The 72,089-nt window shown below is 39.3% G+C and overlaps 3 protein-coding genes and 1 long non-coding RNA gene across 14 annotated transcripts in view; 2 read left to right on the top strand and 2 right to left on the bottom strand.

The window, feature by feature from the left end:
- Nucleotides 1-15,691: 15,691 nt before the first annotated feature.
- zgc:113423 (uncharacterized protein LOC569178 homolog) lies at nucleotides 15,692-22,974 on the top strand. 2 transcript variants are annotated; one of them, XM_057319790.1, is made up of 10 exons: nucleotides 15,692-15,873; nucleotides 17,283-17,390; nucleotides 17,836-17,913; nucleotides 18,810-18,917; nucleotides 19,472-19,793; nucleotides 20,808-21,011; nucleotides 21,091-21,212; nucleotides 21,721-21,916; nucleotides 22,310-22,510; nucleotides 22,831-22,974. In XM_057319790.1, the coding sequence occupies exons 2-10, from the start codon at nucleotides 17,340-17,342 to the stop codon at nucleotides 22,968-22,970; spliced, it is 1,422 nt and encodes a 473-aa protein (XP_057175773.1). In that variant the 5' UTR covers nucleotides 15,692-15,873; nucleotides 17,283-17,339; the 3' UTR covers nucleotides 22,971-22,974. The 2 variants fall into 2 exon arrangements, with proteins under 2 accessions (XP_057175773.1, XP_057175772.1); XM_057319789.1 differs by having other exon boundaries at nucleotides 15,693-15,873; nucleotides 17,283-17,395.
- Nucleotides 22,975-23,238: 264 nt separating this feature from the next.
- Nucleotides 23,239-32,609, bottom strand: si:zfos-905g2.1 (treacle protein). 2 transcript variants are annotated; one of them, XM_057319787.1, is made up of 10 exons: nucleotides 32,210-32,609; nucleotides 31,500-31,633; nucleotides 28,380-28,538; nucleotides 28,109-28,171; nucleotides 26,127-26,186; nucleotides 25,988-26,032; nucleotides 25,128-25,611; nucleotides 24,024-24,227; nucleotides 23,457-23,594; nucleotides 23,239-23,353 (listed from the first exon to the last, which is right to left on the bottom strand). In XM_057319787.1, the coding sequence occupies exons 1-9, from the start codon at nucleotides 32,445-32,447 to the stop codon at nucleotides 23,482-23,484; spliced, it is 1,500 nt and encodes a 499-aa protein (XP_057175770.1). In that variant the 5' UTR covers nucleotides 32,448-32,609; the 3' UTR covers nucleotides 23,239-23,353; nucleotides 23,457-23,481. The 2 variants fall into 2 exon arrangements, with proteins under 2 accessions (XP_057175770.1, XP_057175771.1); XM_057319788.1 differs by lacking the exon at nucleotides 25,988-26,032.
- Nucleotides 32,610-36,244: 3,635 nt separating this feature from the next.
- On the bottom strand, nucleotides 36,245-62,536 carry LOC130572003 (uncharacterized). Of its 9 annotated transcripts, none has more exons than XM_057363400.1 (10): nucleotides 58,211-59,285; nucleotides 55,731-55,846; nucleotides 54,542-54,751; nucleotides 54,269-54,431; nucleotides 53,964-54,176; nucleotides 43,382-48,123; nucleotides 42,991-43,099; nucleotides 41,458-41,557; nucleotides 39,964-40,070; nucleotides 36,245-38,818 (listed from the first exon to the last, which is right to left on the bottom strand). In XM_057363400.1, the coding sequence occupies exons 1-6, from the start codon at nucleotides 58,458-58,460 to the stop codon at nucleotides 47,969-47,971; spliced, it is 1,107 nt and encodes a 368-aa protein (XP_057219383.1). In that variant the 5' UTR covers nucleotides 58,461-59,285; the 3' UTR covers nucleotides 36,245-38,818; nucleotides 39,964-40,070; nucleotides 41,458-41,557; nucleotides 42,991-43,099; nucleotides 43,382-47,968. The 9 variants fall into 9 exon arrangements, with proteins under 9 accessions (XP_057219383.1, XP_057219381.1, XP_057219378.1 ...); XM_057363398.1 differs by having other exon boundaries at nucleotides 36,247-39,472; XM_057363401.1 differs by lacking the exon at nucleotides 36,245-38,818 and adding an exon at nucleotides 39,457-39,741.
- A 7,284-nt stretch (nucleotides 62,537-69,820) lies between these two features.
- LOC130545393 (uncharacterized) overlaps nucleotides 69,821-72,089 on the top strand; it is a 4,393-nt gene continuing 2,124 nt past the window's right edge. Inside the window, exon 1 of the long non-coding RNA XR_008961640.1 lies at nucleotides 69,821-70,177. This is a non-coding gene — a long non-coding RNA (uncharacterized LOC130545393). The remainder of the gene's footprint in view (nucleotides 70,178-72,089) is intronic.

Raw genomic sequence — 72,089 nt, 5'->3', positions numbered from 1 at the left:
TGTCTTGCGATATGAAACTGTCTCGAGAGGGCACTTCCTCAAATTAGCGAAGAGAAGTGTTGCAGAAAAATGTTTTACAGAAACTGGTGACGGAGAGACGGAGTCAGGAGGACGAGGTGTATAAAGATTGGCTAATAGAAGGAACACCCCCTGAAGATTGAACGACGTCACATACTGTATAAATATACATGTCAGGAAATGATTGTGGTTGTTGTTGGCTTTTTGGAGGTCGTCTGACAACCCAAAGCTTTGTTACGTACTTTTTACATCTGATAAATAAAACCTTATATTACTTTTGAGCAAATTGTCTCTTCAAATTTCTGAACATGCAGGACTGCCTTAAAAGTCCAACAGCGTCTCTCTCGTTTAACACACCTGATTTAAATCACCAGTGCCCCATGAATGAACTGTGTTCCGATTGACATGATCCCTACACAGTGTTCACTGCTCTCTACTCCCTGCACATAGGAAATCGGCTGAAGTTTGCTTCTGAAGTTAAAGGTGCAGTGAACTGGCCGTTTTTATTGTTTTATACTATTGTCTGATGTCTACTTATGATGTTCGCGTGATTTTTACATTCGAAAACATCAAAATCAATAAGTAATAGGCTATTTTCTACCCTGGTTTTGAGACCGGCTGGAGAAACGCTCGGTTTTTAAGGGCAGGCTGCATAGAAGACTTGGAAGTAAACGCCCACTGCTATGATTGGATAGCAGCTTGCGTAGTTGACTTAGTTGGAGCCTTCTGTGAATTTGGTTAGACACGAAATGTTATGTAACTTGATTTTACTCAAATTTACGGACTTATTTCCCGGATGTGATGGCAAGGCTTTGCGTATAGTTTGTATAGCCTATAGTTGTATGGTGTTTAGTGATATATGACCGTACGTGTCAGCATTTAAGACCCGCGAACCGGACAGAAGATCACCGTGATCACGGGTCTCAAATGTTATAGTTTTCATGATAAATAAACAAACGGTAGACTCCCGGACAAAACGACAGTGTTGGCATATGGATATGACCTAGCACCAGAAATAATATCAAAACACTTCAAAACAGCCTCCATTATTCGCAAACGGTGGATAAAACCTTGAAAAATGATACATGAGCCCGCCAAATCACAGAGATGCCGATTACAATTATTACAAATGACTAGAGGTCCCCAGGTAATACTATCAGGGCATATCAAGCGATCTCTAACAAAGCAATAGTGACGCATAGTACAAATATGTTTTATTCACATAAGATTGCTGTGCCATTCCTATCGGATCCAATATTGACGGCACAGCACTGCTTTTTAATTTTAGTCTCTCCTCAAGACTTGTTCAAGGAATCCGCGTTGAAATGAAGTGAACAAACGCTCAATGTTTTCCCCATGTGAGCTGGAACGTCTTTAAAAATGAACTTCAACCACGCATTCCTACTGTCGCAATCCGAAGGAAGGTTATGCAGCGACTGTGTTCTTCCACAACCAGGCACTGCACAATATTTCACGATCTTTAACGGCATGATGCTTACACTCGCTCTATCTGGTTCCATGCAGCTTGTGTTCAGTACTGTCATGCGCGAACCAGTGGGCAGGGCTCGAGAAGTAGGCGTTGATATTCTTCTGTGGAGGCAGTGTTCAACCTGTCATAGATAGGTGCATTCCAGGACCTGCCGTTCGCTGAGCCTCGTGTCAATAACAGTTGTTATTTCAGTAACAAGGGCGTTTTCAGGTCTGACACTTACATGATGTTCGCGTGAATACAATTCCCTCTTATATAACAAAAGCTTGGGTTAAAATTGTGGTCCTAGTTCACTGCACCTTTAACTTCAGAACACGAATTTGCAGCGTCTTCATACACGGACAAAACTTCCCAGCAAACACAGAACGTTCCCCTAACGTTAGTTTTTGGTTCCCTTTTGGTTATTTTTTGGGGAACCAAAAAATAACGTTCTAAGAACGTTCTTTTCAGGTTTTATTTTTTGCAACCAGAAAATAACGTTCGCAGAACGTTGCAGGCTGTTTTTTTTTTAAATAACCAGAAAATAACCAGAAAATAACGTTCTCTGATGGTTATTTATTGGTTATTTTTGTGCAACCAGGAAATAACCAGAAAATAACGTTCTCTGATGGTTATTTTTTGGTTATTTTTTGCAACCAGAAAATAACCAGAAAGTATCGTTCCCTGGTGGTTATTTTCTGGTTATTTTTTTGCAACCAGAAAATAACCAGAAAGTAACGTCCCTGATGGTTATTTTCTTGTTATTTTTTTGCAACCAGAAAATAACCAGAAAGTAACGTTCCCTGATGGTTATTTTCTGGTTATTTTTTTGCAACCAGAAAATAACCAGAAAGTAACGTTCCCTGGTGGTTCTTTTTTGGCTATTTTTTATGGTAAAAATAGTCAAAACTGGTAAACGTCACTGACATGTGCAATACATAAATTATAAGATCACATTGAAAACCAAATGAAATTAACAAATGTGCCCTTTAATGGCTGAAAATAATAAACTAGTTAAGCTAAATGAAAATACAATCATCTATATCTATGTGTATTTCTTTAGTGTGGTTGTCTGTTACTGTATGTGTGTACGCTCGAGCATGTGCATTCTCCGCTCTGCCGCGCACTCCCGTCATTTAAAAATTAACGGTCATTTCGTTTTACCTCACCGACTAACACATAAGTTTAGCGGTTTATTTATTTTAAGTTTTTATTTAAAACCGTACAGATTTGAGAGTAGACTTATATATTCGTGATTTTCGATTGATTTGACACATCTAAATCAACAGACCATGATGAAAGGACTGAAACTCAGGGCTTTTCACGAGTTCACCTGCGCAGATAACAGCTATGTTGCAGGGATAATAATGATAGAGCATGGGTATGAAGGTTTATGCGTATTTGGCGTGCTGTCCAGGGAGCGGGTTCCGAGCCTGCCGGATCTATCCGAACTCGAAGCACTCTACCCTGGTCAGGGCAAGTGCGCCGAGCTCGGAACCGGCTCGAGCCCAGAGCACACCCCCCGGGGTAATGCGGGAGAAAGATCTTTGTGAGGGGATCAGGGGTGGAGGAGGGATGCTGATCTGAAGAGATGAAGCAGGTAAGATGGTTTCCCTATTTATAAGAGTGCTTGCTTGAGTTGATAGGGTAGACGCGGTGATTGCTGATGGTAGACCAGCCGGGCTGATTAAATGCTGGGTAGATGCGGTGATTACTGATGGTAGACCAGCCTGGCTGATTATATGCTCCGTCTCCTCCCGAACTTTGTTAATTAAACATCATTTGATTGTTATATCTAAAGACGGAGCCGCGCTATACTTCTGTGGTGAGACAAGAATATTGTTAGCCTGAAGATAATTAAATGTTTATTCTTCTGTCAATAAAAATCTGCTTTAAACATTGTGTTGAAGTCATTGGTTATTTTATTTCGATATCTATAATGTCTGTGTTATATCCTGCATGTCCTGTGTTCTGCCGCTAGGTTATCTGATGTGCGTGTGCATTGTGAGAGTGAGTGGCACAAGTTAGTAAAAATGAGGTGATCCGTTCAAGCCGTGTGTGTGTGACCTTCACTTGTTGTTTATATAACTCGCCTAAGAAAACACAACATTTGGCGACGAAGATGGCTGAGTTTAGCTTACCACCGTCGACACCTTTTCTTCCCGTGCCTGGTGAACCGCCGATTCCATGGGCAAACTGGATTGATGGCTTCACCGTGTATCTCGAGGCCATGGACTATAATGATATCTCCGATCGGAGAAAAATCGCTCTGCTTCGTCACTGCCTCGGGACGGAGGGACAGAGGATATATCGTGCTCTCGGGGCAGCAGAGACTTATGAGGAAGCTGTCGCATCTCTGGCTAATCACTTTACAGGCCAGCAGCGAGTCATACTCCGTCGATACAAGCTACGCAAACGGCTTCAGCGACCGGGTGAGTCGGTGCAAAATTATGTGACTGATCTACGTGACATGGCGCGCTCTTGCAACTACGGATCACTTCAGGATCAGATCGTTCGTGATCAGCTTATTGAAGGGATACTGTGTGGAAAGACACGGGAAAAACTGTTGCTAGAACCGGACGAGCTAACACTGAACCAAGCTGTTGTCATCGCACTGCAGGTGGAGGCAGCTCTCGAATGCTCCACACTACTAGCTGATTCGCGCCCCCCTGTGGACGTTCCCACGCAGCAGCTACGGCCATCCTGCTATGCATACCACAGTTCTTTACTCACAGACCAGACTGAGAATAGTGATGCAGGTTTTCCAGTGCAACTTGCACAATCACAGAGAAACCAGTTTAACTGTTGCGGCAACTGTGGATCCAGTTCACACAACTCAAGAGCTCAAAATTGTCCTGCACGTGGGCAGACATGCAGGAAGTGTCTTAAAAAAAACCACTTCGCAAAAGTTTGCCGGTCAGCTCCTGCTACACAAACAACACAGGGGAGACCTCTGCCAATCCGTAATGATTACACCGAGAACAGGCATGTGTCAGCTGGTCAGGCGGCTTTTAGGACATGCACTGTGCTGCTGGATGAGGTAAGCCTGCCACTTCTGATGGACACGGGCGCAGCTGCATCACTGCTTAATGCCAGTAAGTATCACAAGTTCTTCTCACATCTGCCACTACAGCAGCCCTGCACGTCCCTCTGTGGCTATGACAACTCCACGATTGCAATGCGTGGCGTTCTCCGGGTCTCAGTACGCTAAGGCTCTAAACACCTGCCATCATTCCCATTCTATATTACAGAGCGGGGAGCAAACCTCCTGGGACTTGATCTATTCACCAGCTTGGGGTTTACACTTCAAGATGATAAGGGCTCTGATATCCAACATGTCACATCCACCTGGCAACAGAGGTGGCCATCGCTGTTCAAAGGACTGGGCTGCCTAAACACTTTTACCCACAGGCCCTTGGTGGACCCCTGCATGCCGCCAGTCATACAACCACTGCGCCGAATTACCCTAGCTCTGCGGGAGGACGTTACAACAGAGCTTGAAGTGATGCTGGACAAGGGGATTATCGAGCCAATCAATGCATCTCCCTGGATCTCTAACCTGGTTATTGCGAAAAAGAAATCGGGAGGGATACGAGTTTGTGTGGATCTGCGCTCCGTAAATAAGGCTGTTATCCCTGACAAGTACCCCTTACCCAAAGTCGAGGAACTGACAGCTCACTTTTACAGTTCGAAGATTTTTACGAAACTGGATCTGCACCAAGGTTATCTCCAAGTGCAGCTTCACACTGCTAGCAGGGACATTACAGCGTTCATCACACATGCTGGGGTATTTCGTTATACACGCATGCCGTATGGTCTAAGCTCTGCCCCCAATTGTTTTCAAAAGGTGATGAACACCATCTTGGCTGGCATTCCTGGAGTGGCAATATATCTGGATGACATAGTGGTCCATGCATCGAACGTCCAGACCCATAACGACCGTCTCAGCAAGGTAACCAGTGCTCTCATGGCGCATAACCTCACGTTGAATGGGGAAAAATGCACATTTGCAGCTTCAGCCATAGACTTTGTTGGGTACTGCCTCACCTCTAGGGGTATCACCCCTCTTCAGTCAAACATTGAGGCGATACACAGGATCCCAGAGCCCACCTCTGCCTCCCAAGTGGCCTCGTTCCTGGGCATGACAGCCTACTACCTCCGGTTCTTGCCTCAGTACTCCCAAACCACAGCGCCACTTCGCCAGTTACTGAAGCAAGAGGAGACATGGAACTGGAATGCAGCATGCTCTGAGGCTATTCGAACACTGAAATCCCAGCTGACCACACCTCCTGTCCTGGCCCACTTCGACCCTGACAGTCTACCTATTGTCACCTGAGATGCCTCCACACAGGCCCTGGGAGCAGTGTTGTCGCAGGAGCAGGACGGGGTGGAGAGACCAGTAGCATTCGCCTCCAGAGCTTTGACACCCACAGAACAGCGCTACTCTGTGGGTGAACGTGAGGCCCTCGCATGTGTGTGGGCAACAGAAAGATGGAATCTCTTCCTATATGGTCGATGTTTCACCCTCCGTACGGATCATCAGGCTCTGACCACGCTCTTGTCAGCCTCTGGCTCAGGACATAAGCCCTTGCGTCTGCACAGATGGAGTGAGCGTCTGAGGCAGTATGACTATCAACTCAAATTCATGCCAGGGAGGGACAATGTGGTTGCTGATCACCTTTCTCGATCAATTGATGCACCTACACCAGTAGCCTCACCAGGCAGTGAGGAAATGGAGCCAGAGCTCATTCAAATGCTCCACGCACCTCTGCGGGCGTCGGCCTCCCTGGAAGAGCTGCAAAGGGAGTCTGAGTGTGACCCCACACTAACAACACTCCGCAAATATATACGCTCGGGCTGGCCAGCGCGTGTGTCTGAGGAGTTAAAACCTTTTGCTAAAATTCAAAACGAACTGTCATGTTGGGCCGATGTCTGTGTCTCAAGAGGCTGTTGTACCATTGTGCCTGGGAGCCTGCGTGCACAAGTCCTATCAATGGCACACGAGGGGCACTTAGGCATTGTAAAGCTTAAGCAAAGATGCTGGGACCTGGTCTGGTGGCCGGGCATTGATCGCGACATTGAAGGACTGGTCAGAGACTGTGAACCGTGTCTCCTTAGTGGAAAGTCTGGACAACCTGTTCCAGCCTCTTTGCAGCCTGTTCCATGGCCATCTCGTCCATGGGAGCACCTTCAACTAGACATTTGTGGGGAAATTCATGGTCGCAGCATTCCCCATCACCAGCGCTTTCTGGTTTCTCAATCTAACGGTGATGCATTACAGAGCTAGTCATCACACCACCACCCAGGCTTCTTCTGCTTTGCTCATGCTTGGCCGAGAGATGGAATTGCCATTGAACAGACTCAGACCACAAGAACTGTTACCAGCAGAGGCAGGCAGCACCTGGGCAGCATTCAAAGCTGCTGTAACTTCAAACCAGAGACAAATGAAGGACAACTTTGACAAGAGACATATGGTCAGGCAGAGTGAGATAAGAGTTCTGGACTGGGTTCGGGTCCGGAGGCCCTGCCGTAGTAACAAAATGTCATCATTTTGGTCCACACCCCTCCAGGTGGTTCGTCAATTAGCGTCAGCTACATTCTTGTTGAGCGATGGCTCCCGCTGGCATGCTAGTAAACTAAGGAAGGTGGCAACCCCTTTCTCCCCATCTACGTGCTCACCGGCGAGGGAGCCTAGTGTTGGAGCCGCACAGAGCGGAGCTCTTCCGCCGCCACAGCCATTACCAATGGCAATGCGGCCATGGCCAGGACTAGCGTTTCAAGGTTCCCCTGTCAGGGGGGTCCCACAACTATCTCCGCCAGCAGTAGGGTCCCGACCCCTTCGGCCACTGATTGCTGATACTCAGGATGCCCAGGATGGGCCACAGTCGGTACCATCGGAGGGTCGGCCGGTTCGAGCAAGAGCTCAACCTGCATATCTGAAGGACTTTGTTACTGACTTTCATGCTTAGGTGCTTCGCCATCTCTTTCTGCTTATAGTTCCTGTACACAGAGTTTGTTTAGTTCTACAAAAAGGGGGGGGGATGTTATATCCTGTATGTCCTGTGTTCTGCCGCTAGGTTATCTGATGTGCGTGTGCGTTGTGAGAGTGAGTGGCACAAGTTAGTAAAAATGAGGTGATCCGTTCAGGCCGTGTGTGTGTGACCTTCACTTGTTGTTTATATAACTCGCCTAAGAAAACACAACAGTCTGATGTTGAAGTAGGCCTACACACAGTGTGGTTTTATTTGAAATTATATACTGTGCTGTTTAAATCGAAAATTAGGCTACTTCAGTGATGAAAAGGAATTATTAGGCTAAAAGAATAATCTAATGCATTGATTTCATCCTCCATATTGTGTGGGATGATGTATTTTACTTATTTTAATTAGATTAACGTTAGACAAGCGATGGATAAAAACACAGCATGGATGTATTCATTACTGACGTGTAAACGGACAGAGAAAAATATTTTAGGATAACGTTCTGGGAACGTTCCCCTAACGTTAGTTTCTGGTTCCCAGAAAGTTTTTTTAAGGTTTGTTTTTGGTTATCTTTACGGAAATAAAACGTTAGTTTCATGGTTTCTATAACGTTAGGGTAACGTTCCCCTAACGTTAGTTTTTGGTTCCCAGAACGTTATGGGAACCAGAAACTAACGTTCTATTAACGTAAAGAAAACTTTCCTGGAGAACCAAAAACGAACCTTAGAAAATAACGTTCTGGGAACCAAAAACTAACGTTAGGGGAACGTTCTGGGAACCAAAAATTGTTAGCTGGGTTACTACTGAAGTTTGAAGGGTTATTTAACCGCAATCATGAGATTTGCGAACGTTAGTAGTTACGTTTAGTGCACTTCAATGCCCTTTATATCCACTTCCACAGGGCTTTTTACGGGCGAATTGAACAAACCTCTGAAGCGGTAAGAGACGCATACAAAATATGCAGAGGGGAGTCGTGAGGACCAGGATTATGAACCGCAGTAGCTCGGCAGCTACCAGTCTTACCTTTTACATGACAAGGCAGAGTGTTCGAGGGTGAGAAAAAGTTTCTGTTGAGAAAAGTCTACAAGAACACTACAAGAAGTTAAATGCAGTGAAATCATTATCTTTACCAGTCTACTCATTTTCTTCTTGTTCATCTTTTCGTAATTTATAAAAAAAGAAACAGAATATTGTGCGCACCCGCCATCGCAGCGTACAAATTAAACTCTTCAGTACACACACTAACCATGATAATTCATTTGCAGTAGAGGATGAAGGTCTGCTGTGACAGAGGTAGAGAATGAAACGTTAGGCCCACAGTTACATGTCCAATATGTCATGTAATAAATCCCTTTTAAATCAATGTATTTCAAATATATCAATTTTCATTTTTTGGTTTGACTTTTTTAGCTAAAAGGCCATGGCTTTCCAAATGTTAAAAGAGATGGAAACGGCCTATCCTGAAAGGCTAATTGTAATTTGTAGAAAGGCTTTTCAATACTTAACTGTAAGAGGAGGCTGAGGCTGATTTTTAAGGAATACAGTCAGTATTAAAAACCTTAAGTCTAAGTTTTTATGTATTTTTTATGTAAATTAATTTAAATTTATAATAAGAATTTCAATATGTGAACATTATGCCATAGGTGATCTCATTGGGATCACTTAATAAAGCCTTGGAAACCTGCCAGCCTGGGAATCGAACTTGCAACCTTTGAGTTTTACGTCTGGCTCTCTAACCATTAGGCCACAACTATCCTTGACCCATTACATCAAATGTTGCCTAATAAGTGGACAAGAGTAATGATATGCAATTGTTCTGAGGTTAAAAAACTTCAAAGAAAACTTGAAGTTAAAACTAATGAGTCAAGAGCCCAACTTAATGAAACACTGATCAAAATAATGGTGGTTTTTGATGGTGGTTTCTTACAATCTGGGTTACAAATGAAGAGCCAGCAAAGTTTACTTGAAATTTCAATGTAAACTTTACCTGAGAATTTCTTATAAAAGCTACAGATAATTGTGTTTAGTTTTTACACGAAAGCTCCTTTAAAATTTACTCACATTTTTTAAGTGAAAAAAATTTCAGCTTTTTTCAAATAAATTTGACTCTACACTTTTTTCAGTGTAGGCTACTGCATATTCCAACAGATTTTTAATAAAAAATCTTTAAAATACATAAAGAATCCTTGTAAATCCATTTTAGTTGCTCTCGAGTTTTTATTGAAGACCATACAGTGTGTTGATGATTACATTAAAACAAAGAACTTTTTAAACTATGAGCACATTAAGTCTAAGCAATGTTTAATGTTTGTTATCTACGACGTGAAAGGAGCTTCGCCGGCTCGTAAGTGCAGCCACGAACAGCAGGTGTTGCTCATCAGTTTCAAAATTATTTTTTTACAGATTACCACATGAAACCAACAGTTCCCTTTCGAGAGAGGTCTCTCAACATTGCGTGAAGCACTAGGGTAATCCCCTTCTCTAAACCTTACTGAAACCTTATTGAATAACGCCAGTAGAAATGAAAATGTAACTGGCCAATGTGGTCCAAGACGGCGCTTAGGGGTGTGGTCGCCACCCCTATATATTACACCGTATGGGCCACATAACCTCAGAATCTTTCTCCTTCACTTACCTGTGCGTGCTGTTGAGGATACACCCAGGAGAAGAGGAAGAACTAGGATCCTTCTACTCGTGTGTTCCAGCATGCCCGTGTGTGCCTTATGTCCCAGGCCCATCGACCCACAGGACACACATGCTCACTGCGTACTCTGCCTGGGTCTGGCCCATGCGGAGGCGGCTCTCTCCGATTCTACTGTCGAAGGCTCGGAGAATCGCCGCCCTCTGAGATTTTGTTAGGCAGCATCCCGCCGCTGCCATGGAGCCGCTGTCGGAACTGCCGCCCCTCCGCCCGGGGAAATGGAGTGCCGGACCGCCACCAGCGCTGGTTTTCTTCGCCAATTAGAGTCCTGTTTGGCGCGTCAGGGATGAGCTCATGTCGCTGGCAGCTTCAGACAGGGACCTGTCTCACCTAGGCTGTGTGAGACCTCGAGGGACCCCCCCGCCCGCGGCTATGCGCGCATTCCTCCCGTCGAGCAGGCGATCGCAGTGCACCTGTGCCCATCCTCGTCTTCTCTGCCGTCTGAGGCTGGGGTGACTGCTTATTTCCATGGAAGCAACGCTGCCCATGTGACTGTATCTCTTGTGTATCCAGCCTCATATCGGACCCCAGGAGACAGCGCTGAGCGGTGTGTGAACTGAGGGTGGTGCTGGTTTGGTGCTGTTCAGCTGTGTATGTGCAGCCACACTACCTAGTGTTCTTTGCCTCCAGCTCCCGGCACGGTGGCGTCCTGTTGTATGATGATACATGTTAGGTTTTCAGTGCTCCTGTATACGCAACGCTAAGCCCCCTGTATCGAGCAGTGGATCTGTGAAGCTTTAAGCTCCCCCGCATGTATGGCAGCTGGTAGAGCTGTGTTATTATGAGTTCACAATGCCCCGGTCACTCGGTGCTATTCCCTATAATACTTCTGTTGGAATGGCTGATAGATTTGCCTACTACTACAAAATGTGACTGACTACCGCACACTACACGCTGTCCAGTTTTGTCACAGATCACCCCGCTTCAGCAGTGTGATCTCAGTTGCAGTTGGCAGAAAGCACCGGTGCTGGGAGTGGGCATTCACGAGAGCCGGACGTGGCTCCGCCGTCCAGAGTTACGGCTTTGCAATGTTTCTCGCCCCAAGTCAAATGATAGTCACCATCCTGTCCCGGATCTTGCCCATCATTGCGCGTTTATTATGCGCCTCCTCACTACTAAAAGGTCCTCGCTTTTTGCGTTCTACCATATGTGTGGCATATCCAGACAGCCAGACTGCTTTTGGAAGTTCACAGATCGTCATACGGGTTATTGTACCCCAACTGAGCCATATATTTGTTTTAATCCAGACAACCCCTCGTCGTAGGCATTTCTGTGATTCATGTGACCATTCTGAATGTGAACTGATTCAGAGAGCAAATGTATTCGCGTCCCTGTTATTTTGACACGTGGCTGGATTTTCCGGCAGTGCTGCCCTATCAGCAGCCTCTCGAGCCCGCTTTGCTACACAGCTGGTACCGCATGTTTGCCGTTGCTCTGTGCTTGTAGGACAGCTGGATACAGAGCTAGCCACGCCGGTTTCTGCCCTTAGCGCTGCGGTTGAGAGCTGCTGGCTTGCTATGCTTCAACTGTTTCCCACATACGAGCTCTCCCCTTGTATAAGGTGTCTTGTGCATATCAAGGTATTAGTGAAATGTGCCGAACAGCCGCAAGTGCAACGTCTTGCTGCGGGGAGCATAAAGCATGTTTGTTCACAAGGGTGTAAACATATGATCACGCTCTCCAGACTCAGTCTCTGTTCGAGCTCATCTGTGAAGGTTCACATGGGTCTGCTCGCGACGGAGGAGATTGCGCACTGCGTTTATTTTTCTCCCTGTCACGAGGCCACCTTTAGGGGATGTGCTAATAGTACTCTAGCCGAGTGCCAGCAAGCCATTTCCATTTATACAAAATGGTTACCCTTATGTGATAAAGTTCACTGCTTCTCTTAGCCGTTTCTATTGAGTCGATAGACTCGAATGAACACCCCAACTCCGAGTTGAACACTGGCATGTGTGGGAACGAGGACTGGTCGTGTATACAACACGCGACGCGGACTGGATCCCGTAGCAGAAGGTGATATCCAATCGTCTTAGAGCCTATGTAAAATGTGCGCTGTCAGTGAGAGTTGTGCTGTGTGCTACTGCCAAGGGTTATGTGGTGCACGTTATGTGTTAGCTCCGCTAAAGTCGAGCTGTTTTTCGCTGTTCTCACGGCGTGAACTAAGGAACTAAGGAACTACAGGCCTATATCGAATCTACCTTTCATATCTAAAATTCTGGAAAAAGTAGTTTCAACTCAATTATGCTCCTTCCTCCAAAGGAATGACATCAATGAAGAATTCCAGTCTGGATTTAGAGCATGTCACAGTACAGAGACTGCTTTGATCAGAGTTACAAATGATCTGCTATTGGCGTCTGACCGAGGTTGTATCTCGTTATTGGTGCTGCTAGACCTTAGTGCTGCATTCGATACCATTGACCACAGCACACTCCTACATAGACTCGAAAATTATGTCGGCATTAAGGGAATAGCTTTGAAATGGTTTAAATCTTATTTATCCGACCGTTTTCAATTTGTAGCAATAAACAATGAGGTGTCACGCAAATCGCAAGTCCAGTACGGTGTACCACAGGGCTCAGTCTTAGGGCCTCTGCTCTTCGCATTATACATGCTACCTCTAGGAGATATAATAAAGCGACACGGAGTTAGCTTTCACTGTTATGCTGATGATACTCAACTTTATATTTCCTCGAAGCCTCATGAAACACAGCAGTTCCATCGAATAATGGAATGCATAGTCGATATAAAAAACTGGATGAGTAACAACTTTTTATTACTGAACTCGGACAAAACGGAAGTGTTACTTATTGGACCGAAAACTGCTATAAGTAACAACCAAGAATACTGTTTAACTATTGACGGATGTTCCATAAAACCCTCGTCGTCAGCAAAGAATCTTGGCGTTCTATTCGATAGTAATCTGTCATTTGAGAGCCACGTCGCCAACACCTGTAAAATTGCGTTTTTCCATTTTAAGAATATATCTAAACTACGTCATATGCTGTCAATCTCAGATGCAGAGAAGTTAATTCATGCATTCATGACATCAAGACTAGATTACTGTAATGCACTGTTAGGTGGTTGCCCTGCAGGCTTATTACAAAAACTCCAATTGGTCCAAAACGCGGCAGCTCGAGTTCTTACACGTACAAAAAAGTATGAACATATTAGCCCGGTTCTGTCAACCTTGCACTGGTTACCTATAAAGCATCGCGTTAACTTTAAAATCTTGCTTATTACCTATAAAGCCTTACATGGTTTAGCTCCTCAGTACTTGAATGAACTCCTTTTGTATTACAGTCCTTCACGTGCATTACGCTCTCAGGCGTCCTGTCAGTTGGTAATACCTAGAATTTCAAAATCAAGTGCAGGTGGTAGATCCTTTTCCTATCTAGCGCCTAAACTTTGGAATAGTCTTCCCTGCACTGTCCGGGAGGCAGACACACTCTGTCAGTTTAAATCTAGACTAAAGACGCATCTTTTTAATCTTGCATACACTACTCTTCCATAATATAAATCTTCAGAGGGTTTAGGCTGCATTAGTTAGATCAACCGGAACCAAAAACACAACTGATGTACTTGTTGCATCAAAGAGTACAGAACAGTACTCTACTCTCAGCCAGTCTTGTCTCATTGTTCCAAGGTTACCACAGCGAGCAGGATGCAGTTCATGGCCTGACCTGATGGTAGAGCGGAGAATGGGAAGTGGGGACCTGACAAGAGCTGAGATGATAGAGCTGGATAAAGAAGGACGCGGTCTCTTGACATGTCTTCACCACAAAATTTCAAATGCTATTAGATTATTAATGATAATCTTAAACTATAATTTATTTTATTATTAAGTTTATTTATTTTATTTAGCCTTGTTGTGCAAGTTCTCTGGAGCTTGTGCAGAGGCAGCAGCTTTTGCCAGAGGGGAACTGGAATCCCCTGGTTGGGCCTGGGTTCTCCTGAGGTTTTTTTTCTCGATTAGAGTTTTGGGTTCCTCGCCACCGTTTGCATACTGTTTTTGCACTATCTGCCTGACCGGGGGGGCTGCTTTAGAATCTTAAAGTTTTACTTAATTAATATTGCATATAGGAATTTATTATCTGTTATATTTGACCTGTGCTTCTCTCTCCTTTATCCTAAATGTGTGCTCTCACTGAGCGTGTGTGTGTGTGCGTACTTGTCTGTGTACGTACGTGTGTGTGTGTGTGTGTGTCTCTGTGTCTGTGTGTGTTGGTGTGTGTGCGTGTTGTGTGTGTGGAGTGTTTTGTGTGTGGGTGTGTCCGTCTTCTGTGTTTTCAACCTTTTCTTGTTTTTGCAGGTACAACTTTGATTGTTTTGCTTGTAGTCAATGTGTCTCATGTACAGCTGCTTTGTAACAATGAAAATTGTAAAAGCGCTATATAAATAAAGTTGAGTTGAGAGTTGAGTTGAGTGATTGAACACATTGCCCACTGCGTCAGCAGAAATGATGCATTTTGCCCGAACATAGAACCGTTTCTGATGGCTCCCGCTTGCGCGGCATGCAGTGGGCTTAATGCTCGTGCTTGCGGCTACGCTGATTGGCTGAGGTGGTTTCCCTCACACTTGCCTTGTGATCATGTTGGGAGAGCGCTGGGTTCCGCTCTTTGCTGCTCTCACGGCGTTATTTTATACGGTTCCCCTAGCGTTCCTCGCAATGTTGAGAGACCTCTCTCGAAAGGGAACGTCTCCGGTTACTGTCATAACCTCGGTTCCCTGACAGGAGGGAACGAGAAATTGCGTAAAATGCTGTGTTCGCGTGCTCAGATCGTCGCGCTGTAATGTTCAGTCGTAAGATTCTGAGGTTATGTGGTCCAGACGGTGTAATATATAGGGGTGGCGACCACGCCCCTAAGCGCCGTCTTGGACCACAATGGCCAGTTACATTTTCATTTCTATGTTATTCAATAAGGTTTCAGTAAGGTTTAGAGAAGGGGATTCCCCTAACGTTTCACACAATGTCTCGTTCCCTCCTCTCAGGGAACCGAGGTTACGACAGTAACCGGAGACGTTTACAATTCAAAATAAATACCACACACCAGTCTCATTTTCTGTGATCAGAATAAGTCAATGTGCACTACTGACGCCACTTCACCGGAAGTTGTGCCCACATTCATTTTTACAGTAGCACCCTCCGGAAACTTGTGGATACTCTACAAAGTATAATATATTTATAATCCATCTAAGCGCTGTAAAACACATCTTGTTCAATAATCACAAACTATTGTAATTGGTCCATCCTGCTCGGCGATGAGAAAAGTAACAGGTTTCACTTGACAATACCCTCTGAGAGGTCTTATGGATGCTTCAGCAGAGTTAACGATTATATGTTACACCCGAATAATGACACCAAAGACGTTTAATGGGTATTGCTGGAAAAACACACTCGGGATTTAAAGACATTAAAGGATTGTTAGACCAATGGTGTGTAACACTAAGCGCCGCCCACTGTCATTCAAATCTCACTTTGCTCCAGCGGTTCCTCACAGACGCGTCGGGAACGCTTTGTTTGCGTTCAGACATGCGCAAAGAGGGATGACAGAGCAGAACGGGCGTGGCTTGAGTCGGAACCATACGATAACAACAGCTTAATCTTAAATCCACGCAATAGAACTTTAAACATAATACAAGATTATTTACAATAAACGAGAAGCCCTACAAGAGTGACAGCAGCGGATCAAGCATGTCTCGACACGGTACACGTGCCTCTTTTTATGATAACAACACGACAACAAAACGCGTTTGAACGATTGAACGGGACATTTAATGGCGTGCGGGGTTTGATGATTTGTGTATTAGTTATTTTAATCTTTGATGAACTCCTGTGTTTCTCTGGCTCTAAGATACAGTAGTGAAAGTAGCATATTTTTAGTAGTACGTTGATGAAGATTACACAGTTCCAACTTTACTGCGAATGAACGTTCATGAACGCAGTTGAGTAACGCGTGATCATAAGGACAGAAGAAGAAATATAAGATGTTTGGAACGCACTGTAGGGGGCCGCGTTCTGTTTTAAACGCATGTAATACCGTTTACAGTTAAATGGTCTGATAACTTATTACCAAAGGTTTAATTTACTCGATTAAAATCCATTGACTATGTTAAAGAAAGTTATAATACCATGATATTGAATGATTTGCCATTCGTGTACATGTAATACTATGGTGCGTATCCAAAAAAGTGTTATTAGCGAAAGTGCCGACGCGTTTTATTTTCCTGAAACACAGACTAACGTTAATGGTACTAATACAAACTATTTGTCACTAGTAAAACCATAGTAAATTTGTTGTTACTTTTTGTTTTACCACAAATACCATAGTTAACCTTAGCATTACTATAGTAAAACATGGTTAATATTTAAAAAGGGTTAATCTCTTGACCAAGCTTTGGGGAAAAGTATGATATCAGATGATAATACTCTAAACCCTTTTGAAATATATAATACCAGGTACTGAATAGTTAGTGTAGCAAATTCCTGTCAGACATTGTGAGTAAATGGCAACTATTTTATTCATAACTTTATAAATTATGACATAAGACTACAGATTATATCACAGTTACTCAAATGTAAATTAAAAGATCTGCTGACTCTATTAAAGGGATACTTCACCCAAAAATGAAAATTCTGTCATCATTTATTTACACACCTTCGAGTTCCAAATATGTATAAATTTCTTTGTTCTGATGAACACAGAGAAAGATATTTGGAAGAATGCTTATAACCAGACATAGTTTGCCCCCCATTGACTCCCATTGTAGGAAAAATACAATGGTTGTCAAAAGTGCCCCAGAACTTTTTGCTGTCCTACATTCTTCAAAATGTCTTCTTTTGTGGTCAACAGAATGATAAAGTATTTTTATTACTGTTTGGTTACAAGAATTTTTGCAAATATCTTTCTCTGTGTTCATCAGAACAAAGAAATATTTACAGATTTGGAACAACTCGAAGGTGAGTAAATGATGACAGAATTTTCATTTTGGGGGGAAGTGTCCCTTTAAAGTCAGCCTTATGATTTCGCTGTTTATTAGTTTTCATTGAACTAATTTCATTCATTTGTTGACAAATAATCCACTGGTATCTGATTTGCTGTATTTCTGTCTGCAGTAAGTGGTGGATTGTGCAATATGAAGACTGGGGCAGATGATGGCTGTCCACTGAGCAATGACGGCACATCAACTGCGAGATGCAGAGGCGTCAGTCCTGTCAGTGACAGTATGGTAGAGTTACACATTTTCATATTAATATTGTAACATTTACTGTAAACACTAGAAGGATTAACTCATTTGATTTGTTGAACAAAGTGGCAATCACAGCAACCGTGTACTTGACTGGAAAGCAGTGCTCTATTAGTTAACAAAGAGAAATACTTCACAGAATATCTGAGGAAAAAAGCTATTTCTTAATTTTGATTTTTGACCTCTTGAATTAAATCATTTGACCAACGTCACAAGAAATGATAAGAGACATTAGTATGTAATACATGGGGTTCAACTGGAATATGGTATTGGATGCTTTCTTTTTTCTGCTAGATGTCTGAGAAAGGCAATGGCACTTTAAATAATGATGTCATCACACATAAATTGCCACATAATTCACAGGTGACGAAAACAAACATTACAGAGTTGCATACCTCATGTTTTTGGTTGTTTGTCTGAAGGGGATGAATGGCACTTCTATTGAAATAAATGGAGCAGACCTGAAGAGGACTCTGGGAGAGATTCTTGCCTGCTGTCAGGTACTGATTCTGCATGTCTGCCGTGTTTTTTCACAGATGTTGCAATTATTGCCGTTGTTAAACTAAAAATTCTGCTATTATGTACTTTTATACCCATTTCAACTTACATTTTTATATAGGCAGTAGTTCTGAATATCTGTTTTACATGAGTAACTAATCCTTCAGTTTATAAGCCAGTATCATTAGATCATGAGTTTCTTATTTGATCCTCCTCAAAAACGATCTGCAAGAAAACATGGCAATAACATAACATACAGCATACAAGTTATAGAAAGCCAAATAAAACAAAAGCTACACACGTTGTACTGCGAACCATCTGCATGACCTCTTATTGTATTATTTGGGAGTATAAATTCGGGAAAGTGAAAATCTTTCCACTTTTAGATCTTGTCTTAAAACTTACCTATTTAGGCAGGCTTTTCGACGATTATATCACTTGTTTAGGGTTGTTTATGGTCTTAATGACTATGTTTTGTTTTATTTATTTTAATGTTTACCTTTTTTATGCTTGTTTATGATTACTTTGATTTATGTCGGTTAGATCATGTCGTATTAATGGTTTTATGGATTGTTGTTCTATTCATTGTACGGTGTCCTTGAGTGTCTAGTAAGGCACCTTGAAATAAAATAATAATAAGTCACCATTCAACTTCATTGGATTCTTCTGCTTTATACAGGCCGATAATACAGTACAAGTGTTAGTGAATGATGACAGAAATTCATTCTGTTATTTTCTTTATCAATTCAACTCTTGAGTCTTGTTTTGCATCAAGATACCATGCAATCGATCCCAACTATGGAGTTAGTTATACAGAAACACTATAACCGACAGTAATTCAGTCATTTAGACCAGGCTACATCTAGTACTGAACAAAAATGAATCCTCCTGTGTGCAGGTTACATATGGAGCCATTCTGAAACTTGAGGAAAAGTTTGACATGCTTCAGGCTAAAGTAGCAAACATACAGACCCTTCATGAGAATCCATCAGCTCTGCTCTCTCAGGTGAAATGACACACGTATTATATTGTATTGTCATTGTGTTGAATGTCTGTACTAGAAGCTTCCAACACCAAAGAAAATTCCTTGTGTGTGCAAGCACACTTGGCAATAAAGCTCTTCTGATTCTGATTTACACATACAAAGTAATGTGGGTGGCATTTATGTATCACTAATACTTTATATGATAGTAGCAGCATTTAACATTTTATTTGGTTAGTTTGTTTGCTGAAAAATTCTTTAAAAATCATACAAATAAATAAGTTTGATCCTAATTTCATAAATAACACTGAAGCTCATTCATGTTGAAGTGAGGTTTCATTCTAAATTCAAGAGATTAGTCCAAAATCAAAATCCATCTAAATTTGAAGGCCCTATACTTTTAAATGTGAAATAGCATTTTGCAAGCTTCGAATAAACGTAATGTTATTGTCCGTTGCTGTGGATGCTATACTTCACATTCTTGGTGTGCATTGACTTGAGTTTAATCTGCCAAGTAACACTTTTCTACAATTTTCTTTACGTCCTTTCGTTTTATTTGTCTTTCTCTTACGTATTAGAAGACGTGTGTGTCATCCGGTAACCCAAACAGCTTTCAGAGCTTGAGTAAAAGCTTGCCAACTTCTAGGCTCTCTATACCACACCTACCTCACATTTCTTCTTCACTTTCTGTGGAGAGCAGGAAACTTCCCACACCATCTCCCGGTCCAGAGGTTAAAAAGCCTTTACGACTTTATATCCAGAATCAATCCCATAACTCCATACAAAAACCATCACTCAAGATGAATCGCACAGAACAACAGAAGGGGCGAGTGAACGGTCCAACTCGAATCAACACAGATAGCACTGTCCCGGCTGAAAGAACCTCTCCTGCAAACTCATGTACGTTTTTTTCTGATGATCGCCTGGCACAAGAAGGTTTGCTGAATATTTTTGCGTTATTGTATATAATATTTAGAGGTGTGATGAACTGGGCTTGTTTATTGTTTTATACTGTATGAGGTCTACTTATGACTTTCGCGTGGTTTTTACATTCGCAAACATCAAAATCAATAAGTAATAGGCTATTTTCTACCCGGGTTTTGAGGCCGGCTCTACAAACGCTCTGTTTGAATGGGCGTTCCGCCATGAAGACTTGGAAGTAAATGCCCACTGCTGTGATTGGATAGCAGTTTGCGTAGTAAACTTAGTTGGAGCCTTCTGTGAATTTGGTTAGAGACGTAACGTTAGGTTACACATTAGAACCATTCGCACGAGATTAGCATTATCTGGGGACCTTGTGTGATTTATGAATTACCTCCCCACATCAGTATTTCATGTGACTCATTCGCACGGGATGATTTTATTCAAATGTACTGACTTATTTCCCGGATGTGATGGCAAGGCTTTGCGTATAGTTTGTATAGCCTTTAGTTGTATCGTGTTTAATGATATATGACCGTACCTGTCAGCATTTGAGACCCGTGATCGCAAACCAGACTTTGTGGTTTTAATTCATGGCACCTTTAAAGCGGCAATCTGTAACTGTGCCTCTCTATCGCCATCTCTGTTTGAAACATAAAATTGCAGCTTACTTTACATGGGGTTAGTTTTATTAATACTTTAAAATTACATACATTTGAGTATATATGAGACATAAATATTTTCAGTAAATTTTACTGCCTCAAATTTATTTCAGTTTATTACTAAAGTAATATTTCTCATTTTCGTTTCGTTTTTCAAGTAATATTTTGTCTGACGTTTCATTTGATTACAATAAATAGAAATGTTTAAGTAATTTTAGGTTTAGTAAAATATATTAATCCTGATCAAAACCTATAGGAGAGTAAGAAATTTCATGTCAGGACAATGTTAACAATATTTGACATGAATGCTGCTGTTTGTATCATCTTATAGGTTGTGTGGGTAAATCTGAGAGGAAAGTTTTCCTTACATACAGTGTCCTGCATAAGGCAGGTAAAATGGCTCGACCCAGCGCAGCGGTGCGGTACCTCTTACGAAACATGTTCACAACTGAGGAACTTTCTCAAAGCAGCACAACCAGAAATCCAACACGACGTCTAAAGAGACTCGACCCGAACAAGATCAGTGCCATCAGAGGTGAGCCGGACTTCTCATCTAATTTCAGGAGATATATATTGTGTTAATCCAGGAGATGTAATCGTGCTGATTTTCACAGAATGGGCTGGCAAGAGGTATCCGAAATTTGATTTTCGTGAGAAAGGCAAAGAATGGAAAATTTGTGTGTCTGTAATAAACTCAATGGCACGACACTTTCGCTTTGTGGGCAAGACACAGAAGGTAAGACCAGAATCATTTAAGCAAATATACAGTTTTAATTCCTGTATAATTATTAGCGGAGTTTATAACCTCACATTAATGCTACAATTGGTATTTTTATTTGCAAAAAATAAGTTGAGCAAGTACATAAGCAATCAGTTTTCAAAACTGTCTCCTTATCACACCCTGATTCACATCATTTTATATGAATGATTTATACTTTCAGCTGTAGGGTTTTTCATGAGAAATACCAGTATGAGGTCATTTGATTGATGTATGTAAAATAACCTGCAATGTTATGTTTTAAGCAGAGGTGGCGATCTAGAGGCAAAAGTTACAGACTTCAGCTTTAAGGCTGACTCATCTAATTTGCATACACATAAAAAAAAACTTTTCCTAAAACATTCACATTTTTTAGCTTGAAATGTTTTTGAAAGGCTAATACACATTATTTGTCAGTTGTATAATCTTTTTAATGTGTTTATTTAAACGTTGTTTTACCTTATAAAAGTTTTTTTTTACTACACAGCAAAAGATGAATGCAACTAAACTGGTTCCATCAAAAGTAGAAGTTTCACCTGCAGGAACTGCTGAGATTGATGTTGAGCTGTCTGACAGTGACACCGAGCAGAAATCGCAAGAGATGCAGAGGAGAAAAATTAACTCAATGTCTGACTGTAACAGGCCTGCTGATATGAACTATAACAGAGCAGAATACGACCTGGGTAGGCGTTCACATCTGTTGATTTTTCTTTTACTAACCATTTACAAACAATTCACTGCAGATTTTAGAATTTTGGTGAATAATCTTTTAAGAATTAAAACAAGGCCTGTAGGTTTGTGTCATGTCGGCAGATGCTTCTTTCATCCTATTCCTTTGTCAAATCTTTCGTAAAAATTGCAGGATTCACCAGATTAAAAGTTATGTTATCATGACATTCCAGAGACTAGTCTCACGGCAACATTTGTATTTTAATGTTATATCACATGCCTGTGTTCTACCATTGTCAATGTGTTCCTGCTTTTTTGTAAACTAAGGGAGTCCATTATTTCCTATGGTGTGACCGAAACGTTGCTGAAATGTGGAACATTCATGTATTTTCATCTGTTCTAAATAGTATATATCGGGTCCTGTCATCGAGAAGTGAAGGTTCCCGAGTCTGCCTTGACTGCAGCACATATGCGCAAGCGTCCCGAGCTCATAGCACGATATCTCATCAAATTCATCTTCCCAGAGGATGTACTGGTACGCAGTAACGTCTACGGCGCTCGCACCGGCATGGATCCCCTCGACCATAACAAGATATCTGCACTCCGGGGTCAGTGAAATGCTAGAAAGCCGATATGAAACTCACACCAGTTTGCATTACAAAAACGATTTCCCCCTAATGCATTAATGAATTCAGTACACATTCTGGATTCAATTAGCAAGTGCAATTACTCAAAAAAAAATTATAGTGTTAAGTTCATTTTCTTTTCAGTTTCCTAACATTGCATTTGGAATGTTCAGTCACATACGCATCGTTATTGCCATAAAGCCATTATTGAACGTTATTGGGTCACGTGACTGCAGACGTTTCATTATTAATGATGGAATCAATTGCTTTACCTAGTCATTGAGTGTCTGTCTGTTCTTCAGAGCACCTGTCAGAGCATTTTCCCTGGATGAAGTTGGAAGAGGATGGATGTGACTGGAAGGTTTGCGTTGGAGCTATAAACAGCACCATCCGCAAGTGTCGATTTGAGCGGAAGATGGGCATAAAGAGAGGAAAATGCTAGCGCTGAGAGGCTTTTACTCCAGCACGATCAGTAACAGATTTGTGATTCATACTGGTTATTTTTCTACTCTTTGTATTTCTGTAAATTGAACATTTGCTGAAGTATATTCCAACAAGCTTGCAAAACTACTTGAAAAAAACAATTTTATTTTGTAACACAAATATTAAAACGATATAGATGAAAAAAATCTGTATATTTCTTATTCTAAATTCTGTATAACAGCCACAGAAACTGATCTGTACATGTCATCTGTACTGGAGATAATCAAACTGAATTAAACAGATAGTGTTGCACATGAAGTGTGTATTTGTCACATTGTGGATTTAATAACACAAATCCGTAGAGATATGAACGAGCGCAGCGTCACTCCCACCATCACCAACCTGAAATAAATCACAAATGCTTGGGTTTATCAAATTGGTTTTTGATAATCGTCTTAATCAATCGAAGACTGAAGCAGGACCAAGAATTAGAGAACAAAATCACTTTTTCTGGCAGATGTGATGGGATTTCAGCTTTTTTTCCTGAGGTCTTTGGTAATGTTGTTGATCACTCCAACACACATTGCCCACGTCACACCTCTCAGGCTGACGTCGTACTGTGGGTACATCTCAGCAAGAAACTCTGAACACAAACAGGAGTATAACAATTTAACACTATTCAGTTAGGGAGCTTGACTAGTGCAAGCAGTAGGTCATGAATTCAATTCCCAGAAACCGTTATACATAATTTTATTCAAAACATTTCTGAAATGTTATATGGGGCTTAGCTTCAGTCCTGACAAACATTGATAAAGCACAAAAAGGTTACAGACTATTGCTCCCAAATATACTTGAATTTTTTTAAGTGTGATGCTTAATGTAATCTTATTCAGGTATCTGTGTTTTATGAACGTCACATGGCTTTTACATGATCTGCTATGACAGCATCCATATCGAAGATGTTCCATTATGCCTTGTGCAATTATATGTACATGTGCTTTTCCAAATGGTTTTGGATTCCAGAGATCTACTTCAGTTACAATTCAACTGAACCAGTGAAGATGGTGTTTACCTCGAAGTGCTTCTATTTTGTTGGGGTCGAGCTGCTTGATGCCTTTGTCTGGATTGCCTGTGACGGCACTGCAGGACAGAGTGCTGTTAGAGAAGAGAGAATGGAGAACTGGCACCAGTGCTTTCTGGGGCTCTGTCTCTTTAAACGCCTCCTTATACACAGACAACGGGATCCACACTTTCCGCAAGGAGCTCCCGATCATCACTGAAGAACAAAAGAGCCAATCACACATCTGTACTGATATTATAATTGAGCTATAGGGACAATGACGTGAGGGAGATTTTGCTTGTCCAGATCTATTTATTTTCCAAAAACATTGGGTAATTTGTTCTCTTCATGACACTGTACAATTCAGGTTGTCAAATGGTTTTCTAGAAAAACCTAATATAACAAAAGTGTATCACATTTAAGAGCCCATATTATACTTAAAGGAATATTCCATCCAAAAATGCAAATTCATTCATCATTTACTCATCTTGTCATTTCAAACCTGTATGACTTTCGTCTGCAGAACACCAAAGATGATATTTTGAAGAATGTTGGTAACCGAAAAATGGCAGTGCCCATTGACTTGCATTGGTTTTGTCTCTTCACAAGAGAGGTTAATACCACCATTGCTTGGTTACCAACGTTCTTCAAAATATCTTCTTTTGTGCTTTGCAGAAGAAAATCATACAGGTCTTAAATGACAAGAGGATGAGTAAATGACAACCCCTTTAAAGAGATAGTTTACCCCAAAATGAAAATTCTGTCATGAATTACTCACTCTTTAGTTGTTCCTGTATACATTTCTTTGTTTGGTTGAACTCAGAGAAAGATTTTTGGACGAATGCTTGTAACCAAACAGTTTGGACCTCATTGACTACCATAGAAGGAAACATTACAATGGTAGTCAAAAGTGCCCCAGAACTGTTTGCCGTTTTACATGACATGAATTAAAAAAAAGCACTTTCAAATTTTCTGCATTTGCATTGTTTATGCGGGTTACTCTACCGTCAAAGCCATAACGCAGCGTTGAGTTTCCTCAGTAGAGATGCTCATTATTCACCAAACACATCACACAACACAAACAACTTTGGCAATACCGTTAAGCTTGTATCCTACCTTTCTTATCCACATCAGCCTCAAGCGTGACCACCTTTCTGAACATCTCTGATTCACTGTGATCTCCGTCTCCTTCCAAGCCTTTTCTCCTCTTCTGCTTACGCTCTGAATCCTTGAACAGCTGAGAGCTTTTCTTCATCACCTTGGATGGCTGTGGATCGTCCATTTCTGCTGTAAACATCCCATCTCTCAAGAGCCCAGATGTTTGCAGAGCAGGATCGGGAGTCTGAGACTGGCGCTTGGATCCATTATTACGACCCTGGCGACCACGTCCTTTCCCCCGGCCTTTCCCTCTCCCACCACCAGATGGTCTGGCTGACTGATTACTGTTGTTGACCTGAAGATCTGCCCTGCTCGGCCCTTGCTGAATAGCGCTTCGTTTCCAGGGAGGAATCCACTGTGGGTTCCTCTGTACAGGTGGCCCGAGACGTTCAGCCAAAGACCAGGATAGATGCTCTCCTTCAGCGGGTACCTTTGACTGTCTCTGAGAATGACATTTTTACCTTGTAAAAATGTTTGTAATGTATATAGGTGCCAGAAATGGTACATATCCCAATAAGTGGTTAAAAATGACATTTGTGATATGATCACTTTGTATAATAAACTGACCAAAATAAGTCAATTGTCAAATCAAATGTAATAGTTGATTTTGGCCCAAACATCATGACACAAGGACTAATCCCATGAAGAAAACACCCTCATGCTTTTTTTAACCTGCTTTTAACAGATGTGTAAAATGTTACAGCAATAAATGCGCATAAATACGGTTGAAAATGTTACGTTGTGGAAAACATGCCAATATTAATTGTGTAAACAAAAAGATAAAAACACACGCGCTAAAATAAATTAAGTAGACAAACCTTTGGACCACTGTTGAACCTTGCTGAACTCCTTTGATACCTTTGCTTCAAGTTATTCAACAGACATGAGTGACATCAGTAAACGCATCATCACTTTGTCAGGCAAATGTCAGGTATAAACAGTTCATCTTTACAGTACCTCGTATGACATTTGTCTGTCAATCTTCTGTTCAAGCCTCTCCACCGCTGCATGCAGGAACTACAAGTCAAACAAACATTATTTCAGTCTGTCCATAAACAAAAATCAGCTACTCTGAGTACGTTTACATGATGAAAAACGGAAAAGTTGTTTATGAAAAGTTTCACATACACAAGACAGCATTATCAAAACGATCTGTGTTTACATGGATCTGGGAAAAGGAGTAAAAACGCTGTATTATGCATGCCAGGCCAGTGGATGGCGATGTTGCGCTCAAATTACAAATGCCTGCGCACATACGCATACCCTTTTTTAAGATAAAAGCACTTTTAATACACTTTGTCAGAGTGTATGTGCGTTTATACACTGAACAAAATTATAAACGCAACACTTTTGTTTTTGCCCCCATTTTTCATGAGCTGAACTCAAAGGACTAAGACTTATTCTATGTACACAAAAGGCCTATTTCTCTCAAATATTGTTCACAAATCTGTCTAAATCTGTGTTAGTGAGCACTTCTCCTTTGCTGAGATGATCCATCCACCTCACAGGTGTGGCATATCAAGATGTTGATTAGACAGCATGATTATTGCACAGGTGTGCCTTAGGCTGGCCACAATAAAAGGCCACTCTAAAATGTGCAGTTTTATCAAACAGCACAATTCCACAGATGTCGCAAGTTTTGAGGGAGCATGCAATTGGCATGCTGACTGCAGGAATGTCCACAAGAGCTGTTGCTTGTGAATTAAATGTTCATTTCTCTACCATAAGCCGTCTCCAAAGGCGTTTCAGAGAATTTGGCAGTACATCCAACCGGCCCCACAACCGCAGACCACGTGTAACCACACCAGCCCAGGACCTCTACATCCAGCATCTTCACCTCCAAGATCATCTAAGACCAGCCACCCGGACAGCTGCTGCAACAATCGGTTTGCATAACCAAAGAATTTCTGCACAAACTGTCAGAAACCGTCTCAAGGAAGCTCATCTGCATGCTCGTCGTCCTCATCGGGGTCTCGACCTGACTGCAGTTCATCGTTGTAACCGACTTGAGTGGGCAAATGCTCGCATTCGATGGCGTCTGACACTTTGGAGAGGTGTTCACTTCACGGATGAATCCCGGTTTTCACTATACAGGGCAGATGGCAGACAGCGTGTATGGCATCATGTGGGTGAGCCATAACCCTAACCCAGCCATTGAAGAGGAGTGGACCAACATTTCACAGACCACAATCAACAACCTGATCAACTCTATGTGAAGGAGATGTGTTGCACTGCGTGAGGCAAATGGTGGTCACACCAGATACTGACTGGTTTCAGACCCCCACAATACAGTAAAACTGCACATTTTAGAGTGGCCTTTTATTGTGGCCAGCCTAAGGGAAACACCTGTGCAATAATCATGCTGTCTAATCAGCATCTTGATATGCCACACCTGTGAGGTGGATGGATTATCTCTGCAAATGAGAAGTGCTCACTAACACAGATTTAGACAGATTTGTGAACCATATTTGAGAGAAATAGGCCTTTTGTGCACATAAAAAAAGTCTTAGATCTTTGAGTTCAGCTCATGAAAAATGGGGGCAAAAACAAAAGTGTTGCGTTTATAATTTTGTTCAGTGTAGTTTGTGTCTATAAATACTATGTCTCTGCTGGTTGTAGTGGTGCAGTAAGTATACTTTCTGCTGGAGAAATGATAATGGGTATGTCACGCAGCACAACCAAGCAGCATGGAGGCCGCCATTATTGTTTAGGGAATACTCGTGCATGCCAACATGCTTAACATGTAGTAGCCATGCGGAAACGATAATGCCGTCGTTTTCAAAAACTTGCACTTTGAGACCCGTTTTCAAATGTTTGCGATTTCAGTTCCCCAAAACGCAGTTGTCGTGTAAATGAACAGCCAAAACGCATTAACAGTTTTCAGCTTTACAGTCTCGTGTAAATGGCCTCTCAGTTTTAATTAGAACAGAAGTTCTTACCTTACAGTAGTTCAGGACTTCGAGTAATATATTGTGCTGATCCTCCCCAACAACAGATTTGCTCTGAAGAAGAAAACTGAGATGAGAAACCAGACTGACCAGTACTTTTGATCTAAGTAACTTTTCAATTATTCTTAACTGGTGCTTTTAATTCATGACATTTGTTTTTTAATGAGATGAATCCTTATTAATTTACTAAATTATTCATAAATAATCTGTTTATAGAGTAATGCCCACATTATAAAATCACTAAAAATAAGACCCAACAAACCTGGACAGGTGTATTTGGAAATACAGGAGGCTCCATGGCCGCTAAAGGACTGATTGAAGTATGCTGCCCAGACATCTCTACAGGCGCTGTGGCTGAATCTGAGTGTGGTGGAGGCTGGTAACATGGATGCTCCTCAGCAGGAAGTGCTTCATTCATGCCCTTAGAGAGAGAGAGAGAGAGAAATACTGCCATGAGAACACTGCTGTCTGTTTGCTGAATTCAACATCGTTTATTTGATACTTAAAGGCCCGGTTTATCAGACAAGGCTTAGTCTAAGCAAGGACTATGCCTTAGTTAAACTAGGATAAAAATTCCTTAGAAAAAAAAGATTACTTATGTACATCTTGAGAAAAAACAATGGCACTAACATATTTTAAGATTTGTCAGGGTAAGTTATTTTCAGTTTAGACAGCTCAAACATTCATTTTAGTCTGAGACTAGTCTTAAACCTCGTCTTTGAAACCGGGCCAAAGGGTTCATTCTGTCATCATTTACTCTTTCATTTCACTCCAAATCTGCATGATTCTCATTCTTACACAAATCACATCAGGAAATATTCTGCCTAAGCTGCTGTTATTCCAATAAATACTAACAGAATATTTATATATTTTTTGCATTATTAAATAATTTGAAAGGTTTTTAAATTCCTTGTTTTATTGTTGTGATTATTTTAGATGATTATTTTAATTATTTGTATGTAAAGCACCTTGAATTACCGTTTATACCGTATAAATAAACTTGCCTTGCCTATACAGCAAAAATAAAAATCCCAATAAAACTACAATTAAACTATCGGATATACATAGTATATTTCAAGTCAACAAATGCAGGAAATGTCCAATCTGTTGTTTTTTTCGCCTGTAGGAAAAACCGTGCGACCATATTACCACTGTAGCTAAAATGCAGACACACATAAGGGTCAGTGACTAAAAAAGGTTTAGCAAGATGAGAAATCTTGTTTTAAAAGCATGCATCGGATATTTTGAAATGTTCCCGGTGTATTTATGTTGATTTGATGTCATTCAAAACAACATTTGCACCATTTTTAGTTTGTTAAGACTGAAGGTACCTGAAAAATGTCAAATTGTGTAACTGCCACAGATTGAGAAATATCTCAAAGCCTTTTTTACTTAAAAAGCACAGGCCAGTTCAAGATCGGACAACACCCCCGTTGGAAAATCAGTATCGATCGTCAAGGCAATTATGCATTATCCTTCCAGGTGGAACATTTTTCCCAACTCAGTCCTGTCAACCACATCTCTCACAACATTCAAAAAACTACTTAAAACCCATCTCTTCTGTGAGTACTTGACAGACAAATGAGTAAAAAACAAACAAACAAAAACACTAACCCTCTCTCTTTCTCTCAACAGGTAGTGGTCTGGCTTTTGCTGAAACTAGTAACTTTGTATTAGCACCTATTGTATTATTGCTCCTGTATGACATATCGCTTATTGCTCTCTGAACTATCTGCAAGTCGCTTTGGATAAAAGCGTCTGCTAAATGACTAAATGTAAATATATGCATGGGCTCTGGATTGTTAAGATATTAATTATAAAATATCAGAAAATCAATGAATTGTGTTTTCACACAATAGTTTATATTTCATATAATAGTGCATATAACACCTTTAATAAGCATCCTGAACTACTGATATTTGACTAAATTGGCTTGTAACAGGAGTCAAACCGGTTACACCATTTAACATTTCCATTTAATGGGGAATTTCACCCCAAAATAAACTTTGTGTGTTTTTTTACTCACCAACATGACGCTAAACATGTTTAGAGAACTTCCGGCATCTTCGGAGCACAAAAAAAGATGTTTAGGTGTCAATTTTTCCCAAGGTCCAGAAAAGTACTAAAAACATCGTTAAATCGGTCCATCCGCGCATAGTGGCTCAGTTGAATTTTTTTGAAACAAAGAGAATGATTTATGTGCGAAAAACAAACCAAAATACCGACTTTAATCAATATATTCTCCTCTGTCTTGTCAGTGTATGGCACGCGTTCACGAGAGCACTTCATCGTCGTCTTCTTGGAAGAGAGCACTTCAAAAGTAGACAGGTTTGTGCGCCGAACGACGTACAGTATGGGGCTTGCCCCTATTGGATGCCAGCGCTCTGACTCAACGCGGAAGCGCAACTGTGTTTACATGCAGAAGACGAAGAAGTACTCTCGTGAACGCTGCCTGGAAATCTGCAAAGTTGATTTTTGGTTGAACTTCCACTTTAAAATCAAATTTGACAGTCATGACAGTCTATGTAAGCACATATGGCCTTGATGGAAATATTACAAATGTAATATTGTGTATATATATGTAATAATCAGGAATTTGATGACTCACACGATAGCCCAAATGAAATTAATTTTAATAATTCAGAACAATTGTGTTCCATTTACTTGTATTTTCTATTAAATAGCTTTAAAGTACCCGTGAGCCAGACATTGCGATTGTTTTTACTTCCGTATTCTGACACATTTCCGAATGAAAATGAATTTCAAAGGAGACAATTAGTGGGCGTGGCTTGCGTTTTTCACTGCGAATTGATTGGATGTGTAAAAACAGCTGTTGCATTGATTTTGAAATGAAACTGGTAGCAGACTGACAGCTGAAGGGGAGGAGTTAACAGATGCTCCGGCCAAGCCGCCTAATTTATGTCATTTAAGATGGATAGTCATTTCAGGGCGGGAGTGCCATTTTTAACTGAAGATTATGAGGGTACGTGAATTTTAAAAAGAAAACGACCCACATTGATAAGCTATTTACTATGAACGCTGCAATATTTCATGGAAAAATAAGAATTGTCATTTTATTATTTCACTGGGACTTTAATGTAAGATTGCACCCAACGTCATGGTGTTTTATTGAGAGTTTCACTTTTTATAAACAAGATGAATTATTTGGTATCACGTTTTTACGGTTCACAACGTTGACATTTTTGCAAAGCATGTCTCAAAATAAGTTAAAACCAGAAATTGCACACTTGGACCTCAGAAAAGAGAATGCATGCAAGTAATCTGAAAAAAGTGTTTTAAAATTTGAACCTATTCTATTAAATTAAACCATAGGGACACGGAAAAATTGGAGTCATTGACCCATACACAAATACAAACATACCCTGTCTGCTGCACTACACTCAGGATTCCTCTTTGGTGTCTTTCCATCCAGAAAGTTCTGTCTCGGTTTACGGTGTCCTTTAAAACTCCCGCTGGACAATTGCCTCTCAGGGGGTGCAACATCCTCCCAGTTATCTGTGACAGAAACGGGGCAAGAACGTAATTGCATTAGATAACAAGATATCAAACCAAATGTTTAAGGGTTAAATAAATAGAAAAAACGCAACCTATATATACTAAATTAGGACATAGAGTATGTGGTCAGGACACATGGTTGCCAGACATTAGAAAAATGTACCATGGTATACGTGTAATAATAACCCTGTTTTTGGAAGATAGATTACCTTTAACCTTAAGCAAATATCAACAATGGTTACTCTAGTAATACCATTTAATAAGTAATTGATATTCGTGATGGACTAACGTCTCTTGGTTAGAAATACCTGACAGACTGATAAAATGCAAGTCAGATCTGTGAAAATGTTTAGCATCATTTGTTTGCTGACGTCGCTTGGTTTATTTCGTAACTCCATGACATTTCAGTAAACCCAACTCATTCATTCAAGGCCTGGAAAACTTAAACGATAGGAGTTTCATAGCGCCAAGTCAAGTAAGCTATTTTATGAAGTTACACACCGTTTTGCTTTTGCACGCTGAATGTTGCGCATCTAACGTTACAGACAACGCTTGTATTGAAAGAACAAGTCAAACCTCGCTCTCTAGTGTTTGTTCTCCTCCAGGTGGAAACACAGGACGAGTCTGAGAGTTCATCTTCATCTTCCTCACATTCAGAGGACTCGACAGGAGCAAATATACTCAGATCTGCTTCGGTAGGCGCTTTAAGATCCTCATCTTTAAGCTCGACAACTATGTAGTGGCTGTTAGCTTCATCGCCATCGTCGCCGTTGAACAAAGTTTGTGGACGCGAAACGGCATCGGAATCATGCATATCCTTCAGTATGAGTGAAAACAGGCGAAATCTGTTTGATCCTCACCCAATTAACTACAAAACACACGTGCATTCATGGAAGTGCACTGTGCTTGCCTCGCACTGTTTGCTTACTAGTCCAGTAGGAGTGGGCAGATCAATCTCGAAATAGTGATTCTTCTTCTTTCTGTTTAATGGCGGATCGCAAACTAGCATTTATAGGTGCATACCGCCACCTACTGTACAAGAGTGTGTAACATCAGGGTTTTATATTCTTGATTTAAAAACAAAAATAAAATAAAAATAAAACAATAATAATAAGCTGTATATGTTTCTATTTTTATTCTTTTCTTTCCTTTCTTCCTTCACTTTTCCTTCTTTTCTTCCCTTCGTCCTCTTTATTTCCTTTCCTTTTTTAAATTATTCTCTACCTATATTTTCTGATGTAATCCTGTATTTCTTAGAAAACTAAATAGAGCCTTACAACAGTCCCTCATTTCCTCATTCCTTCCTAAAATCCCTTCCAAATTCCATCCTCGTTTAATTCATACATCTTGTCACGTAAAATGATCCTCTCTGCATTATATTTATTGCACCACAAAATGACATGCTCTACATTTTCTGGTACATTACAACCGTCACATTTATCAGAATCGCATTTTGTCATTAAATACAAAGTTGACTTTAATCCTGTATGTCCAAGTCTTAACCTTGCAAGAACCACTTCCTCTTTTCTACACTTCCCTTTATATGTTTTCACCGTGATTGACTCTTGTATGTTATATTAGTGTCTTCCTTTGTTATCTGTGTCCCACTTCTTCTGCCACACATCCCTCACTGCCTTTTTTATTCATGATTTGGCCTCGCCTTTTCCAAATGGAACTTTCATGATTTCATTCTCATTTAATTTCAACGCTCTCTTTGGAGTCTCATCTGCCTTCTCATTGCCCTCCACACCAACATGAGCAAGAACCCAACACAACTGTACATCAGTTCCAACTCTTTGTATTCTTAACATTATTGTAAATATTTCCAGTAATAAATCATCTCTAGATGTTTCTTTGGAGTTCAAGCTTCTAAGAGCTGCAGCAGAGTCTGAACAAATTACAACTTTCTCAGGCCTTAATCCTAGTATTATGGCAACAATTTCAGCTGTAAATACAGATACTCCATCATTAATTCTTTTGCTTATTTCAACATTTACCTCTGGTGTCTGCTCCTACGTGCTCACTCCCTGGGTTTTTAGATCCGTCAGTAAATATTGTCATGTAATTATAATAATTGATTTTCACATAATTTTGAAACAAATATCCAATATTATCCTCATGCCTTTCAGCCCATACTCTCTTCTGTTCTATAAAATGAAAGTTTATCTTGGGCACTGGGAATATCCATGGAGGAACATTACCCCATACAGTGTTTGGTCCATATTCTACCCTGCTAGTCCATATTCCTCAGCTACAGTTTGAATATTCCTACCAAATCCTTTACATTTTCTTTGTTGTGCATACTCCCAACACTCATTTAGCACCTTTATAGCAGGCTGTTCCTCTCCTGATCCTTTTAACTTTACCCAATATGCCAATGATCATTTTGACCGTCTTAGATATAATGGTCACTGGTTAGATTCCACCAGCAACGCATTGATAGGTGTTGTTTTAACTGCACCAGTACTGATTCTTAATGCTCAGAACTGAATTTGATCAAGTTTTTCCTAAGTACTTTTGGTTGCGGCTCCATATACCATACACCCATAATCTAGACAGGACCGTATTAAGGCCCTATAGAAATCCATTAGTGATCATTTGTCTGCTCCTCATTCATACCCAGTAATTGCCCTCATTAGGTTTATTGCCTTTTTACATCTTGTTTCAATCTGATTCCTCCATAAACATTTCTCATCAAACCATAGCCCTACTTGAACTTTGTTACCCTTTCCATGCTTTGCCCGTATAATTTAAGATGTACTTTATCTGTCCTTTTCTTTCTAGTAATAAGCATGTAGCATGACTTTTCGATTGACATTTTAAAACCCCATTCATATGACCATCTTTCAATATTCAGTATAGCATTCCTACTATTAGTCACATGTTTAATATTTGTCCCCCTTTTCCATATAGCCCCATCATCTGCATAAAGTGATGATCCAATTTCTTTACCAACATTCATAAAAATATAATTTATCATAATATTAAACAGGATCGGGCTGATAACACTACGTTGAGGAATACCATTTAGAATATTAAAAACTTCTGATAAAGCATCTCCAATTTTAACCCGGAATGTCAGATTATTTATTATTTCAATACCCATTCTCTGCATTTTAATCATTAAACCTTCTCTCCACATAGAATCATATGCTTTCTCAATATCAAAAAATACTATATTCATAACCTCTTTCATACTGATTGCTTTTTCTGCTTCAACTTTCACTAGGGCATCTGTTGTAGATCTTCCTTTACGAAATCCACTTGACATGGGTTTAACAATTCTCTTTGCTCTAGGTAATATGCCAGTCTACGAACAATAATCTTTTCCATCCATTTACATAGATGAGAAGTTAGTGCAATTCTGTAGTTTCCTGCATTGGTTGGGTCCTTACCAGTCTTACCAAAAGGTTGTGTATACACTTCCCTCTAAGGCCAATTTCATCTCATGTAATGTTAATTCCATGTCAAGAGTTGTTACATCAGAATTATCTCTTAAAATTTCTTCTTTTCGCTGTTTATGCATTTCATCCAAATGACTTCCACTATGCACACTTGCAAACTTCTTGGCTAGATCAGCGTTCTCCTTATTTGTAATTGCCATACTCTCCATCTCTCAGTACTGGGATATTAACTGATTTCCTTTTCCCACTCATCTTTTTAATCATTGACCAGATGTCTGGATGTACTTCACTTCCAATGGAGGAGCAGAACTTTCTCCATGCGCTTTTTTTGGATTTCTTAATTATTTCCCTTGCCCTTGCTTTCTTCCTTTGATAATCAATCAAGTTATCTTGACTCAAATGCTTTCTTAAAATTCTGAACTCATGATTTCTTTCTTTAATAGCATTTTTACATTCTTCGTTCCACCACGGAACCATTTTCTTTTCCCCTTTTTTTGTGGTATTCTTAGGAATGCATGTTGATGCAGCTCTGATAATCATAGATGTAATTGTTTCTGTACATTTATCTACATCTCCCTCCATTGATAATCTTTTAGAATTTTCAATACAATACTCTTTAAAACAATTCCAATCCGCTTTATCAAAGCTCGAAATAGTGATCTTCCGGATACTTACATTTGATCTGATAAAAATGTTAACACATCATGATTATTTTTTGAATTAGAGTTTTTTTCCGTTATTTAGCATGAAAAATAATCCTTGTCACAAGCTTTCGGGGAGAAGACACATTTTGTTAGCAATGTTGGAGAGGAACTTTTTTTTCCTCCGCGGCTCTCTCACAGGCCGCATTCATATAACGTTATAGTCAGAATGCTGCAGCATATGAGTTCCTTAAAAACAACTACAGAGTCACGTGTTATGTTTATTATTATAAGTGTCTGTTAATTAAAATATACATTTGTTATGTTGTGGATAATAATATTTTAATAGACTAATTAATAATTTTTTTGAAGTATTCTTTAATTGTTCACATTATTGCATTGAACTAATAAAATGCTAATTGACATTTATTCTCATTTAATAAAGTTTAAGTAGCCTTCTTTCTTTACACGAATACTGTATGCTGCAATAAACTGCACACAACCAAAACTGGTTAGGGAACCACATTGAAAAAAGACACAACAAAGCAGTTATGGCTCTTGGCTGATTACCTTTACCTTGAATAAACCTGCTTGCAGGTTTGAAAGTACAGCCAGCACAGATGAAATCACTTCAATTTTCTACTGCAATTAAAATGGGCACAGTGCACTAGAAAGAAATGATTAAATAATGTTTCCTTTTACATATATAATCGATTTGGCTTTACATTTAATTTCAACTTTAAATGCTATTTTAAAACAACAGTTTTATGCCATTACAGTATACATACATACAAGTTATCATACCAGATTTATTATAATAACAAAAAAACACATTAAAATAAAAAAGACTATTACATTAAATGTTGAAAATGAACATTGATTCAACATTAAACAAATAATTTTCGATATTTGGGTTATACTATCTGCCAAATGCATAAGCACAAATGTAACATTTGTAGTTCCATTTTTTACAGTGTCTTTTACCTTGTAACAAGGTCCGGAAATAATGACCTCATGGGAATAGCATGTCATTTCTTGTTATCTGTGTTTGTATAGTCTCTTGAAGAAGCATTGTGTTCTAGGCAGTGTAAAATTACATTACTTTACCCCTATCTATCTCGTCCGAATAAGGGTTTACACTGCATTGATGAAATCATGATGATGGTAAATAAAAAGTAACCCGGCCCAGGCGGCTCCTCCGCTTCCACAAACAGCCAGTAGCCAGTGTTACAGGAATGTGTACTTGCAGAAAATAGTTTTTTTCAATGACAGAGACAAAGATCAGTATTCTGTAAATATTCTGTATATGCAGCCTCATATGGGCGAATTTCTAATATTTTATATATGGGAGTTATACTTTTCACAAGCACGTACACTGACTTGATTGTTTATTTACTTCACAATATGCAAGTAGTTTTAGGGACTTTTTAAAGCATTAAGTAGCTTTCTTTCCAAGTTTGGGTAAACATCATGACGAATCATGTATGCCAACAATAACCATATTCTTTCATAATCCCTGAAGCCCATGCTGCAGTTAAAATCAAGCAAAAGGGAGAAAGAGATAGCGTAACAATGTGGTAAACCGCTTGTAAATTCTGTACAGATGTTGGAGTCAGATGTGCATTTGTCAGGTGATATTTGATCTCACTTTGTTGGCTCGAGCGAATAAAGTTTGACCTTTTGACCGCTGGAACCTTTGTCTGTGAGATTCTTCCTGCACTGAGGACTGATTCTCACAACACTCACAACTGTCACATTTAACCAAACTGACGACAAACATCTGTTTAGCCATGGCAAAAAGCGTTTTGATCTTATTAGAGAGACAGGCTGATGAATAGAAATTGGATTGGTAGGGAATGCAAAGGCACAAAAGGCAAACCTTAAAGGTATAAATCTCCTGGAGATGTATACAAGCGTTGGTTGAGACAACCCTAACAAGTGATAAAAGAGAGTTCTGGAATAATACAACAGTGGTTAATTGTTCAAAACTCGTTGCTGCTGTCAATTTTGGTTGATGGGTTCAACATTTTAGAAAAATGACCTAAAAAGGAAAACTCATATTTATTCACCGTCATGTCAATCAAAACCTGTATGACTTTCTTTTTGGTGGAACACAAAAGATGGTATTTTAAGAAATGTCTCTGTGTCCATAGAACAAGTCAATAAGGGTCAAAGTTTGGTTACCACCATACAGGTTTGGCATGACATGAAGGTGAATAAATGATTAAAGTACTTTTATTTTGGGAGACCGGATCATTAAACATTTATATAGAGAATGTCTAATGTACATAAATTGCAATGTTGTTAATTTGACAAAGTGACCAGTAAAAGCTAAAACATTGATTTTGTACATTTTTAATGTTTAATGTCAAACTGCATTAAAAATTCATTTAAAAAAAAAAAAAATATATATATATATTCCACACCCCCTAGTGAACCTTTACCCAAATATTTATTTGTGTTGATATAAACATCCGTCAAAGTGGACTCGCATCACAGTAAAACAATAATTGAAGACTGAGCAATATGTTCAACATCTAGAGCAATGGGGTACAAAAAAAAAACATTATTCATCATGAAACATATGAGGTTAAACTTAAACATGTCAATGCATAACTCCTTGTCAATAAAGAATCTCAATCAAAAGCATTTAATATAAATCATGTATCGGTAGAAAAAAACACCCCACAATAAAACCCTGGGAATGCACCACGTTACACCATCTTTGCTCAGCCAGTAAGCAGTTTGCTTCTTTTTACCCTCGTCTGTGCATCTATTTTCTAGGCACTACGTCTGGCAAAGATTAGTTAATGCCCCACACACTGTCACCATATCACCCAGGATGTCTTCCTGATTACGTGGAATAACAGATGTCAAAATGGTGAACTTCTTCAAACGCCCAATGACTCTTTCCAAATGTATTCTTACATTCGACAGTCTTCCTGGTGTGCCAGCTTCAGAAGCACACAGCTGCTTGTCGCTTTTTTTGAAATGTGGAATATGAAGAGTGGCTTGGTATGCCACAAGGTCCTCTCTAATCGGAAACCCTCGAATGGCCAGAATTTTATCCATTGGTTCCAGCAGTTCGAAGAATCCTGAATTTGATACCATCTCTTTGACAGAAACACTTCCACCCCAGCCTGGTGACAAAAAACAAACCGCCCCTGCTGGTGTTAACCCAACTAAATATTTCACAGTATGGCGATGCTTATAATTTGACCACGTCTGCGCTTGATCCATCATACATCTTGGCGTTTCAATAAAAACCTCAATGTAGTCAATAATACACCGACACTGCCTATACTTTTTTTGAAAACATTTTGGCATTTTCTTGAGAACTGCATTCCTGGTCGGCCATTTAATCATTGGCTTTAATGTCTGTGCCATTATACGGATCCAGTTTCTTAAAATATTGGAGATGGCGTTTTCTGTTACTGCAAACCTTAAAGCGATGTCCTCATTTCTTAGACCCAAGCGCAGTTTCATTAACACAACTAACAGGTGATCTTCCAGGCTCAACGTGCTGTACATCGCCGGCACGTTGCCCTTCAATTTAGATAACAACCACTCAAAAATGACAGTGCTCAGACCGGTAAAGAAAAGCATTTGTTGAGCTTTCATTCGGATTGAGCTGAAAGAGAACATCCTGCTGCAAAGTTCTTCTTTCAGCTGGTTATTTTCCTCTTGGAGTGCGTAAGATTTTGTGCACAAGTCAATGTACTCTATCATAAGCTGCTGGTGCTGGACTTGGAGTTTATTGTAGATTTCTAGAGGGATCATGGCATCTTGTTCATCTGAGAGAAATAAATGCTATTATATAACTTCATGCCTTAAACATTTCAGCATGCTAATGTTAAAGAATAACTTTCAAGACTTAGATTTAAATATTTATAACATTTATATAACTTAAATGTTGGACAAGTGGACCACATCATCTATAAGAGAACTTCTCTCATTGGTTGAGACGCCTGGTGACGCCCATCCCAAGCCAGTACCGATCAACATCCCATCCCTTCTGTGACCCATGGTTTGAGTGTACGTTTGAGAGCCAGTGAGCAACGGACTTTCGAAATAAAATAATACTTTAAAAAACTGCGTTAATGCACGATAAAATATTTTTTATTTTATATATTTTTTGTATTATTTCAGTGTTAATTAATTAATGCGTTAACGTGATAATAACGCCCTATACAGAACATATTGATCTAACGGTTGATAAGTATGTACTTTCTCTAATTCAGTGTGTATTGTTCCAAATCACATGCAGTGACAAAGTAGTTCTTACCAGTACAAAACTCCTCTGCTTCCTCTGCAGTGGAAGACCTTGAAGCTTCAGTGAAGGAGGACTTGCGTATACATGTATCCCTCCTTGTCATCTTATTTAAGATAGAACTAAAACAACAACAAAATGTTAGTTAAAGGCGGGGTAACCGATTTCCCAATTACGCTTTAGACAACTGATACGGGCCGAGTACCAAAACAACCTTGTAGCCAATCAGCAGTGAGATGCACAGTGCACAGGACGGACATTAGCCGAGCACTGACGAAAGCAAAAGATGGGGGTAGGGGTGTGTTTGTTTTGGTGATTTGAACATCAACAACGGCTAAGAAAAATCGGACACCCCGCTTTAATATATACTACTAAAATCAGGTAAAATAACAGCAGGTCAAAAAGGTGCAGTAAGAAATTTCTGAGAATGGTCTTGACGGTCTAGTTAGCATCCAAACAAACAGCATCTCTTCATCGCCCTGCCCTCAAACCAACTGACACACTAAGTAACACAGAAATGGAAATGAATAGATCTTTACCATAGCTGATGCAAAACAAAATAATAAATGAAACAAGCACAAGACTATACAACAGCTCAGTGTTAGTCTATGTAACAGAATTAACTGTGACTGTAAGGTTCTTCAAATGTGAAAGGTTCTTTATGGAACCAAAATGTTCTTCTATGGCATCAAAGAACCTTTTGAAGAACCTTTTTTTAAAGAGTGTAGGGGCTCTTAAGCCCTTTCCACCAACTGTGTATGTGTGCACAATATATTTTGCTCCTTGAAATTTTTTTACATTTGGCATGTGCAGTGAATCAGTTTATAACTGCATGTCACATGGTTTTTCACACCACACGTGTGCATACAACTTTGAAACAACACATCAAGTGACATGACAGTAGTGTGTACATACTGTATGGTTTTAACATATATCCACAACCCAACATGCGGTCAAAAACATACATCTGTGTCTATTTCAAGCATGCTATTAACTGTTAATAGACCAATACAGAAAAACTGACACATTTTGAGATTGAAGTCCTAGTGAATGGGAACTGGTGAACGTTTTCACTATTCTGACCTGTTTACAAGTGCAGATTACAGATTATTGGAACAGACATAAAAAGTGGGAGCGTCTTGTACTTTCCACTGCAAATTGACTGGATGTATAAAAACGGGCGTTTCATTTTTGAAATGTCTGAATTAAAGACTGTAGTGACTGCAAGACTGTAATAGTATATATTAATATAACGCTTATATAAATTTGACCAAGCTGGCAAAATATATGCTTTACATCCCAGACATGAGCGCACCTTCAGTTTTCAGAGAGAGCATCCAACCTTTAGTCATATTTTGAAGAAAAGGCGTTCTGGAATTAACACTACAAAGTAAATTCACTCAACAAAAAAGGTGTTCACACTTGAGATACACTTTTCTACAATCATCTTCAGTTTCACTCACATGTTTGGAAGAAATCACTTACTGCACTTTCAAGTGTGTAGATTACCTGTCCATTACGTCTGGAGCTTCCATATCCTGATCCTGTTCCGAATATTCAAACAATGAGGGAAAAAAGTCTGGACTTTCTGGATCCACGGATGCCTCCCCTGTAAGATGAACGTACTGTAACGTTACAAGTTTGTGTGATGTCAAGATGTAAATGCCATTGTCACTGATATAACATGAACAAAATTCCCATGTATTCACTAACTGTTGAAATACAATTAGAAGTACCATTAGGCCACTGGGACAAAAAACGATTTTTTTTAATGTGGTCGGTTCTCAATATTGATTCTTAAAAGCCATGAATCTCTCTTTTCGTTATTTAGACACATTTAGGCCTAAACTAGACCGTTTATGACGTAGGCATTACAGAGACAATGGAGCAAGAAATCCGGCCAACACCCTCTGCATTAAAAGCTAGGTTAGAATAGGGTTGCCATCTGGTTTGTATAATACAGAATCATCCTTAAACATAAGACGCAGCAATATATATTTTCTCATACCTGCCCCTACTCTCAGAAATCGAAACTTCTGTGGATATTTAAAGATGTCATAGGAGCACAAGTTTTAAAAAACTATCCACAAACTAAAGCTGGGTGATATGACAGTATATGCCGTCACTGTGAAATAAAATGTCAACAAGTAAGAGTGTTTTCTATTCGTGTATACTGCAGAATTTGATGAGGGAGTGGTTAAAAATGAAAATGTCAAAAATGAAAATTCTGTCATCATTTACTCACCCTCAGATTGCAGATCTCATCCCCCATTGACTCCCATAGTATTTATTTTCCCTACTATCTTAGTAAATGGGGGACGAGATCTGCTTGGTTACTGACATTCTTCCAAATACCTTCCTTTGTGTTTAGCAGGACGAAGAAATGTATACAGATTTGGAATTGGAACAATCTGAGGGTGAGTAAATGATGACAGAATTTTCTTTTTTGGGTGAAGTATCACTTTAACTCAGTCTCCTGCACATCAGAGAATATGATGAGAAAACATGTGAATTAATCCACATAAACAATGAACCAACAAAACAAATACTTTTGACTTTCTTTCAGTCTGTAATCCCATAAACAGTGCAACGCACATTGAAGTCAGCTCGCATTTAAATAAAGCATATGCCACAACCTTAGCATCTCTAGACATGTGTTTGCAATATACAGGTATGTTTGTGCATATATTCATAATTATTTGTTATACGTATTGCCTGTTTAAAATACTTTATGTAAATAACATAGTCAAGACGACAAATCAAAAAGAAATAAGGTTGTGTCTATCAGGACTACATTCCATGATTTTTGGTCATACTGCCTACCCCTACACTGTTCTTTGCTCTTGATTGATTGTTTTACACTAAACTGCTTCAACTTTCTGTAAAATACAATATACGTGGAAACTGTGTAGCCCATTACATTCATGATGGGCTGCTATTAACATCAAGGTATTGTAAGTACATTTACTGTACATATTATAAGTGCATTGGAGTACATGTTGTACCTGTCACTTTAACAATGGGATGCTGCTTCATTCATACCTGATGCATAGTTGGTAGCGTTACTTGTGCGGAGTAAAGCTTCTATCCTTCTGCGCCTTTTCTGAGCTTGACTCCTCTTTCCTTTTTTTGGCATGGTTATGTTTCAACACTGGAAAGTAAATGTAGTAAATATAAGAATAATGTATTTTATTGATCATTGAATATATACGGATAAACAGAACTCAAACAAGTGATCCTGTAAAAAGTTAAATCCGGTCTCAGTCTAATTTTATGAGATTAGGAGGATCAAAGTTTGATTTAAACAATTCATTTCAATCTCTGGTCTTACTGAGTCAATATTAAAGATATAAGGGTTATAGATGATTTTTTGTAGAAAACAGAAAATTAAGAGATATAAGATATCATTTGCTAATTGCTACTGTAAATATACCAGACAGTATGATATGGTGTCCAAAGTCGGTCCTGGAGGGTCGATGTCCTGCAGAGTTTGGCCCTGTCCCAAATGGCGCACTCCGGTCTTGTGGACCTCCTCAGAGTCCACGCATGGTGACGTCAGGAAGTGCAGACCTATAGGGCACTAGGCACAAGTGTACATGGGAGTGCATTTTGGGACAGACTTCATCACGTCATCACGCTGGAAAGAGCAAGCGGTGCTTTCTAATCACTCTCGCGGTACTTTGTTGCCATACTCTGATCAGTCTGCACAGCGCCGCGTGAAGTCGACCACACTTGTTGTCCCATTGTTGTTACTTGGGACAGGAGCTGGGGTTTTTATAGTTCTGTATTTCATATGTTGATATGCCACCCGAGCATTATGCAATAGAAATGTATGTTTGTAATGCATTCCTTTGGCATGACGTAAATGCAACTGCTTATGTATATTTATTTATTTGTATACACTATACTTATATGCATATTAAGAACACATTATGTTGTTATTTAATATTTATCTGAATTTGATCAAAACATACATTTAAAAATGTATCCGTCATGTTTAGTATATGTCTGACATCCACGACACTCCTCCCATCCGTTCTGTGATTGGGCGTTCGCAAGGATTCCTGGGTAGGGTACTTCAGTGGAGTCGGCATCAATGCGAGCTTCGCCAAAGACCGCATCGAGGGCACAAGGGAGGCGCTCGCGAGCAGACTTCTGAGCACTAAAAAGACAAATGGGACACCTACGGACTCGTAGACTTGGCGAGCACGCGCAATTTAGGTCCACGAGAACGCAAATCCACGTGAAGTGTGCCATTTGGGACAGGGCCTTTATCTCCGACTTGGCTCAACACACCTGTCTGGGAGTTTGTAATCTGCCTAGTGCGATCTTGATTACCTGCTTCAGGTGTGTTTGATTAGGGTTTAAGATAAACTCTGCAGGGCACCAGAGCCCTCTAGGACCGACTTTGGACACTACAGATTACAGACATACCAGATTTAATGCACAGAAAAAAATTATAGGCGCACAAAATTGGCTTAAGCAATAATAAACTGTTTTGGAAAATCTGATGAGTTTTTAGACATTCCTCCACGTCGAGACATGTAACGCCTAACAACGCAATAAAAAAGGATAAACATCACATTTTGACAATGCATGTTCACTTGCATAATAATCACAAATCATGCATTGTTTACCTGAAGCGAGAACCGCTGTTTGGACGAGCATGAAGTCGAGCAGTGCACAACACACTTCTTCTTCTTGGTTACTTTGTAACCGTGGCTGACAGCCAGTGTAAGTGAATTAGCGCCACCTTCTGCTCCGGAGTGTGTATAGGTTCTAATGGTAGTTGGCAAACCAGCTTAGAGGTGTATTACCGCCACCAATTGTACTGGAGTGTGGACAGCAGATCTTACACTATACTTGGTACGTTTTACATATTAAACTTTCACTTAGCACAGTAATTTTCAAATAATTGTTTAAGAAATTGAGCCTTTTCTAGTTGACAATTGTCTAGTGTCATATTTAGTTGTCCAATTTGTGTCTCGAACTCCCTTCTAGCATCATACCTAGAATCATATCAATGCTCCATGTTTTATTGATCTTTTTGCTAAGGTGGGCCTATCTATCTACACTCTTATTTCTTTTCACCCGTAGATGGTTAGGGAGCCAAGGAGACTTCTAGTCCCGTCACGGAATGTAAGAAGCAGCTGAAGTATCTTGTAAATAATGGCTGCATGATGCTTTTCCCGACTATTTCATAATGCAGAATCAAAAGAGCAGCATCATGATATTTTTTAAATAAGACCAAAAATAAAGAACGAAAGAATGGAATAATACTGCTTTTACAGTATCTCACAGAAGTGAGTACACCCCTCACATTTTTGTAAATATTTTATTATACAGACGTGCTCAAGTTTGTTGGTACCTCTCCACAAAAAACGAAGAATGCACAATTTTCTCTGAAATAACTTGAAACTGACAAAAGTATTGGCATCCACCATTGTTTATTCCATATTTAATAGAAATCAGACTTTGCTTTTGATTTTTTATTCAACATAAAATTGTAAACAATAAAACAAATGAAAATGTCATGTACAAAAATGATGGGACCCCTAACCAAATATTTTGTTGCACAACCTTTAGAGGCAATCACTGCAAGCAAAGGTTTTCTGTAGCTCTCAATGAGACTTCTGCACCTGTTAACAGGTAGTCTGGCCCACTCTTCCTGAGCAAACTGCTCCAGCTGTCTCAGGTTTGATGGGTGCCTTCTCCAGACCGCAAGTTTCAGCTCTTTCCATAGATGTTCCATAGGATTCAGATCAGGACTCGTAGGAGGCCACTTCAGAATAGTCCAATGTTTTGTTTTTATCCATTCTTGGGTGATTTTAGCTGTGTGTTTTGGGTCATTATCCTGTTGGAGGACCCATGACCTGCGACTGAGACAGAGCTTTCTGACACTGGGCAGTACGTTCCAGAATGCCTTGATAGTCTTGAGATTTCATTGTGCCCTGCACAGATTCAAGGCACCCTGTGCGAGATGCAGCAAAGCAGCCCCAAAACATAACCGAGCCTCCTCCATGTTTCACTTTACGTATGGTGTTCACTTTGAAAGCTTGATTTTTTTTCGTCTGTGAACATAGAGCTTATGTGACTTGCCAAAAAACTCCAGTTTTGACTCATCTGTCCAGAGGACATTCCCCCAGAAGGATTGTGGCTTGTCAATATGAATTTTAGCAAATTCCAGTCTGGCTTTTTCTTCCATGGAGCCCACTTTTGCTCAAAAACCGATGGATGGTGCGATCAGAAACTGATGTACCTTCACCTTGGAGTTCAGTTTGTATCTCTTCTGCAGTTATCCTTGGTTCTTTTTCTACCATTTCTACCGCAGTATCCTTCTGTTCAATCTGGGGGCGATTTTCCTCTTGCGGCCGCGCCCAGGTTGGTTGGCTACAATTCCATGGACCTTAAACTTCTTAATAATATTTGCAACCGTTGTCACAGAAACATCGAGCTGCTTGGAGATGGTCTTGTAGCCTTTACCTTTACCATGCTTGTCTATTATTTTCTTTCTGAGCTCCTCAGACAACTCCATCCTTTGCTTTCTCTGGTCCATGTTCAGTGTGGTTCACACAATGATACCAAACAGCGCAGTGACTACTTTTCTCCGTTTAAATAGGCTGAATGACTGATTACAAGATTGGATACATGTGTGATACTAATTAAAGAAACTAATTGGTTTGAAATATCACTATAATCCAATTATGTATTATCTTTTCTAAGGTGTACCAACAAATGTGTCCAGGCCATTTTAGAGTATCTTTGTAGAATAAGCAATAATTAATCTCTTTCCACAGCTTCTTTGCTTTATTATATGAAATACCAAAGGCATGCAAGTATACATGATATAATAGCTTTTAATTTCATCACTCTTCAGGAGGAATGAAGCATTATTTCAATGAGCTGTAAGGGTACCAACAAATTTGAGCACGTCTGTATCTTTTCATGTGACAACACTGAAGAAATGAAACTTTGCTATAATGTAAAGTAGTGAGTGTACAGCTTGTATAACAGTGTAAATTTGCTGTCCCCTCGAAATAACTCAACACACAGCCATTAATGTCTAAACCACTGGCAACAAAAGTGAGTACAATTAGCCATTTTCCCTCTCCGGTGTCATGTGATTCTTTAGCGTTACAAGGTCTCAGGTGTGAATGGGGAGCAGGTGTGTTAAAGTTGGTGTTATCGCTCTCACGCTCTCATACTGGTCACTGGAAGTTCAACATGGCACCTCATGGCAAAGAACTCTCTGAGGATCTAAAAAAAAGAATGGTTGCGCTTCATAAAGATGGCCTAGGCTATAAGAAGATTGCCAAGACCCTGAAACTGAGCTGCAGCACGGTGGCCAAGACTATACAGCGGTGCAATGTAAAATAAATTGTATTCAGCTCAGACAAGCAGTATTAAAAGAAGTGGGTTGGCCGCAACTTAACCGAAAAAAGTTTTGAAATATTTAAATGTGTGTTTTAATGGACCGATTTATATGTTTGTCCTATGTAAGTAAAGCAATGCCTTATTAAGCTCTCAATGTTATCAAATATTACATTATATTTGGGCTGATTTATTTGTTTTTAAGTTTTTTTATTATTATATAAATAAGCAAAATGTGTTGTCACATCATTTAATCCAATTGAATCGGTTGCACGCATGTCCCATCTGTTGGTAACGCTAAACGGAGACGAATTTCAAAAGCATTCAAACACAGGCAGCGCGCGTTCGTGAAATTTGAACAGCCCATGACGCCCTGTTTGGGTAGACGCGCAGCAAAGCGGAGCATTCAGATACAAGCTGCGCGTGCCGTGTGTTTCTCCAGTACCAAAAGCAGAAGCTTATCGATGCTCCGGTCTTTCATAAATTAGCCCTGGGGCTCTTTTAATACCCGGTTATCGGTACCCATCCCTAGGAATGTTGCACGGTTTGCAAATCCACATGCTTCATTTTGAGACACTCATAGTAGAAACACAGTCCCATCTGGTGATATACTGGAATTGGTAACAACATGACCAGAGCAAAAGAGAAATTAGTCTAACTTTTCCACTTTCACTTGGACCGTGTGCTGGACGGCTTTGTCACGGACACCTGTAAGCGGCGCAGTGGCACTGATGTCCATACTGGTGAAAATAGCTGCATTAGGTGCAAGTCGTCTTAGTTCCATTAGGTCATCATCTGTGATCCCTATAACATAACAAAACACAATCATTAATCAGTTATATAATGTTGCCTTGGAATGAAACCTCAAAATGTTCATGCTTTCCATAAATCATTAATATTGGTAACCCTTTATGTTTGTCTGCGGTTTTGCAAATATTTATCCAAGTTTTCTTGTAAAGTGGCAGTTTTGGAGATACAAGCTTTAAATCTGACAGCGGTGGCATCTTGTTTATAGAGCAAGATATATTAGCAATGCATCCTTTTATGCACTGATTTACGACAACCTTAATAAGGATTTATTGCTCTTAAAAGAAAATTAAAAACACATTACAATTTTTTTTCATTTGAAGAGATACTGTAGTTGTCTGCATGAAAGGGTTTTGTTAGATGTTAACCAAAAGACTGAAAATAAACTGGAATTAGACTCATGTTCATACATTTTCATAACAAGCCTGCCTCTTTTCTCAGAAAAAAATTCTTTTCACATGTAATAAAATTACAGTATGTAATTTCTTGTTCTGTTGAACACAAAATTAGATATTTTTAAGAACATTTCTGGAGCACCTTTGACTCCCATATTTTGCTTATGGTAGTCAATGGTGTGCCAGAAATCTCAGTTGCTAACATTTTTCCAAATATCTTTCCTTGAGTTCAACAGAACAAAGAAATGTATACAGGTTTGGAACAACTTGGCGGGGAGTAATTCTGGAGTATCCTGTTAAGACAAAACTCATTTGTCAAATATCGTTGTTCAATATTCAACATTTTTCTTAGACACTGGGTTTTTTATTAGATATACCAAGATGCCCAGCCATTGAAATTTCGGCCATTTATCCTTGACCCATCTTTAACCTCACCCCTTTTGCTAAGGTTTCTTATTAGTACTTAAATTTGTCTCCTTCCAGGAAACCAATAAAATTAATAAGATGTTCAGATAAGTATTTCAGATGCTTACATCCGACTGCTAATGTACATCTGTTGCTTACTGTCAGCAGGTAGGCTATGGCCACAAAACACATCACTTTTTACCAACACTAAACACAGCACAGTGATATCAAAAGCACAAAGACAAACATGCTGTGTGGTTTATTATTACTGATCGAGAAGTTAAATATTTATTTAACAATATGTAGAACAATTACAACAATACTACTGTCAAGTTGATCTTTACACCAATACTTTACAAAATGGTATTTTAAAATCTCTTTATAATGCTTCCTACGAATCCAACTTCAAATTCTTGAAGTTATAAGGTTACATGAGCATATTGCCACTTTGGGATGAAAATCTTAGGCCCAAATCACTACTTAGGAAATGAGAAAACTGGTAGTACATCATTAAATCAAGAAAAAAATTACATGTTTTTAATCATCTATTGAACATCCAAGTAGAACACAAAAGATGATTTTTAGCTGAACTCATGCCATTGATGTCAACCCAACTAAGACTGCATCCAAATATGCTTGACTTGTTTTTCCTTTTGAGCACTTTTTGGGCAATGCGGTCACCTCTGGCACATCCATGCTGTTTCATTCTTTTCTGTGTGAGGCTGTTCAATTCCAAACAAATTGAAAGTCTGTGAGTGTGTGATCCTCAGAGCACGATGCTTGATTCTTCAACACTGTCAGCAGTTGAGTAGTGCATTTTAACTATGAGGAAAATCCTGTAGAAAACTCGTGAACTCAGTATCTTCACCTCTGTGGCATGATGCTGCATTCTGCTGTGTATTTTCTGTGCCTTGCACCCAGTTAAGAACAGACCATTCCCCTATTCCAAGCGTTGCTAAAAACATTCTCTTGCAAACTCTCCGTTTCCGTCCACCAACTTCCAAAGAGAAGATATAAGTAGATGACCTTCTTGAAGACAGCCCCCTTCTCCTCTGTACTGGGATGACGTCTACCAAACTGCGCACGTACAATTGTTTCTCCTTCCAGTTCATGTACTCCCAAAAGCATTTAAAAATGATCTCCCTGTCTGCCTCTTCAATGGAACTGCAGTGATGCTTAGAGGACTTCACACACGCAGCTGACTGACATCTTGCTCCCATCACCCGGGGCTGCTTCTCAACCATTTCTTTCTTGTTAATCCCAACGTAGGACTGCCCCATCATTCTTCTCATTTGTTGCACATATTTGTTATTAGTTTCTGGCATGCTCTTTCTTCTTCCAACTGTACCATCATCAGTCCCATCATGGGAATCTTAAAAAAACAACAAAAAAGTTTATGTGTATTACTGATGGGAAAAGTAAATCACATTAGCCTCTCACTTCCATAGGAATTGAGGTCAATGCAAATTCTAGTGTAACCGCAGCATGATGCGTAAACATTCGACATCTTGCTCTCTATGTGCTGCCACACAGAGCAACCGATGAGAGCAGACTACTCAAATCTTTCCACAGAACTCCGATGCCCAACATCGACCGTTCCATGCAGAACCGCGTTGAAAACACCCTTTATAGTTGCATTTTGTTGGTTGTTTTTCAATTGTTCTTTTGCGAAATTTTGTATATTCCGGTTTGTTTTCAAGTTATTCACAAGAGCCCACTTACATTGAAGGATTTATGCTTCACCACATGACTTAAATCTAAACAGATTTTCAAAAACTAGGCATTGCACACTTGCCGACTTTTTGACCGTTTGCTGAGAAAAACTGGGCATCATACACTGACTGAGGATCGCACACTCCCAGATTTTAGAATCCTTTTAAATACAACAATGTCCCACAGAATCATGTGGCTACAATTTTATTACCTTATTATAGATGGTTTCATCTAAACAACATAAACAAACGTTACTGCGCATGCGCACTTTTGTGACCTCAACTAAACTTCCGGTACACATTCACGAACAATAGAGTGCCTGTAGATTATTACTGATAACAATCAAAAGAAACTGAAACGAACTGTTACTTGGCTAAACTTAAGACTCTGATACCAAGCTCAACCGCTACATGTCAATGTCCCATACGGTTTGTTTAAATGTGACCATATTCAGGACCCATTCAACGAATTGTTTATTTAATAAAATGAACATGCAACAAAATTCAACACATCGTTTATTTAATACAATTACGATACAGTAAGACTAATACAAATGAATATTAACATGAATTAAATAAAATATAAATAGTTATGCTATTAGACACTAGCCAAACACAAACCGGAAGTTAACTGGGGGTTACACCACATTTAACATCTGTAATCGCAATCACAGTTGCTTAGGGGCAATAAATGAATCACCCATCTCAGCTTCTCTTGGTTAAATTAAATGTCATGTCACGATTTCTTGAATCAGTAATTGGCTGATTACGGTACATGGACCCGCCTCCTGGGGACAATTTCTCTAGAGTCCAAAATCTGCGTTTGGGACATGAAGACAAGCAGGGAGGACATATAGGCCAAGCATATATTTCAAACAGATGACTGTCTATCAAATACCATATCATATCTCAAAATGTCAATGTATATTAATCATTTCACGGTTGTTATTTTATGTGTGTCACAATGAGAGTGGAGCCCTATCACCCTCTATCGGCCAGCCGGAGCTTGTGACCAGTTCACATCAGAATAAGTTAGATTAAAAAAAAAATGTGAACAGCCAAATGAAAAAAAAATTGATCTGAGTGATAAATCTGAATTGAGCATTAAGGCCTGCGGTGTGAACGTAGCTATTCCATGTATACATCACAAATGTTGACATAGATTTTGCAACCACCTAATTTTATAACATTTACCCAACAGCACAGATCACTGCTTACCTTGCGCTTGACCATTTGCGGCACTTCCATGCAAAATAGAGATTCGGAGTTACCAGGTTTGGCAGACAACTTAAGGGATCCGATAGAGTTGCAAGGTTAAGCCCATTTTTAACACTTTTCACTGTTTAAATAATTGTAAAGTCCACAGATAGACGTAAATGGGACCAACAGCATTGATTTACATTGTAACATTGAATTTGGAGATATGAGGTTTCCACCCTGCCTCTTTTAAATGACAGATCCCAAAACAAGACCACACGTTACTATATACTAGGGGTGTAACGATACACTACTTTGCCGATTCAATACTATCCCGATACTTGTGTGCCGATTCAATATATATTGCGATTATTGAGTATTGAGATTATATAACTATTGCGAGTCGATATTACAATTTATTGTGATTTTTGTTTGCTTATTAAAGATTAGGAAAATACTTGATCATACCATTGAAGAGACTGTATATCCGGGCTATTCAATTGGCGGCCTGCGGGCCGAACCCGGCCCTCGATGTAATTTGTTCCGGCCCTTCAAGTAGCATAGTGTGAAAAAGAATCTCTATAATAAATGTAGTTCAGTCGGGAACGGACCCTACAGTACTGAAGTGACGCACGCCTGTTCCATTCAGCACGAGCTGTACCAACACCAAGCAGGAGTCACGTGACGTTAGGCGAGTAGCGCGACTCGCAAGCCTTCTCTCCTGTGGGACGCGGTGAACAGGACGATGACGGATGGTAACTTTTATTAGTTTCATTTCTGACATTTTGCTAGCACGAATAGGACCACCATTTCAAAAGTACAGAGGCAAGGGCGGAGAATAGCGTGTCGGAGAATAGCGCCTGTGTAGGTTAATGTTGTTTCACTCACTGAAGTTTCCTTTTTTGTTATGCAGTTTTAAAATACAACACATGAACATGTTTCAATGTAGAAAAGCCTGCTTGAGCATCTTACAATGCACCGATGTTGTTGTTGTGCAGTTTAACATACAACATCAGCATGTTTAAATGTAGGAAAAAACTTTGTTTGTCTTATGGGGCAAAAATGTAAAAATACAACATACACGGCCCTAAGATTGAATCAAGGATTTCAGGCATTGAACAGATTTTGCTGTATAACGCGGAATGACACAGAATCTTTCAAATGTATCATGTAAGATTCTATTATTTCTATTTCTATTTTCCCCTGTATGGTTCAACGTACTGTATCTACTGCAGGCTTTTAATATAGTTTATAAGTGAATACTGTAGTATACTGAAGTATTTTTTTCATGTGGGCAAATATATTACTATTGTATAGTGAAGGACGGAAAAAGCAGAAAAATTAAAACAGAAAAAACGGAATTTGGGAAAAAATCAAATGGATTTCTTATTGTTGTTGTGTCATCCCTCATATTGCAAGCCATATCTCTCCGGCCCCTCATTTGGGATGCTTTTCATGAACTGGCCCTCATGACAAACTAATTGAATAGCCCTGACGTATATTATGAGTCATATTAACAAAAACAATGCATCACATCTTTCTGAACTTTTATTTCAGGAGCATACACATACACAGTGTATATTTTAAAAAGTACCTTGAACCATGAAACTCAAGTGTATGGCAGAGTTTGCATACCGTTTTAGTCATGTCTAGTGCTGCTTTCCCCGGTAAAGTGTAAAATCCAAAGTGTTTCCACACTTGGGATTTGAAACGTGAAGGTGCCGAAATAATTTCCGAGCTTTGATCTGCTGACTCATCCATGATTTTTGCGTCCTCGCGCCATCTTAAAACGGATACGACGTCGTCTAATACAGATACAAACATATGCTTTACGCCCTCTGTTGGAATAAAAGTGGTAACTCCACCACCGCTTAGGAGAAGTAAAATAAAAAAATTAATCGATTCTGAGATAAACCAATCGATTTTTAAATCGTTTTAAAAAGAATTGCGATAGTTAGGTGAATCGATTTTTCCCAACACCCCTACTATATACAGCGAATATAAGAAAGCCTTCAGTTCTCCTTCGCTACCTAAAAACATTGCTCAGGTGTGTCCAAAATGAGCCCCTTTAACATCAAATTATGACATGATAATTAACATGATTTTTTTTTTTCGGTGAACAACTTACCTTTGACAGTGGGAGGTGTAGAGCAGAGAGACTGGGTGACTGGTAGATGGGTGGCCAGTGGCTGGACTAAAGACTGAAAGACGGGTACTTGCTGTGCGACCAAAGATGGGATCACAGGTTGAAGGGCCCTCTGAGGCTGGATTAGTTGTAGCTGGGGGGCTGGTGGCTGGGCCGGAGCTTTGGTGACAATTGGCTCGAGGGCTGTTTGTTGAGCTAACAATGAAAAACAGTAATGTAAGTGTTGATCATTTAAAACACCAATAGTTAGCATATCCTTTGTGCAGACAATATTCAATTAGCTTTACCGTTTATCAGCCTAACAAAAATCTGCCGCATAGTGTCCTGTGCCTCCTTATTCTGGGGGTGTTTAAATTTGATTGGACACAGGCACTGGGTCACAGTCTTAGATCGTCTCTTTCCCCCCAACAGGAAAAGCGGGTACATGCCCAGCAGCTGCCACTTGTGAAGCTGAAAGAGTCAAACATGACTACATCATCAGATAATCTTGAGTAGAAAACTAGTAAGGAACATTTTTATGTAAACAAAATCTATACGATCCAAACGATTTTCTGTCTTACCAGGAGATTTGTTTCATCAAATAGATTGTTTAACTTCCCGTTCTCCATCGGAGCACTGGCCCAGGCTTCATCATATTTTTTAATCTTTTTCTGAAGCTTTCGTCTCATTGGTTGTGCCTCTCCACATGCCTTGCAAACCTTGGTTGCAACACCAATGGCCATGTTGCATTTGATGCACTTTTTCTTGCTCACTTTGTTCGATTCCATTTTCTAAATCGCAAGAGAAGACGTGATGCATAATGACAATAATACGTAAAAATCTGGAAATCTTGGTTAAGGCGGATATCGTCGCTGTCGAGGCTTTAAGAGCTAACGAAAGCTAATGATTGTGGTTACATACATCTTCCTAAACTCTATTTTAAATGTTAGAGCTATGAGTGATGCAATACCAAAATAAAACGTTAAACAGGCTGTCTAATATAGGCGGAAATTAATCTGCACGCAAATAAAGTCGGCGGTCGCGTTGAGCCTCTTGACAAGAGAAAAGGCTTCAATCGTTAACCAAAGCTAACGACTGTGGTTACATACATCTTCCTAAACTCTATTTTAAAGGTTTAAGAACTATAAGTGATGTAATAGAAAAAACGATGAGCTAACTAGGCTGTCTAATAGGCGGAAATTAGCCGAATCTGCTCGCAAACTTACCTTCGTGGCTCACGGGCTTCCTTCTGCACCGAAGCATTACAGCTATGGATTTTTAACAAAACAGGCCTACTCAAATGTATCTAACCTAACTATTGTCACTCGTTGTCTAAAAAACTTTCAATCAGGAGACGTAATGCCGAGAAGCTCCCACGGAGTGAAGAAGAGGTGGAGTTAGGAGACTTCTCAGACAGTTGAAGTGTCCAGTGGAGTTAAGAGATTTGCTCTCAAGCTATTTTCAACACTTTAGATTGGTTAATAATTTGTAAAAACAACAGAAACACACGGGGACTGACCAATAGCATCGATTTGTGAAAAAATATGAAATTGACCAAATTTGGACAGGAGGTTTCCGCCCGACAGCGACGATATGTTTTTAAATACCAAATATCACACCTTAACAACGTGTAAAACCCTGGCTCAAGGTTTTTAAAGATTAGGAGCATCAAAGTTTGATTTCATTTACTGTGATTTCAATCTTTGTCAGTATTAGTCAATATTAAAGACTTCACAAAGAATATCATATCTGTACAATGTCCACACATACCTTGTCTGCTTCACTACACTCAGCATTCTGCTCTGCCAAAACATTTGATTTCCTTTTACGACATCCTTGAAAACTGCTGGAAGGCTCCTCAGAGGGATCAACATCTTCAGTGTTATCTGTGACAGAAACTGGGGATGAATGTGATTGCATTTGAATATCATTACAACATGGTATTAAGTCAAATGCATTGCGACCGACTGTAATCTGATGTCTGCTAAAGATCAGGGCTGCATTTCCCGAAACCTTCTTAACTACGTTCTCTTAAGTTATACCTTAAGAGTGGTAGCGATATATACTTAAGAACGACGTACTCGTAGCAATAATAAAGTTTTGGTAAACGCAGCCCTGGAGGTTCTGATAAACATCTTAGAAAAAAGCAGTTTAACATACATTCTTAACCATAAACATCTTACAGACGTCTTTAAGTCTATATGAACTCTGACAGCAGACCTATTGATATCTGTGGCTGGACCAGCATTGTTACGTTTTTCAGAAGTGGGTAGTGTGTGGGACAAATGCAAAACAGAAGCGACCGCAGTTGCCTAGACCAGGGGTTCCCAAACTTTTCAACACGCGACCCCCAAAATAACAGTGCCAGGGACTCGAGACCCCCACTATCCTCGGAGGTGGCTAAAGTATACAAACATTGCACACAACTGTGCACATGCTCTAATTAGGTCTATCCAAACAAGCGCATAATGACAACACAAAAGAACACAGTCTAACATAATATGACTTTATAGTTATTCACTCATTATTTTACTTGTTGTTATACATAAACCATGAACTATTACTACAGATGGTCAAATTTCATCAAACTGATTTGGGTGCTGATGGATGTGCCTCTTTATGCAAACGCCAGTGTTCTGCCAATTTATGCTACCCATAAATTTGTGCTACCCTCGTGTTGTGATTGGGTTGGGGGAGGGGTTATTTAGGTGTAAGGGTTGGGTTGGGGGAGGGGTTAGTCCTGTTTTGTATGGAGGTAGCAAAATTTGATAGGGATGCATAAATTGGCAGAACACCGGCCTCTTTTCGTACCTGAGGACGATGGCCTTTCTGTCTGTGGCGCTTCTCCGCTGGCCTCCCTGCGTTGCTTTGGTCGATATTTCAACCAAAAAACATCATAAACTTAAAGCCTGAAAAATAATCAGCGTGCACATATGGGAATGTTTAACGTGGTGCTGTAAATTGACTTGCTGCACCTGACCTAATGCGTTTGCTAATGTGACGTAATCACCTCAGGGGTCACGATCGAGGGGGTGCAAATTCCAAAAGGCTGATGGCTTTTCATTTGCATGGTTTTATTTTTTACTTAACTACTATTTTTATGTTTTGTTACACTTATTGATTAAATACGCAATTCCTAAAAATAAAAAAAATGATTTCTGGAAATCATCTTGCGACCCCACCCTCGCAGCCTTGCGACCCCCGGGGGGTCCCGACCCCTACTTTGGGAACCCCTGGCCTAGACAACAGTTTGATCACTAACATTAGCATGTATCAAAATGCAAATGTGTGTAATGTTACTGAATCATTTAATTAATTTATTTAGTAAAGCATTACTTATATATTTTTAAATGCAGTCTGGTGTCACCAAACTCCGCCCTCTCGCGGTGAGTTGTGGGTAAAATCAGCATTCGAGTGTTCATAGATCTACATTTCGAATTTCCACCAGAAATAGTATTCCACCAGAAATAGTATTCCCCAGATAGCACAGGTACATCTGTAAGATGTCTGCTAAAGATCTGGAGGTCTGGGAAACATCTGCTGTGTAAAAACATCTGATAAACATCAAAGCAGTTTTACATCCATTCTAAATCATGAACATCTCACAGACATCTAGACGTCTCAGAGATGCATTGCAGATGAGCAAACAATGTCTTGCAGATGTAAATGCAGACATCAAATATATGTCTGCCAGATGTACGTGTGCTATCAGGGCCATCGGTTACTTTGAGAATACTCATTTCAAAATAGTAAGATTTGGGACGTATTAATTCTCATTTCAAATACTATTTAGGATGGATAGTATGCAAATTCTAAAAAGAATGTCTACATCACCAGACTTGCAAATGTAATGTTAGTGCGCATAATTTACATTAAACCCTTTCAAACTGGTAATACATTTTATTATATTCTGCAAAGAGACAATCAACTTTATTTACTAGTAACGTTACCAAGACAAAAACAGAGGGGAACTTGAATCTTTTAGTGAGCATCTAAGTTCTTACCCCTCAGCTCTGAAATGGTACATCCACTAATATAAGTAAAATAAAAAAACCACACACCCGCTGGATGTTGCGAAAAAGTCAATAAAAACCAAAGTTAGTTCTGAAAAACTTTATACAACACAATGACATAAAAAAACAACACACATAATCTGTTACACAGTAAAATAAATGTTAATGTGATCTGCTGTTACTGACCAAGGTAAGCTTTTATTACTTTAAACGTTTTGCAACCAAAACAATCCAAACCTAGCTCTCCGTTGTTTGTTCTCCGGGAGCGTTCCTCTTCATCATCTTCCTCACAGTCGGAGGACTCGACAGGAGCAAATATACCCATATCCATGTCCATGTCCATGTCGCCTTCAAGACCTCTGTTTTTATCCTCGAAATCGACAACGATGTGGTGACTGTCGGTGACGCTGTTTGCCCCAACACCATTCTCACCCTCTTTGCTTTTTAGGGAATTGTGTGTTAGCAAATCTCGACTAATCATCATCATGAGTCGCAACAGTCTTCTTCTTCTTCTTGTGTTTTATGACGGTTTGGCAAACCCACGAAAAGGTGCATTACCGCCACCTACTGATCTGGAGTGTGGAGAGTACTTCGATTTGGAAGGAAGATATAGTAAAAAAGGTATTTTAATTCCTATATTTAATTATGTTCCTGTGTTTTTTAGGTATTTAAATAATATTTCATGTACTCTTGATTGCCTTGACCCGTTTCCTAACAATACTTTTAAAGAGATATTATCCACCCCCAACCGTCCTCATTCTTGTATTAATTGGAATCTCTCCCTTTCATATGCAGAACACTCATTAAGGATATGCCTCACTGTTTCTAATTCTCCACATTTCTTTGGAGAAATGCTTCTTCCTATTTCCATATCTTTTCCTCTCATTTCCAACATACTCCTGAATCTGGAAAAGATGTCTTCCTTTAAACCCACTTTTCCATAACGTTTGCCATTTCTTACTTACTTCAGATGATATCACTCTCTTGAATTCATCTTTACTTGAAGCTAATTTAATTTCTACTTGTGGATGATTTAATGCTTTCTTTGCTAGTAAATCTACTTCTTCATTTCCATCCACACCCACATGTGCAGGTACCCAGAGGAAATGTACCTCTATCCTTAACTGCCTTATTCTAAACAAACTTTGTAAAACTTCAAATACTAAGTCTTGCCTAGCTTCAGATTTACCACTTAGTAGACTAGTGAGCGCAGCCATGGAATCACTGCATATCACAGTTCTTTCTGGTTGGACTTTTTCGATCCACTGTAGAGCTATGCACTGTACGAATATGATCCCATCTAAAAGTCATCTCACTGTGGAATCTTAGTTGTCATATTCATAATGTACAACAATTAAGACTTCTTAAAACTGACTCATACAAGAAGACTTGTCCGGAGTTTTACCTCATAGACTGACATATTATATCATATTATCCACACTGAAGGACTGCATCTCATCAACATTGCCAGAATTTTATCGGAGGTAAAATTTGATCTTTATGGTACTAATAACAGTTTCAACCATTGCTTGAACTTGTCAAAAACCAATGGCGCTATCCAGACGTTATGTCGTTACAGCAAGCACAGTATGTTAGGCTAGAGCTTCGATCTTTATTTTGTTTACTTTAATCTGAGTCACTTTCACATCCTGAATATTTACTTCAAATGCATATTGCAGACTTTCTTATTGCTTTTGGCTGAAAGTACATGTCATTTTTTTCCAGAAATGATTATTTCACGATAAATATTCTTTGGTGCAGTGGGAGCGCTTTGGCTGATATTGGACATAGCAAAATGGGGCGGGCTTTGCAAAGGGTCAATTCATGACAAAATTTTCATTTTTGGGTGGAGTATCCCTTTAAGATGTAACTATAAGAACTTACCAAACATGAGTTGAAGTTACTTGGACCATCACCAAGCTGAACAGGTAGGCCTTGGTGTACAAGTGTGTGCATTGCCGTCACATCTGGTTTCTAGAAGTGGAAAATTAAAATCACAGTTTAAGATTATGCACTCAAAAGTTTCAGTACAAACATGTTTGTCAAAGGGTATATAAAAAATAATAATCCGTTTTGTTTGACAGTGACAATCCAGCAAAAAGTTACTAATTGGGATGTAATTAATTACTAAAGTGATTGAAGTGATAGTTTAACAAAGAATGAAAATTCTTTCATGAATTACTCACATTCAAGTCGTTCCACAATCGTAAGACCTTTGTACATCTTCAGAACACAAATTACGTTTTGATGAGGTCCAAGAGCTTTCTGACTCCTCCATAGACAGCAACACAACATCCAATGAAAACAAAGAATGTTAGTAAAGACATCATTAAGACATCCATGTGAATCCAGTTGTTCAACCTTCATTTTATGAAGCAACTATACTTATCGTGTGCAATAAAACAAACAAAAAAAGACTTCATTCAACAACTTCCTCTTCCATGTCAGTCTTCAACACTCAACCATGAGAGCATACAATGCATTCATGTGGAGCTGATGTAGAACACCGGCTTATTTTAACTTTTAATGTCTTGACTAACGTTCTGCGTTTGAGTGCAAGTTTGACTTTTTAAAACTGAATTTCTTAATTTGTGTTCTGAAGATGAAGTGAGGTCTTACGGCTGTGGAACAACTTGAGGATGAGTAATTCATGACAGAATTTTCATTCTTAGGTGAACTATCCCTTTAAAATGAGCTGTCACTGTTGTCCTGTTTGTGTGTACCACTGACAACTATTCTGCAGCAAGAGCTTCAGTATATGCTACATGTTCATGAAGTTCTAGAAAATACAAACTCAGCTATTTGTGAACTCACCATAACAAATAAACAAGTTTGAAAAGCTGAGTACACTCACCCCTGAATGAATTTGCTGCATAAACTCTCTTCAACACCTCTATTCTTGGACTTGAAGATTGTGATTGTGAAGAGCGTGGTGTGTAGCGATCCAATGCATCAGAAAATCCATGCTGCAGGTTCGTTGTGGCTTTTCTATTTAACTCTGCAAACACCTTCAACAAAAATATAAATATAAAACTATAAATATTTTTGAAAAACAGTACAAATATTAATATCACTGTTAACTGCCAAATTCAGAGTTGATAATTGTGTGCAAACTCAAATAAAAACTGCACTATAAAGTGTTAATTTAGTTTAACTAAACATAGTTAAAAATCACCACACCATATTACTTTCTGATTTGTGTTACCTCTTATATTTTCCAATACTTCCTTGCTTAACTTTTCACATGGATTGTAAAAATTAATTACTTTAATACTATGGCTCCCTTCCCAGACTTCCATCACTACCACCTCCTTGTCCCCTCTTCAACATTCCTATATCCCACACCTTGTTTTATAAATGTAGCTATCCCACCTCCAATACCTTGTTTCCTGTCTTTCCGAATTACCTCATATCCTTGTAAAACAAAATTCAACTGAGGTTTGAGCCATGTTTCTTGAACACATATAATATCAGGTTTTTTTCCTAAATCAGAAATGAACTTTTTAAACTCTTGCCCATTAGCTATTAAGCTTCTCGCATTCTACTGGAATATTAACAGCACCATTATGTTCCACCACATCCCTGCTGAGTGTATGTTGTTTGCATCTTTAATTTCTCATTAATCATATCCACTTAAATATCTTCAATCTCTAGATACTTTTCCACTGCTTTGATTATAATTCTGATTCTTTCTGTCCGGCTTTCAATTCACTACTTCAGCCATAAAAGTAACAAATGCAACATTGTTCTTAATCCCAAAATTCTCGTTTGTGTTTTCCTTCGCCATTTCCATCTTTTGTTGTATGATTTCTTTACTTTTGTCTCCTGATTCCACATTCTTTACTACTTTTTTAAGAGCCTCAGAGTATGACAATCCTTCCTGTATTCTGACATTTTGAACTTGAGCTGCATGTTTCCTCACCTTGCACCCTCCACATCCCGCACTGTGTTCCCCTCCATATCCCGCACTGTGTTCCCCTCCACAATTACAACACTTGGGATTAACTTCTTGCCCGCATCTTCCATACTCATGTTCTTCCCCGCATCTCGCGCACCTCTGTTTGCCTCTGCATACCGCCGCTACATGCCCAAACTTTTGGCATTTAAAACATCTTAGAGGAGGGGGTACATAGAGCCTTACCGAAAAACTCATAAATGGCAGAAAGACTTTATTTGGCAGCTTTTCCTCACCAAAATGAATCATCACAGAGAGGCTGTCTCCCCTTTCATTGCAATTTAGTCTTTTTACATCAATCACTGCAGCTCCCCATATTATGAAGCGAAAATTGTGCCAAAACTTAAACAAATCCAGCGTTTTGCAAACAAACGCAACCTTTTTTGCAAAAGAAACTAAACTCAACAACTAAACAAACAGAAAGCGTTTTACAAATACATAATGCAATTCGAGAGAAAATGCAAAGGTGTAACATATAAATGTACTGTGTTTAAGTCTCACCTTTTTATGAGGTTCTCTCAGCTTGATTTTCTCACAAATGTGACATCCGGATTTTCTCACAAATGTGACCTTGCAGATTTTCTCACAAATGTGACGTCCAGATTTTCTCACAAATGGGATCGTGCAGATTTTCTCATAAATGCATGTGCAACTTCCTCTTACAAAACAGCAGGTGGTGCTATTGGGAATTTGACACTAGTTTCTATAGGAAGAAGCCATGAATACTACCTTGCGTGCCACCCTTGCCAGTGCCAGAAACTGAATTATTCTAATCATCAAGTTTCATTCAGTTAGTCTCATGAAATTTATTGAAACTGTTAATAATAATCAGTTGCTGTTCTTAATAATAAATAATGAATTATGCATTGGTTTTAATATACAAATAACATACAACAAACTGGATGCATTTGCAATGTTGTCACCCCTTCCACCCCATCTCATTCTCTCGTTCTTGTTTTCCAACTGTTTACGTTCACAACACACACTACTTTTACAAGGATACTTTCTTATGGGGAATTTTGATCTTAAGGGAAATTTGACATAATTTTGTGTTTATATCAGGGCCGGCTCTAGGCATGGGCATGGGCAGGGGTGGGCTGAACCCACCTAAACATCTGTCTTGCCCACCCAATGAGAATCAAAAAATAACACCAAAAATTGTTGTATTTTCTATTGGCTGAAAGCAACGTCACTCTTCACTTCACTGCTCTGGCTTTAGTTTGAAGCATGCTACATGCTACAGGTGGAAGCAAAATACTGGAAGCAAAGGGAATTTTAGACGCACTGCACATATGTAAAATTAAGCATGTAAAATTAATTGTGCAGTAAAATCAGATTCATTTATCTGTTTTTGCGGTCTTATTTTGTGCTGTTAACAAACAGCTATTATTTGCTTGCAATATACAGTATAGGCTAGATTTTAACCTATTGACTTTCAGTAATGACTGAAAGCTCCATCTTCCGAAGCTCCCGCTTCAGAAATAAATCTGTGTCTCTCCATCTCAAACACCCCAATTCACACTGCAGGTGGTAGCGAAACAATGTGCAAAATAGTTTAGTTTAGGCGCGATGTGCGCTCACGATACCACATAAAAAATAGCAGACACAATGTAAAGTTCATTGTGCAGTGTAATAAGATTAATTCATTCAATTCATTAAATGAAATTAAACAGAAATCAGTGATCGTTCAGTGATGGGGAATGTTCTTAGCCCGCTTTCTTTTGTAGGCTTCTATTTATGTCCAGTTTACATAACCGCTTTAATTAAGGTGTAAAACATCAACAAAATTACTATATAATTTACACACAATTACTATATAAGAGGCAATAATCAACAATATTTTTTTGTTTTAAACTCGCAGTATTCTGTAATGAATGCCTTTTTTATATTTATAAAATCATAAATCATTTAAATCCTGCATGTATTGCAGTCATATACTGCAGTGTTTGTTGAATTCCAACAAATTCATGAGAGCATGATAATAAACAAATTTTTAAAAATCTGGCTTATTTCATTTTAAGGTCCTACTTTGGTTTATGGAGTGTCCAACAACAAGTTTATGTACATACAAGGTGTAAAAACACTATTATGTCGTAATAATAGGCAGTTATTCTTACCATACTTCTTGTCTGACTCTCAAATGATTCGTTCCGCGATTCATTCGTCTAGTCCCCTCCTATCCGCTAGCCTGGTGTCATGTGATTGGTCAGATGGTGTAGTCTGTTGTGATTGGTCAAACGCGTTCATCATGTGTCTTGGACTAGTTGACACGGCATACAGTGTACGGTGTTCGTATCTTCAGATGTTATTACAATACAGATAGTACTCGACTCAGTTTTTGAAATAAATACTTTGAGAGTTAATAGATTGAACAATTAAATTAGCAGAGTTAATAGCAAGATAAACAAACTGTAATACCCCAGAAATAACGGTACATGCTAATGATAGCGTTATATGCATTAGCTAAACACAGACATAAGGTAAACAAATATTTCTTGAAGTTAAGACAAAAATAAATAGTAACACTTACAGGTTGTTATTCGGTGGAGCTAACAGGTCCAAATAAGGTTGGTATTGCCCCCTCTTTCAAGGATAGTCGTTTCACATATCCTGCAGTGAACGCACCAAGATTATTGAAACAATCTTCAGTGAAATGACACGCGCACAGTAAAACCCTGGGGTTATACTCCTTTGGTATCGTTTGAAAAATGAATTGTAACCATTGTTCCCTCAGAAGTTCTTCCTTTGGTAGTTGAAATAAGACGGACTTAGTTTCACAACGTAGAACACAGGTTCTAGACATGATACACACGCATCACGAATGAGCGACAGTGTTTTGGGGGAGGAGACTAGTGAAGTTTTCGCGGCAGTCCCAGCAAAACGTAGCAAGGGGACTATGTGTAGTGACGTAGATACGCGGCGGTTAGAGACTCGGACTAGCTCATGTCTTGTTTGCATGATTCAGAGTCGACTCCCATTTTTACAAGCCAATAACTTTGTTATTTATTCACCTTCGGACTTACAACTTGGCAGACAGCTTACTTTCAAACACGGCAACATAACACACTTCATGAAATGTAATTTTCATGATCTCATGCTACTTACTCTTGAAAACTAAACCTGGACTTGTTTTTTGCTGTGTTTCTGTTTTAAAAATACAGATCATCTTTTCTGTTTCTCCAGTTCATTTTCTCCAAATAAATAAAAAGAAATTATATGAAATTTGGTAGAAATGTTGTCAGAAGTTCACAGAAATAAACAAAAATGATAATTTTACCAAAACACATTTTTATCAGAAAAAAAGGAAAATACTTTTAAACGGATTCTTAATTTTGTCTGCAGCTATACTGTCTGTGTGGTTGGGGTATATGCCCACCCAGGATATCTGCTAGTCCACCCTTCTGCACCTGGCTGGAACCGGGCCTGGTTTATATGTCAATTTTTTAATAAGATTTCAGTATGGTATTTTGCGCTCTTTCTGAGATGCGACTCGGTTTTTAGTGGTTTTTCTGCATGAAAGTTGCATTGATACATATGTTTGATTTTTATTCATAGCAACTCATAAATAAAAAGTATTTAACATTATATCTAAACACTATGGCATTAAAGTAGAGAGTTTTCTAGGCTATAAAAGATGAAAAAGCAAATAAATCGTTGTGGCAGTTGATTCAGTCAGTCGTCTACATTGTCAAAGAATGGTGTGGTGGAAAGAACCCAGATGCAGGCAGGCGTGAAGGGGTTAACAAAACAACAAGACTTTAATAATAAAAATACAAAACAAAAACCCACGAGGGGGTGTCAAAACCAAGAACGAACTAAAATACAAAACTAGAACAAAAACTTCCCACGAGGGGGCCAAAAACAGCAGAATGAAATAACAAAACAAAACACGACCAAACGTCAAGGTAAAAGGCAGGGAAGTCCAAAACGTTAAATAATAATCCCAAAGACAAGGCAGTAGGGGTGGAGCCAAACCCGAATACGGTATTCGGAAAGGCACAAATAGCGTGTTTTTTACTAATACTTATTTCGAACAAATACTTTAAAAAATATTTGTATTCGGGAACAAGAAAAACTTTATATCAAAAAGCTGCGTTTTCTCATGAGACCGCAGTGCATGCCCGCATGAGTGAGTGAGTGAATGACATTCAGGAGTCGGGGGGGTGGGGGGTAAAAGAGGTGACTGACACAGGCTGCTCCACACAGCAACAGAGAAGGCTCGGCTGAGCGAAAAAAGACTTCACTGCGTGCATCACTATTTTTGTTGAATAGATTTTTGTACCTTAACTGGGTTCCAGAGGCAGTTTATAACTTTCAGGAAGCGGAGTTTGATCGGGAGATTATTCCATTACGCTGCATTATTGACGTCTGCAGTCGGGTGCTCTCATGTTCGCTCTGTTTACGTACACTATAACGTAAATTAGAAGTGTAACGCAAAAAAACTGGATTTTTACGCCTATTTTGAATTTTACTCGAATACAAATACAAATACAAATACTTTCCCCCCTCAACAAATACAAATACAGATACAAATACCGGCTGCTTTGCACACCCTTACAAGGCAGGAACAAGACGAGAACTCATGGAGAAGCACTTACGGAGGACATTCACCAAACACACACATACACAACGTAATCCACGGGCAACAAGACAATGAAACAATAGGGCATTTTAAAGGAGAGACAAACGAGGGATAATTACACAGGGCAGGTGGGAAACATTAGAAACGGCAGGGAAGCAATACATGAAACGAGAGGGGCGGGGCCAATGACAAGACACGAGAAAACACATGGGATGTCAAAAACATAAACATCTCATGGCCTTCTCACAAATAACCTAAGGGCTCTGTCCCGATCCTGCCACACGACTAGAAATTCATAAGCAAGAAGGCAGGACCATGACATACATTGTTTGGCTGCCATTAGTGTCAGGGTTGCGGACAGAGAACCCAGACGCAGACAGCTAAATAACCAAAAAAATTGTTTTTTTATTAAACGTAAACACAAAACACACAATGGGGCAAAACAGGAATTCTTAATAATAAAACAAACAGAACACTTCCCACGAGGGGGAATAAACTCAAGGACTCAAAAAGAAACAAAAACGTATACTTCACGAAACATGACAGGGCAGGATCACAGCAAGGACAAAGTTCCAGATGAGGGTAACGCAGGGCAAGACAAGGAACGGCAAATACAACAATGATCTGACACAGGACGAGGAATTCACTGAGCTTATAAAGGGGAACACTAACAAGGGATGATGACGCAGGGAGGGTGACGGCTAGGTGACGGGGATAAACACTAACGGGGAGATTACCGGGAAACAAGGGGGGCGGGGCCAAGGCAAGAGACAGGAGGACACACGGCGCAATGTCAAAACAAACTGCCACGTACCCCCACACAAGACGTAACACACACAAGACATGGTACTGTGACGACCCTGTCCACAAGGCTCAAAAACACGGGACAGGATCCTGACAATTAGCCTATTTAGGTTTAAAATGAATGCTGCTTTTTTTTGGTTATTTCAAGCTAATTGGGCAATTTTTTACAATAAAATAAACCAGCACAAAAAAATTGTAATATGAATTTAAGTCAAACGATTGAACTACCTGCTGTTTTGGGAGAAGTTGCATAACTGAGAAAATCTGCACGGTAACATTTGTGAGAAAATCTGCACGAATCACATTTGATAGAAAATCTGCACGAATCACATTTGTGAGAAAATCTGCACGATCACATTTGTGAGAAAATCAAGCTGAGAGAAACTCATAAAAAGGTGAGACTTAAACACAGTACATTTATATGTTACACCTTTGCATTTTCTCTCGAATTGCATTATGTATTTGTAAAACGCTTTCTGTTTGTTTCAGAGTTTAGTTTCTTTTGCAAAAAAGGTTGCGTTTGTTTGCAAAACGCTGGATTTGTTTGTTAAGTTTTGGCACAATTTTCACGCCATACTTCACTTCCTACCATGCACTCACCAGTCACAGATCAGCTGTTGCCAAAACCCTCTGCCTGTGAAACGACTTCCGGTTTGACTCGCGAATTGACTCCGACGACTGCGCTCAGTGCCGTCACAACAGTCAAGGCTTTAGAGCAGTGGTCACCAACCCTGCTCCTGGAGATCGACCGTCCTGAAGATTTCAGTTCCAACCCCAATCAAACACACCTGAACTATCTAATCAAGGTGTTCAGGTTATCTTGATAATTACAGACAGGTGTGCTGAAGCAGGGTTGGAGCTGCAGTCTGCAGGACGGTCAATCTCCAGGAACAGGGTTGGTGACCACTGCTTTAGAGCAACGTTTATCCGATTCTCACGAGCTCCTTCGCTGATTGTTTCCAGATAGGTCCGTGTACGTTTTATTCATTTGATATCATATTCGAAATCAAATAACGAGAAATTGAAAAATGACTAGTTTCTCGTTTAGTTCACCAAACTGAAATTTTGTTTTTGGCCCGATATTTTATTTTTCGTTTGCCGTTTAAAAAACGGATTTTGGCCTCAATATGGCATTCGTACATGTGGGCGGTGCTGTAACGCCTCTTTCACCCGATTGGTCAAATCGCTCACCATTGTGGAGTGACAACCCTGCTACCTTGTCTCAGCCATCTAGCGGTGGAGTTTGTAATTGCATTTCAATAAATAAACAGCCCATCCGATTTAGGGCTAAATCGTGACTACAGATCGACCATGTAATGAAATGACACTACATCTTATTGATATTTCTATATTGACAAAATATAAAACATATATAACAAACGAATAAAATATATTTTCACCACGAAAACTCTAACCCTAACGAGTTAAATGTTGTTTTGATGTGCGTGCGTCTGACGCAAGGCAACAGACTCGCAAAGCGTTTTGGGTCCAGGGCAGGCGGCCCACCAATACAATTCAGATTATATATATTTTTAAGCCAGAGCATAATAACCCATAAATACTTTGCATAGTCTAAAAGAATATGACACGCAAATTTTAATGTATTATTTGACATGAACTATCATGATTAATATCAAGAGCAATAATAACATTGTTTAAATCTTGCAGTGCCTGTTGTTTATATGACATGTGATGTACTCCTCTAACTCAACTCAAAGACATGATCATCAGCCTTAAACTTTGTTTTTGTCTTTTTTATTTATTTATATTTATATTTATTGTATATAGTATTGGTGTAAATATGGCATATTTGAGCAGCATTAAACCGGAATAAACCATGTCACACTGTAAAAATAAAAGGTGCCTCAAATATCCTGTTGTGTACTCAAAGAACCTTAAACCTTATTTTAAGTGCTTCAAAGCTCCTTTTCTCATAATAGGCTTATTGGTGGAACCATCTATAGTCTTTGTGGTTCTTCCAGGAACTTATAAGATCCTTGAATAACCCCACATTCAGTTGTGAAGTTCTGGAGTCACCTTTTCACTACACTGGGACCTCAAAGTGCTTTGCGGGTTATTGAAGGAACTCAAATTCTAAAAAATGGTTCTTGTAAGATCTGTAAACATGTAAGTGGTTCCTGGAGAATCTCTCTTGTACAAGACAGTATCTAGAGGAACCCCCCTATATTCTGCATGAAATGGGGATTTTTAGACTGATCATTTTGATGCTTTATAAGAATAGTCCAAAGTTTGGTTTGTGGCCCCTGCTATGTGAACACACATTTTAAAATCATGCACATGATTAGAAAAGGCTAAATGTTATTTTGAAAAATTTCAGCAAGCTTTTAATTCTTTTATATTTATTAATATTGATATTATATTAACTGGAGACAAAACTATCATTCAATAACTATTCATTCCATAAGATCCTAAATCACTGAAATCTTTTGAAAATGTAATGTTGTTGTGTTTTCCATCCAAACAAACTGCAGCTGCTCTGTGTGTTTATTGTGCAGTCTCGCCCTCCACAGTACTGTGGCGCTGTTGGCCCAATGTCGCAGCGTCAAGGCATGTGCCATGTGGCGCTTTCGTTAGTATGTGTGTTTAACTTTTTCCAGCTCTGCGCAGACCGATCACCTTATGACAAAAAGCATACGGACTTAGAATAACATCTCTAAAGCATACAGAGCAGTCAGTTCACAAATAGCTCTCACTGTGCTTTGATGTCATACGACGTTCCGTCTGCGATCAAACATCTGACTGGCACACACGAGGTGTACGAGTTTTCACCGGTGTCCTCTCGCGCCACAGGCGGGAATTCAAAATAACGGATGGCAACAACCTCTCGACTGTCCCACTGGAGGTAAGTAAAGTAAAAATATATAAATAACTGAAATATATTAACTATATACTATTTATACAAATGTGTACTCTGACACGTCTAATTGTATGGCCGCTTTTGGCTGTTTAAACCGTTTACTTATTTTATACAGTGTAGACAGTATGGAGGACTAAACCTGCAAAAATTATAAATAAATAAATGTATAAATAAATAAATATATAAACGAATAAATGTAATAATATGAAAATAAATAAAGGAATGAATGGTTTGATAAAACAAAATAATTCGTTTTAGCTATTATTGATCTTAGCTTTAACTTTTCTTTTCATTTTTTAAATTGATTTATTATTTTTTGTGTCCATTTTTAATTATTTTTAATTATTATTATTTTTTATTTTTAGATTATTTTATTTATCATTTCCTTTTATTTTTACATTTATTTATTTATACGTTTATTTATTTTTATATTTATTTATTATCGCATGTATTTATTTCCACTTTTATTTATTTATTCTTGTATTTATTCTTACTTTTCTGTGTCTTGTATGATAATTAGATGGGTTGGTCTTGCCTACTATTGGTTCAGCGTAGATTGAAGCGTTTGATCGATTACTCTTGACTTGTTTTGGACTAACGTCACGTCACTCACTGATCGTTTGCTTCGTGTATAACGTTAAGTAACTATGGCGGGCGCACAATTAGCTAGAGAGTTACAGCATTTAGCCAATGAAGTCGATAACCATGCATCAAATGACTATGTGTCATTCAGATTAGATGCATTTATTGAGGATTTATTACAGATTGACGGGAGATAAATGACAAAGTTCTTCAAAATCTGTGCGAGTCAGGGGGTGCTAAGGTGGTGACCAAGTTCCGGTTACAGGTCCTCTGCCAAAGAGGTGCATGAACGACCTCAGCAGATTCGTCGATTCTGAAAGCACAAGACGACTTGATATTAAGATGTCTAATAAACACAGACTTTCTTGTTACATGATTTTGACATTCTTGTTAAGATTGCAAATTATTGGTATGATCGCCCGTAACGGCTGAAGCGAGGTGAAAAAATAAATAAAGCGATTTGACACGGGATTCGTACCCATACAATAAAGCGAGGCAGCGTGTCACTACGGTAACAATCACACTAAGCTATTTCGCAATGCTAGCTGCTGCGGATCTTTGCAATAATATCAAGATGTCACACAACAATATGCAGCTGGATGAATCAAGGGAATATGCCCGTTTAACTTGTGACCTCTGTGTTATTTATCTCTTATGGAATGTAGTTTACGAGTACCGTTTAGTAACCACGTCTTTTTAGAAGGAATGGTTTCCATTTGATGGCCCCTGTAGTGAAAGAACGATGCTCATTACTACCGTGTTAACTTGTGACTTAAGTTCACTATGTCTCAATTCATTTACATTATGTTACATCATGTTACATTAAATCTTTACGCTTTTTCTAACCGAAAGGCTGCTTATAACTATCACTTTGACAAAGCGTTAGCTTGCGACTTCGGTTTACAAGCTCATCTGTGTAGTTAAACCTTATTACATTTTGTGCTTTATGATTTTCACCAGTTGAACTGTAACACCACCATAGCACCCTCTGACTCGCACAGACTTTGAATGTGCTGCAAAGAGGCTAACAACCGAGGGAGAACTTTGTCATTTATCTCGCCGTCAATCTGTAATAAATCATCAATAAGTGCATCTAATCTGAATGACACATAGTCATTTGATGCATGGTTATCGACTTCATTGGCTAAATGCTGTAACTCTCTAGCTAATTGTGCGCCCGCCATAGTTACTTAACGTTATACACGAAGCAAACGATCAGTGAGTGACGTGACGTTAGTCCAAAACAAGTCAAGAGTAATCGATCAAACGCTTCAATCTACGCTGAACCAATAGTAGGCAAGACCAACCCATCTAA

Source organism: Triplophysa rosa, linkage group LG21 (genome assembly GCF_024868665.1).
Source record: "Triplophysa rosa linkage group LG21, Trosa_1v2, whole genome shotgun sequence".
NCBI classification, from domain to species: domain Eukaryota; kingdom Metazoa; phylum Chordata; class Actinopteri; order Cypriniformes; family Nemacheilidae; genus Triplophysa; species Triplophysa rosa.
This window is presented reverse-complemented; position numbering and strand designations above follow the sequence as displayed.

What these genes read in the sequence shown, in the direction of transcription:
- zgc:113423 (XM_057319789.1), top strand. An exon ending in CATCAGCTCTGCTCTCTCAG is followed by an intron (nt 18,918 to 19,471) that starts GTGAAATGACAC and finishes CTTACGTATTAG; the next exon opens with AAGACGTGTGTGTCATCCGG. An exon ending in CAAGATCAGTGCCATCAGAG is followed by an intron (nt 21,012 to 21,090) that starts GTGAGCCGGACT and finishes TGATTTTCACAG; the next exon opens with AATGGGCTGGCAAGAGGTAT.
- si:zfos-905g2.1 (XM_057319787.1), bottom strand. Translation starts at nt 32,447, where the DNA reads ATGCATGATTCCGATGCCGTTTCGCGTCCACAAACTTTGTTCAACGGC. An exon ending in ACAGACAAATGTCATACGAG is followed by an intron (nt 26,033 to 26,126) that starts GTACTGTAAAGA and finishes AATAACTTGAAG; the next exon opens with CAAAGGTATCAAAGGAGTTC. An exon ending in GGTTCAACAGTGGTCCAAAG is followed by an intron (nt 25,612 to 25,987) that starts GTTTGTCTACTT and finishes TGTCATTCTCAG; the next exon opens with AGACAGTCAAAGGTACCCGC.
- LOC130572003 (XM_057363392.1), bottom strand. Translation starts at nt 58,460, where the DNA reads ATGATGATGATTAGTCGAGATTTGCTAACACACAATTCCCTAAAAAGC. An exon ending in AACAAACAACGGAGAGCTAG is followed by an intron (nt 55,847 to 58,210) that starts GTTTGGATTGTT and finishes TTTCTGTCACAG; the next exon opens with ATAACACTGAAGATGTTGAT. An exon ending in TACACCTCCCACTGTCAAAG is followed by an intron (nt 50,299 to 53,963) that starts GTAAGTTGTTCA and finishes TGTTTTTTTAAG; the next exon opens with ATTCCCATGATGGGACTGAT.